We start from the raw sequence: 60948 nt of genomic DNA on the forward strand, positions 1-60948 counted from the left end.
TGTTTTGTAGGTGTAAATCCAATAAGTGACGCAAAACACAACAACGCACAAATATATATTTGCTCACAAGGGCATAGGGAACTTGGGCAGGCAACAGGTTTGGCCCTGCTTTGGGTCAGTGTAGAAGCATATATCAGCGTTTTGTTCTGACCAATAAGAATGGCTAAAAAGCATTTTGTTACCACCAGTTTCTCTCCTCATAATGATATTATACTCTGAATTAACCCTTTTAATCCTGCCTGATTATTTCTACCATAGCAGTCAAACACAGCTGTTAAAAACAGACAGGATTCTGAGTGAAACTGCAGTCTAAGTGTTTACTCTTTCATCAGAAGACTGTGGGTTTTGTCCCCAGTGATGCTTCAGTTATCTGAGGCCAGGAGTCCAAGAGAACACACTCTCTGGGCAGTTGGCGTTCTCCTCTAATGTCCCATTGCATCGTGTTTTCCTTGAGATGAAAGGTGGTGGTGGCTTGTTTCAGAAATCTTGGAGGAAGCTTGTGTTTACATTCACACTCACAGGGGGATCCATTGCCTGCAACTACAGGGAACAGACAGCAAAATAATATTGAGATAAAATAATTTTAAAAATAAAATTCAAGCCATAAATTATTACAATAAAAGGAGCAATGCCATAGAATTACTTTTTGTTCCATAAAGAACAGTTTTTTGCTAACATATTTAAATGGGTGAAGAACCTAAGATCAAGTGATTGATTTAATTCATTCTTCACATCACTTAAACAAAAACAATTCTTTATGGAACCAGAAGTGGTTCTTCTATGGCATTGCTCAAAGAAACCTTTGTAGCATGTTTATTTTTAAGAGTGTACATTACAAATAGGCTTTTAAAGGAACACTGTAAGGACTTTGCTTTAACTTTCACTATAGCTTTCTTATAAAACAAGGTTATGTGAATCACTAAGGTTAGTCCAACATTGTGGACATCCATTCATCTAAAATTTCATCTTAAATTGTTATTTATTTAATGAATATGTAGTGACTAGGTAGTATTCACTCAGGGGTGTAATACTGAATATTAGTGATGTACTGATGTTCTTCATTACTTAACACTGGTCCACATTCACTGCTCCAAAGCCCAGTGTTGGGGGTTTATATCACTCTAGATGGTGCTTAACATTGAATATGTTAACATTAAGCTCATGCGCAGCTGCTAAGGTTAGTGTTAGTTTTAGACTAAGCATCTCATTTGATGATTTCTATGTGGTTTAAACAAATTTGAAAATCCAAATTTGAGCATATGTGTACCATGTGAAATGTGGGTATTTGATGATGTATGGTTGGCTAAATTTCTGTAAATAGTGGTCCTCTATGGCCTACATTTATTTGTAATTTGCTTTCCACTCCATACAGAAGTGTCTTTTAAGCACAATGATTTCCTTGTGACTGAAGCTGACCTCTGTGTGTTTTCAGAGTGCTGAGGACCTGTCCAGGAGTTTTATAACCAGCCAGAGTTGACTACGAGTGTACAATTGAAGCTAGTGTCTTACTGCCAAACAACCACCTGCACCTTTTTCACTGGCTGTTTAAGGTCTTTGAAGTAAGAGGTAAAATAACAACGTAGAACAATCAATCAGTACCAATCTGGAGCACATATGGTTCATGTTATTCATTTTGGCTGTGAATCAGCTGAAGCCTGTCCACAGTTTAAAGAAAATGACAGCAAATCAGTCTATATAAAAAATACGAACTATATGAAAAAACACCTATGACAGTGGACATTTTCCCTTTCTGTCTGCATGGAAAAAGGTCTTACATAACTGGTGGGCTGTGAGGAACAGACGGATTGTAGGGGAAAACTGTGATTCCCATTAGCAGAGCAATCTGATAGCAGTGCTTTTAAAATCCATTACATCTTTTACAGAGTAAAAAACTAGGACTGGATGGTTTAAGTCTATGAAACCTGATTTATCCACTATTATAAACTATTTCTTGGGGCGGCATGGTGGTGCAGCAGGTAGTGTCACAGAGCTCCAGGGACCTGGAGGTTGTGGGTTCGATTCCCGCTCCGGGTGACTGTCTGTGAGGAGTGTGGTGTGTTCTCCCTGTGTCTGCGTGGGTTTCCTCCGGGTGACTGTCTGTGAGGAGTTGGTGTGTTCTCCCAGTGTCCGCGTGGGTTTCCTCCGGGTGCTCCGGTTTCCTCTCACAGTCCAAAAACACACGTTGGTAGGTGGATTGGCGACTCAAAAGTGTGTGTGTGTGTGAGTGAATGTGAAGGACTGGTGCCCCCTCCAGGGTGTATTCCTGCCTTGCACCCAATGATTCCAGGTAGGCTCTGGACCCACCGCGACCATGAATGGATAAGCGGTTACAGATAATGAATGAATAAACTATTTCTTCCATCTGACCAAATGGAAATAATAAAGTTCACCAGAGTTCTCATGTTTTAATCAGTATAGGGAGCTCCAGTTTGAGATAACAATTTGGGTAACATGATGGTAAACATAACACTGACATATCAACTGAACATCGGGTTCTAGATATTCCCTTAGCTACTATGGATATGAACTCTCGTGACACATATTTGGATAATGAAATAATAATTGGCCGCATTTTCAAAAAACGACATTGAAATGATGAAGAGGATGAAACATATTTGCTTTTAGCTATTAGTGACAAATGACAACATAAATAGTTGGTGTAAAATGGTAGTAAGTACAAACGTATTCAAATGAATGTTCACCTTGTGTAGGCAAATATTTTCATACAACATACAAATGCATAGTACCTCACACTTAATACCTATCAACTTTTGGGCATATTTTACTTACATTCCCTTACCCATTATTTTCTAATGCACTATCAGATGAAAGAAAATACTATTCGTGCAGCACATTTTCTGTTTTTTTAGAGGTACATTTATAGTATTTACTTCAGGTCATTTTTTAATGGCAAAGCTTAATTTTAATTACATTAATTATGAAGACATTTACAAAACCTTCAGTAAAGGTATTATTATCAGACCATAAAGGCACCAATCACACTGCTATCTTACTAGTCTTTAAATGAAAGGTTTACAACTAAGAGATAATATCAGATAAAATTAGATAAGATTAAATACAAACAATGTAAATGCATGTAAATGTGCTCTCAAAGATAAATAAAAGGTTCTCATGCTCCAGCTGTGAAAGTTTCTGTGAGTTTTAAAAGTAAACTTTACACACCAGGAAAAGGAATGTATTTAAATATTGGCATAATTTAAATTTAATAAAAGAAAAGAGAGAAAATATTAGCAAAACCTATAGTTATGTTTCCTTTAACTCTGTTATGTGGTAATAAGCACTTTGATCAATTTAACTCAAATAAATACTTAAAGCCGTATTTTATGTTAAACAGTTCATATCAACTTTTGCCCTATACTAATTTCGAGTGAACTATACTAAAAACCTCTGGGAAATAGAGTTTATGGCCGTGATTATGAGACTTCTTAGTAGTGAATTAATTTTGATATTCAACAATGTTTTTCAGAGTTTAATAATAAGGCCAAACAAAAACTTGCCCAATCTTTTTTCCCCTCAAAAACATGAGGCATATGATGCTCTTTCAAAGTCTGTTAAAACAAAGAAATACAATGTTTTGTTCCAACAGTGGCATCACCGTTATTAAAATGTGTGCAGTTGAAAGTATACCGTGTTTGTTACTTAAAAGTGATTGAAAAAAGAAATATATTTGTGGCTTATAGCCTAAATGACTAACCCTGACCCCTACATACAAAATGCAACCTTTGACATGTTTTAAAAGCCTCAAGGCCCACCTGCCCCACTGTTTCAATAGCACTGACCTTACACACACTGACCCTGTCTGAAACATCTGTGTCATCAGTATCATTCAGCATGTGTGTGTGTGTGTTTGTTTGTCACTTCATACACAGGTATATAAAGAAGTGAATAATGCACATTATATGGTATATATATATATAGTGATATAACAATACATACATTACTCTACAAATATCCAAGTCCACTTTTAGTTTATTTGATTTCTAGTCAAATATAAATAAAAAAACGATTCTTATTAAAGTCATACTAAAATACTTAGTACATTTATTTACATTTATGCATTTGGCAGACGCTTTTATCCAAAACGACTTACAAAAGAGAGATTAATTAGATTGATAGATAGATAGAAAAGAGAGATTAGTAGATTAATAAGATAAAATAAAATTGAAATTTAAAGAAAAATAAGTGACAAAATGAGTTCTAAAAGAGATTTACAGACATTTTAAGACAGAGAAAATGGGTCTCCTAATAACCATGCAAGTCTTGGTAGATCACAAAGACCGTCGCCATCAGATAAATAGCATGTAAACTTTAATCTTTGAGAGACAAGAATTTAAATTCCATTTTTATATCAGATCTGAAAAAACCCACACAATCACAATTTAAAAAACATTTTACTTAGAAAATTTAAACAAATCAAACAAAAAAAATGCTGATATTTTCAGAATATTTAAGAATTTCAGAATTGAAATTAAATACATGGGCCTGAAAATAGGGGTCTGTGACTTTTGCACTGCTCTGCAAGTACTCTTCATGGTCAACAGCCTTGAAAAACATTCACAGTGGGTTTCCCTCCTGAAAACTGAATCAGCTCATAAAAAGTCACATTGATATTTAAGGCCGCCAGCTGGCTGTACCGAGACTCTGAAATGGCACAAAGAGTGGAAGAGCCATTTCATACTTGCACTCTCCTCTCTCTTTTGGCCTTTCTCTCTCTCTCTCTCTCTCTCTCTCTCTCCTTAAAGATTTAATTTAAGTCTCCTTTTACATGTGTCTGCTTCCATGGTCTGTGGACACCTATAGTAGACGGTAGGCTCAGAGCCCTGTGTGGAAAATGAAGGATCTCATGTCATTAGTACATTCTTTACATCCACAGAGGTTCTAGTTCTTCTTTCTAATATATGTGTGTGTGTTTGTGTGTGTGTGTGTGTGTGTGTGTGTGTGTGAGAGAGAGAGAGAGAGAGAGAGAGAGAGAGAGAGAGAAAGAAGAATTCTGGAATGTAAGCAATGTGGGCAGATGCCCTCTCTGCTCTTGGGCCATTGTTACTGATGGGCTAAGCAGCTGAGCAACTCTTAATACAGTTACCACACACAGACACACACTCTACCTCACACACTGAGGTTAGGGTTCACTATGTTTTTAAAAACGTAAAGAAGAGAAGCTAAAAAAAAAATCACCTTTCCAAATGTAAACATTATTGGAAATAACTGTTATTGTCCAGTAATGAAATCGTCTATTACATTACAGTTTCAGTTCTTGTAAGTATTTAATTTCTAAATGTACAGTTACTGCATTAATATTACTTTTGTTATATGCATAAAACTATAGCCATATGCCAAAATGTTGATGCTCCTGGTCAAATGACATACTTAATGTTGTTTGTTTTGAAGAGAAAATAGATACATCTCTGTTAGAAGAAAGAATATTTTAAGTTCCGAAACTAAATAGTAATTTGCAGTTACATCTGCTAAAATTAGCAGACGATTTTAATTTGCTTCTCTGTTCAGGAACTTGTTTTTTCTTAGAAATTGAAGAAAGCATGCAATTTGACTGGGAATGTCCAAAGTCTTCTAAATAAAATTGAAACATCAGCAATTAATTTGAGTCTAAACAGGCCATTTTTGTGTCAACAAGCCTTTTACAAGCAGCTATCCCATTTCTGATTGAGTTATCAAGTGGTACAAGTAAATGTGTCACTAGCGCAGTAACAGATAATTAAGAGCATAAAATTAACAGACATTAAAGCATTATTGATGTCTCTTAACTACATATAGATTGGCAGCTCCCCTCCTTTAAGAGAGATATCACTGAATTTCCACAGGAAAATGAACCCATTGCTTCCCTGCATGTAATTAAATCATGTATGATAGCAATAAATGAGGCCAAAGGGGGCCACAGAGTCAGAAAACTGAGAGGAATGCATTCGATTTAAATTTGATTTTCTATTTCAGAATAACTTGCTATAAATTAAACTTAGAGAGAGAGAGAGAACACACATAACATCATAACAACGGATAATAATTATTATTATAGGATGATAATTAATTTGTAACACAAAAATGAAAGGGGGCGGCACGGTGGTGCAGCAGGTAGTGTCGCAGTCACACAGCTCCAAGAGCCTGGAGGTTGTGGGTTTGATTCCCGCTCCGGGTGACTGTCTGTGAGGAGTGTGGTGTGTTCTCCCTGTGTCTGTGTGGGTTTCCTCCGGGTGACTGTCTGTGAGGAGTTGGTGTGTTCTCCCTGTGTCTGTGTGGGTTTCCTCCGGGTGACTGTCTGTGAGGAGTTGGTGTGTTCTCCCTGTGTCTGTGTGGGTTTCCTCCGGGTGACTGTCTTTGAGGAGTTGGTGTGTTCTCCCCGTGTCTGCGTGGGTTTCCTCCGGGTGCTCCGGTTTCATCCCACAGTCCAAAAACACACGTTGGTAGATGGTTTGGTGACTCAAGAATGTCCGTAGGTGTGAGTGAATGTGTGTGTTGCCCTGTGAAGGACTGGCGCCCCCTCCAGTGTGTATTCCTGCCTTGCGCCCAATGATTCCAGGTAGGCTCTTGACACCCCGCGACCCTGAACTGGATAAGGGTTACAGATAATGAATGAATGAATGAATGAAAAATGGAAGAAAGAAAGAAATTCACTTACATTTTATCTGCTAGGGAAATGCCTGCATGCAATGATAGTCACACTTGTATGTAAAGGTTTGGGAAGGTTTTGCCTGCATCACATTTGCTTCCAGAATTTGGCCCCGTTTGGAATAATCTTATATACCCTCCACCTTTGCAGTGTGTAAATTGTTTAATGCAGATGTTTGACTTCTGATTTTAACTAATTAGCAGTGGTGGGTGATTGTGGTGTTAGGAGTCTTAAAAAACCCTTATTGTAGATACTTACCAAATAATGTCTTCCATAGTTTATTTTAAATGCTATTTACCCTTAATGTACAATAACTATTTTGACTTTGTAAACTGCAAGCTGAGAATTGTTTGTAGGTATTTATTTTCATAATTTTAGCCAGCAGCTTAAAGGAACCCAAGGTTGTATTAGAGTATTAGCACAAGGTTTGAAGAGTCAGAGAATTTCTTACACTCAAAAACTGTCAGATACTTTTTGACCTGCTTGAGTTCTGAGAGCTTACAGCTGACACCAAGTTGCTAATACAATAAGAAATTGCATTGACATTTGCCGAAAAAAGTTTTGTAATTTGCTGTAGAGAAGTTGCTTGGTAATGTTCAGCAGGTTAGTGTCGCAGTCACACAGCTCCAGGGACCTGGAGGTTGTGGGTTCGATTCCCGCTCCGGGTGACTGTCTGTGAGGAGTTGGTGTGTTCTCCCCGTGTCCACGTGGGTTTCCTCCGGGTGCTCCGGTTTCCTCCCACAGTCCAAAAACACACGTTGGTAGGTAGATTGGCGACTCAAAAGTGTGAGTGTGTGAGTGAATGTGTGTGTTGCCCTGTGAAGGACTGGCGCCCCCTCCAGGGTGTGTTCCCGCCTTGTGCCCAATGATTCCAGGTAGGCTCTGGACCCACCGCGACCCTGATAAGGGTTACAGATAATTGGATAAGGGTTACAGATAATGAATGAATGAATCATATTTACGGATGTCTTTCTTCTAAATATACATTTAAAAAAACTACTTTATAAAGTTATTGTCATCCATGCATCAATAATACACCGTTTTACAAAGATACTTAGTTCTTTTCTTCTACTAAACTTTACCCTGTATGAAGCTAAGCTGGGCCTGCTAAGAATTTTTAGAAATGTAGAGTTTTTTTTATACATCCCTCAACACATGGTAGGATGTTAATAGCTTATTGGATCATGCCTGGAAACATCCCCCCAACATACTTAGGTTTCATTTATTCTGGATTTTCCTTTAATTTGTATATATCAATCTGTATATATATATATTGGGAAAGTAAATTAAATAAAAGTTTATTTGGAAAGCTGGAATCATCGTTTCCAGAAGACATTTTTTTTTCGGATGGATTTTCTGCTCAAAAACCGTTGTATAAACCTCTAAATCTGAAGACAGATGTTTGTGCGGTATTTTCTATTACGTTTACGTAACATTCACATTATGTAATACGAAGATGGTGCTTTTTGAAGTAATCAGTAACAGTGGAACATCTTAGTGCATCAGGGAAATTAAATCATGGAAATAATGCCATGAACATGGTTGAACCCTTGAACATATACCTTGATCGTATGTGTGTACATATATATATAGTTTTAGCAACCACAGAAAGCATAAACATAGCTGGTTAGATGGACTGAAGCAGACCCAAACTTTTTGTATGAACGTAGCCCCCAGGTAGTTATTTCCCGACGTACTAAGATTGAGGGTCGTTGGATAGAGACCTGTTGTTTACAGGGGAGTATTGAGCTGGACACTAACCCCTAGGATTTCACACTGGCACCTTTAAGACACCTCTTCTGAACACTGATCCAACCTTTAAACAACCCTGGAGTCAGTCACAGAATTGCAGCTGACTGATAATTTATGTCACCTCAGTGCACTTTAAATCAGTTCAACTGGTACACAGGTCTGTGAGCTAGGAGTGATCATAGATTTCTTATCCAAAAGCCTTGAGCAAGAAACTCTCAGAAGCTGGAATCGCTTCTTTGCAGCTGTGTTGTTCATTGCTACATAAACAAGTTAAGCAGTTATCTCTTGTTAGAGATAATAATATGATCAGCCAAAACTTAATGACCAATTGCACAGGAGCACTTTGTAGCTTAACAATTAAAGATTGTAGTCCGTGTGTTCCTCGGCATACTTTGTTCTTCAATGGTCATGGCCCCTTCAGGACCTCCACAGAGCAGGTATGATATGGGTGGTGGGTCATTTTCAGCTCTGTAGTGACACTGACATAGTGGTGGTGTGTTAGTGTGCATTGCACTGGTATGTGTGGTTTAGACAATGTCCACTGTTCACTCTAAGACAAACCTGCCTTTGTTGGGCCACCTTATAGATGTAAATTAATCTAACTGATGCACAGATTGTGTTTGACACATTATTGCACATTGTGCAGGGACAAACAAAATATGCAGAGCAACAGATGGACAACACTGTCAGAAAAACTTTCACAGTGGTGGTATCCCCAAGAGTACATATACTGTACCTTCAGTTAGGGAACATATTGGTACCTTAATCTATTATAATTGTAGATTTTTACACAGCTCCAGGGTCCTAGAGACGTGGGTTCGAGTGCCATTCTAGGTGACTTGCTGTGAAGAGTTTGGTGTGTTCTCCCTGTGTCCGCGTGGATTTCCTCTGGGTGTTCTGGATTCCTCCCACGGTCCAAAAACATGTTGGTAGGTGGATTGGCAACTCAGAGGTGTTCATAGGTGTGTGTGTGTGTTTGCCGCCTTGTGAAGGAATGGCGCGCCCTCCAGGGTGTGTTCCTGCCTTGTGCCCAGTGATTCTGGGTAGGCTCCAGACCCACCGCAACCCTGAACTAGATAAGCAGTTACTGACAATGAATGAATGATTTCATGCATTCTGTTTCATCTACAGGACTTATATTCTTTTCTTTTTTTTTTACACAGTTCTGTAAAGAAACATTACAAATATTCACCTCTCCTACTGGACAAGAGAGTGTAATGTGTCTTTAGGAAACACAACTGGATTTTAAAATACTTGTTGGACCTTTAAAGGTACATTAATACCAATAATGTACTTGTACAGTACCTTTTTTTCTGATTGTGAATGATATTTCATGCCTTTCTATGAAGAAACAAGTTTTAGCCCATAATAACTGCACTTTAATATAGGTGAATTCACTTATTGTAAGAATTGTCGACAAACATTTTGTATGTAGCATAACAACTTTATCCATAGCCTCTTTCATGTTGTTACACATTCAACTCTAAATTTTTAATTTTTCACTTCTTAGATATATTTGCTGTCCAACGAAAAATGGATTTCCCTTATTTTTGGTTCATTTTAAAATTATTACATCATTTGAATGCAGCTGCTGTCCTTAACATTGTGTAAACGTTTCATGATGAATAGACAGTGATAATATTTTTTTTTTCTGCGCTCCATGCAAAAATGATCTAGACATAGGTTATTGTTTAATTTCTGTATTATATATATATATATATATATATATATATATATATATAAACCTTTGATGTATAATAATAGGCAAAAAAGTAAATCTTACATAAGATCAATTTGTTGCACTTCTTTAGAAGCCTGTGCCAAAAAGCTGAATCCTTAACCTAATAACACACTTCTAAACATGTATTATGTGTTAGGTAGGGAAGATACCAGAACCTCACACAAAACAAAACAAACCATTACATCTCTCAGCCTGCAGTTACACCCTGTCATTATCACCACGGATGAAACCATAATTGATGCCTTGAAAGAGAGAACGAAGCTACCTGAAGCACATTCTGTTCTTGTTTGCTTTAACAGCAAGCATGGAATCTGTGACAAATGTCTGAGCTGTTTCAGAGATTAGGTTGTACCTAATAAAATGACTAAATTCTACAGTGGCATGCAGTGTGGACTGTGACAGTTTTACATATGCCCTAAAACGTCCTTCATTCCTTCACTCAAATCTGGACAGCAAAGAAACCACATGAGCGGTGCATATGAAATATCAACGTGTTTGAAGAACACACCTCTCGGGCAACCTGCGTGAGACAAGAAGCACAAATGCGTTTGTGTCTACAGTCTCAAGGGCACAGCACATGGCCAGGAACAAAATGTACGTGTCTGTGGTTTCTCAGCGTACGTCTACTAGGAAAGAAATCCCCTGAATGTTTTTGGTGTGAAATTGTAAACAGTTTCAGTTACGTTTTCATTTATTGAAAAGAGAAACATAAAAGAGGCACAATTGCTGCCGTCATTATCATTTTTCCACAGTTAGGTCAAATGAGTCTCATTCCTCTTTTCCATAGTGTTTGTGCTGAGTTGGCAGGTAGAAGAATAGGAATGATTCCGCTATGTGGAATCATGCTTATACAAGAATGAATGAATATCAATATCGTAATTTTTTGTTTACAAAGTTACAATGTTGATTATAGCAACCGCCTTGCTTGTAACCACCAGCAAGCACCATGCAATGTCTACGCCTCAAACGATGACAAGTTGTCCAGAATTCTTAAACCCTCTTAATTATTGTTTTTGTTTTGACAAACTATATGACATACTGTTATTTACAAACCATGATTCAGCTAGAAGTTGTACCGTAATACAGAGTCATTTGCTATGGAAGCAAACTACAAAGTGTAGATGTTTTGGATGCTCATCAGTATTTGGGGGAAGAAAATTGTGTAAATTTGATTTTGGTGGGTTCATTGGTTTAAATGCTCTGCTCAAAAGACTAGAATTGAGAGTGAAGGACAATTACTGAATTGCACTAAGGCCCATATTAAGACAGCAACCATATTTCTGGTACAGAATTTAGCACACTAACAGGCTTTAAAACTGTGTGTGGTTCCTATATATATGTGAAGTGCTTTTAGAGTATAAAAAATCCAGTTGTTCTTTTATATACAGAGTGTCCCAAAAGTAAGGAAATGTCCATATACAAAAAGGTGATCCAATTTTAGAAACAAGCTCTTCTCTAATAGCAAAGGAACCCTTTCTTTTTGTCCTTCCCTTACAACTTGTGTCTAAATGGACTTACTTTTGTACGGTGGCCCCCTGAGTCATATCACAACAACATTTACAAAGCAAACAAAAGGTCAGAACACAACAGCATTAAGGAGAACACAAATACATTTAAAAAACGCTGCATTGAAAAAAAACACTACACTGAAAAAATTTGTTTTATTTTCAGTGCAGCGTTTTTGAAATGCAGTTTTTTTCAATGCAGTGTTTTTTAAAATGTATTTGTGTTCTCCTTAATGCTGTTGTGCTCTGACCTTTTGTTTGCTTTTTAAATATTGTTGTGATGTGACTCAGGGGGCCACCATACCCTTTTGGGACACACTGTACATCACAGACTCTGTCTTACTTTGAAATGTTTAACACTTGATATTTGTAAACCTTACAAAAGATAAATAGGGAATGTGGCATTGGCTCAAACATAATTTTGTGCTAAATAGTTTTTTAAAGTAGGCTGTTGGTGTCTGATCCTTGATGGATAAAAATATTGATCAATATTACAATTTTTTTATGATTACAGTATAAATATAGTATAAGAGAAAATGTTGTAGAATAAATAGCTATTTAAAAAGTATGCATAATTGCCTGTACATTACCTGAGCTAAGAATGAGGCAATCGTCTTTAGCTGTATGACTATGGTTAACGTTCTGAACTACATATACATATAAATTACATTATTAAAGGGAATATATTTTTAGGATATTATTACTTGGTCACTTGATTTGCACATTCATTTGTGTACTGCCCCCTCATCTGAGTATTTTCAGTCACAGTGCACAACCCATGGTTACGTGAGAGCAGAAAGACAAGGTTACACCGAGCAAAACACACAAAACGAGCACTGAGTATTTAGCAAAAATGGCAAAAACAAGAACGGAGAAGAAAAAGAATGAAGCAAATATGCCTAAAAACGAGACCTTCCCATTCTCACTGTGTGCGTTTGTGTTAAAATGAGCTGTGGCTCATTATCACTTAAAGGAACTGGCACTGAAACGGGTCGTTTTTGAACAGGGCGGTTTGGTGGTGGTGGGAGAATAGTTCATTGGTGCTTCATCTTTGTGGTATTTTGACCAAATCATTTCACTTATGGAAAAGGTGTGTAATATGCCCCCTTTAAGATTGTTTTAGTTCCACTCTTTATTTGTATTTAAAGAATCTTGACTATTTAAAGTTGTTACTGGTATCAACTATTACCAAACAGCAAATTTTCATATCAGTCAGGCCCTTTAGCAAACACACAAACATGTCTATACAGAAGCTGTATAAGCTCTTTAGCTATAGATGAACTCATGGACTTTGTACCAAGAACCGAAACCATGTGCTGTCCTCGTGTTTATGAAAACTCAGAGGAAACCTGATGAAATGGTGGGGACTCCCTTTGGGGATGAGGGGGTGGGGGTGGGGTTGGAGAAGTAAAAGCAACACATGTGGTATCATCATTTGAGAGAGCGAGTAGAGAGGGGGGCTGACTACGAGAGAGAGAGAGAGAGAGAGAGAGAGAGAGAGAGAGAGAGAGAGAGAGAGTGTGTGTAAAGTTTGCAGTGCTGTCAGCTAGACAAAGGAACATTTTTCTGACTAGACTTAGACAGTGGTTTTCTCCATTGTCTGAGCTGGAGAATGTTTTGCAGACTGAATAAAAACAGACATGACTTGTCTAGTTCATCTAAAGAAGACAAAGCCAGACAAAGTCTGAACTGAAAGTGAGCTGGGTGGCTTTTAAATAATGAAGCAGATAGTCACTTTCATTTCATAGTCAAATAACTGCATTATTATTATTATTATTATGAAATGCTAGGAGTCATTTTATAAAAAAAATGATGCATGGATCAGTAGAAATGGTCAGAAATTGACTATAAAACGGATTTGTTTCTCTACTCATTGTCAGTTTTATTAGCTCCACTGACCATATAGGAGCACTTTCACCCTGCTCTTCAATGGCCTGTACTACCCCCCACAGGACCACCATGTGCATGTATGATTTGGGTGGGGGATCATTCTCAGCCCTGCAGTGACACCGACATGGTAGTGTTGTGTTAGTCTGGTACAAGTGCATCAGACCAGCAGTGCTACTGGAAATTTTTAAGCATTGTGTCCCCTCACTCTCCACTCTGTTAGTTAGAGGAAGACCAACACAAACTGTAATGAGCTGCTGTAGGTCTATTTCTTCATTAGTTGTTATAGGACACTACTCACAGGATGCTGTTGGTTTGATATTTTTTGGGTTGGTGCACTACACTCATTTCAGCAGTAACACTGAGCGGTTTAAAAACTCCAGGAGAACTGCTGTGTCTGATCCACTTTTAACAGTACAGCAACGTGCTATCACCACAGCAGTGCCACTGCAGCACTGAGAATGATCCACCACACAATTTATAAATGAATACCTGCCCTGTGGTTGTCTTGGGGGTTCCAGGGTGAATGGCTTCTAACAGAGTATGCATAGCAACAGACTACATTTGGTAGGGGTTGATCTACAAAGTGCACCTATATGGTAAATATATCTGTATGTATATCTAATGTACATTAGTGATATAACAAATGAAAAGTCCAGAGCAGGACACAAAACCTAGACATCCTGCTGAAAACGCTGGCAACAAATTAATGCATGGAGTACATCAAATAACCTGCCAAACTGATTAGAGTACAGTGAATAATTATCTAAGCTATCCAAATCCCATAATAATAGTAATATACAATAATGCATTTTCCATTCCACCTTAAATGGCCCAGATGTATTGATTCCAATGCATTTGAATGCAACTGTTGCATCATTTAAGGTGGAATGAAAAATTAAAATTCAAAGTGAATTATGCCACTTTTTATGTTTAGTTTTGTTCTAATCTGTGTTTCAAACAGGATTTTGTGTTTCAAGTGGTATTAGGAGAGGAAAATGTATTTGCTGCTCCACATGAACACCATTAAAGGAACATTTTAATTTTTTCTAAAAGAACAAGTATTTCTTTTCGAATAAAAAATAACATTTCAGTGGATTTCTAATTAAAGCTAAGAATTATTTTACCATCTGTAAGGTTGCCAGCTGTTGTAACTGTATTTTATAACAGCACTGAAATAGTACAATTCGCTAATAGAACTGTATTGCATTTGATGTATTGTGTAGGAAAAGTCACCTAGACGTTGTGTTTGTGATTTGGTTTCCCAAGAATGCTGTGAGCTCTCTGAATCTAGGCTCAGTGGTGCAGCACATCTGTTTCTTGTTGGGCCAGAATTCCTGGATGAATTGGAGGCAGTTTTGCACTGGGGGAGACTATCAGCGCTAAAAGCTGAGCAGCGGACCATCACAGAAACTGAATCCACTTTATCTTCTCCTTCAGGAGGCCCTTTTCCCTCTTCTCTAGAAAAACCTCAATCAGTCCTGCTGACCTGAGCACCCTCTAACTCAGGGGTCATCAGTTTTGATCCTTAGAGGGTCCGTTTCCAGCACTATTTTGATGCTTTACTTGCTCAAAAAACACCAATTAAACCTGGTAAATAACTGCTGCCTTGAGCAATGAGCACATAGTTGAAGTCCTGCAAGACATCAATTGATGATGACCCCTGCTCTACCTCAAATTGCCTGTTGATTCTCCTCCAAGGAGAGCGTCCTTCCTTCCTCCATCTGTCAGAGAGATTGGAGGTTTCAAACAGGTAGTCTGGAGATCGCAGAGATCTTTTCTCATAGGCCTTTGACTTATGAGTTGTTATTGTTCTTCAGTTCAGTGTCATAAAGCACGCTGTCCTGAATTCTTGAGCTGAACAATGTTGCTTTACTGTCAAAGGATATAGTAAACAGATAGTAATAAGCAGACTTTAGATACAATGTTGAAACATTTCTGTGAGGATTTCATTGCATGCATTGCATGATGAGCACTTAACCCTTTAACTGTTGTATTGAGGTTTTATGGTTAACTACTCAAACATATACCATGAGTTAACGGTTAACTGTCAAGTAGTTTTAGTACAGTGGCCAGCCTATAAGACTTAAGAGTCAGGAAAGAAAAAGCATTATTACCAGGAGCCACAATCTATACATGACTCCTCAACTTCAAGAAATTTAATTCCAAACGCTCAAAGGATCGAATCTTTGGGAGTCGATTCTATTCACAGTGAGAGTGGCAGAATAAACTAAAAGTAAACAGACACTTCAGCAGGAACCAGATTCTGAAAACCATATTGGATATGGACTGTGAGGAAGAAGGAAGGTTTTTAAAATAGTGTCGGCACATGCCATTTTAAAACAAAATCTCCTCACACTCTAAAACTCTCATTCTTCCTCAGAAACCTGTGACACAACAGAAGACACTGCAGAGGTTTCTTTTTGCCATGTGTAAAATTATTTCAGAGTATGATTTAGGGCTGTCCTGCTGGGAAACAACATAGAGAGCAACGGGAAACGGTGAACGTGAACACGGGTGGAAATGCCTTGCTAGATTTGTTTAAAGATCAGAAACAAGTTGTTTTCCATTTTCCCATTTTGAAATTAAAATCGAATGGCACAAACATAAATAGACTCATCAGTTATATTTTCTTTATTATGAATTGAAGAGCTGAGTGTTGGCCTCCCCTGTTCTAATCATACCACTCTGTGCAAATGTTTGGAAGCTCCAGTCATTGAAACATTTGTATGAGATAGTGCTTTTAGTGCATATAACTAATGCTATATTTCTTCAGGGGGTAAGAGCGAAGAGCGAGCTTCTTCACCTGATCGGAAGAAGGTAAGAAGTCAGCGTGTCACCTGTTGGTCACCAGCATAGAGAGAAGACTCTAAGGAAACGCCTTTCAAAACAAGGCATAGGCCCAACACAATATTCTCCACAAATCCATTTAATTGAAGCTCAAGTGTCTGGAAAGTGTTACCATAGACAAATCTGTTTCTTCTTTGTTTTTCAGTCTTTTTTGTACAAACTGCTTTGAGAAATAAGGGGAGTCGTGCAGAGGGACATGTTTTTTTTATTTTTAACCTAAGTCCAAGACAAAGTGGTAATATCTCATTCGCTAAAGCGGCGTTGAATAAAAATATCCTTTTAAGAGAGGAGGAGGAAAAGCAATCATCTGTCAAATGTAATAGTTCTGCTGCCTCCTTGTGGCAGCAATAAAAGTTGACAACTAAAGAATTTAGTGTAAGTTACAAAAAAAAAAAAAAAAAAAAAACCCAAACAAACAAAAAAAGTTAAGCAGATAGCCCCTCATAATTCGTGAGCTGATTAATAAAGAGCAACTAAGGTGCTTCCATTTGAGTTCGAATGCGTACTCACAACTTTGGAGCAGTAGTAACCAGTGCCAATTATTGACTAGAGTGGTATACAGCTCTCCATCACTGGACAGTGTGTTGCAGTGGAACTGTGCCCTCAAAGTTGATGGTGTTGGACTGGGATTTGTTTTCCTAAACGAATCATCCAGCATCAGAACCTGACCTCACTAATGTTCTTGTGTGGCTCAAGCCTTTCAAGGGACATTAGATCCCCTTTCACACATGCACAATAAACTAGAAATGTTCCAGAATTTATCTGAAGGAGCTGTATGTGTGAACGCTCGAAACACTCGCAACATTTGTTTCACACATCATGCAAACCTCATCTCTGGTTGCCCCCTGGGAAGGCACCTGACACAGTAATTTTCCCACAGTTCACTCCATGTTTGAAAGGACTGCTCTGGGACAACTCCCTGGACCTGACACTTCAGAGATCCTTTGGAGTGAAAGGGCCATGGGTAGTATTTTAAAGCTTTTTCACTTACTTGTAATAGGCAGAATATGTCATCGATACTAAACTGCACTATGTACCTTTTGTAGGAGGGTAGGACAAATGTGATTTTATTATTTAGAAAACATATGAAAGAAAGGACAAGATTAACATTCTTCATCTCAAATTTTAATTTTCATAAACATATTTACTGTTATTGACACATTCCGGATATGGTGCACATTTTACATTACGTGACAAGAAATATACAAAGCAGTGTAATGCAGCTGATAAAGATCTATGACCATTACTAACTTTAGACATGTATAAATGATCCAATTAATAACTGAATTAGTTAAAACTATCGTTCTTACAAATGTTCCAGCACCAAAAGCCGAGCTGGCATCTCTGTAAGAACATGGTTCTATTTTTGCTGTCTGGTGCTTACAATTAAGACTGGTTGAGAAAAACATTTAGTCCTTTAAAGGCTCTGGCCTAGGAAAAAAGTAGGAAAAAAGCAAAGCGGAGCATTCCAGCCATAGCTGCCGTCCGGTCTGTGTATGTGTACTTCCAGAAGAGGGCTAGTGGTGCTGGAATAGCAGCATTCTTCTCCCTGTTCTCAGCTCTAGGCCTGCATGTCAGTGCAGGAGAAGAAAACACATTTCTCTCAGAGCCAGCAGCCGAGGTATTTCTGGATGGCCCGTTATTTTTAGACCACTGCCCATGTGTATAAATATAAGGAGGAAGAGGCACATGGATATGGAGGCATCAGAGGGTTGAAGAGGACAGTCTGAGTCAATTTATCCAATTACTAACAGCGTTATTTTGCACAAAAATATGCACAGAGAAAAGCTTAAGAGTACAAAGCAATTTCATTCTTAAGCACAGGGGTTCTCAAACTTGTGGTTGTGGTCCCTATTATGAAATGTAATGAAAATTAATTAAGTGTTGACTAACCACAAGTTACAGCCATACCACACCTAATTAGTGTTGTCTGTATGCAATAGATCAAGGCTATACACATTGTATATTAAAGTCAGAGATAGATACAGAGAAATAGTGCTTAAGCAGTAGTGAAATGTACATGATTCTCTTAAAGGTGACAATCATGATTGTAATCAAAAATCATAGGATGCTTCACCACTTGCTAGCTCTCCAGGCTGTTTACATGCTCGAAATCAGGCTAATGTGTTTACGAAGCCCCGGTGTCAGTAAATAGGGAAGCAAACGTTTTGGTCCGATATACTGAACTTGCTCTCTCTCTCTGTTCCTCGCTGAGAAAAAGCAACTGGAGTTTCTTTGACAACAGAGAGAACTCTACGGAGAGAATAGAGATAATGCTCTATTCCTGCACCATAGGTGGTTAATATTGACTTATTTTTCCAGTTTGGGATTACTTAAGGTGGAAGTGTCTCCAAACTGAAAGATCTACATGCCATAGGACTACTTGAAACATTGCTCATAAGCAATTAGCAGGATTATAATCATAAGCATGGGCTTATAATGAAATCAGGTTATTGGAAATGTATGCAGTATACATATTTTGCAATGTACTACAGCAGACTGTACTATGTCTTAATGGCTCTTTCTGAACATCTTCACAGTAAGAGTGGGTGTAAGTCAAATACAATATATGTGAACAATACTATTAGAAATGTCTCACAAATCAACTGATGATGGAAAAATGAACCTCTTCTGTAAATGTACATATAAATATACTTGTACAATGTGTACAAACTCTAGTTTTAGTAAGAGGTTTAGGATATCTACTTTTTACAAGATACAAGCAATTAAATGTTTAAAAACTGTATTAAAAGTCCAGTGAGTCAAAAGTTAACATACAACAAACTGACTGACTTTAAATAGCTTAGAATATTGGCATGGCTTTAAAAGCCTTTAATAGGCTAACTGACAACTTCTGAGTTAATAGGGGGTGTATGTGTGGCAGTATTTTAAAGTCCTATTTTCAAGGCTTATATGCTTCCTTGCTTAACATCATTGGATGCCTGGTTCCTCCTTGGGGGCAATTTCCAAACACTCATTCAGCTGATCAAATGACTAAATATACATTTAAAACAACATGAGACCAGACAGCTATCATACTCTTCAGGAAGGAGACATGTTCTGTCTCCTATGTACATACAAATCAATTCAAGAACAACAGCAAGAGACCTCATGAAGATGCTGGAGGAGACTTCATCAAATTATATCATCAACAGTAAAATGTGTCTTAATGATGCCCAGCAGGGAAGCTGACACTGCTCCAAAATCACAATATCACAATAAAAACCAGGTTGCAGTTTGAAACTCCACATGGGACAAAGGTTTTAAGTCTCATGAAATAAAAAATGGAACATTTTGGCCATAATTTTGCAGGCCAAAGATCACCATCTCACCCAGGAAGCACAGGGCTGGCAGCTTCATATTTCTCAAGACATTAGCCAAGAAGGTAAAACCTGGGCGCAAATGTACTATGACCCCAAGCGTTCAAAGTGGCAATATGGCTTAAAAACAACAAAGTCTAGGTAAAGAAGTGGCCTCAAACCCATACATGATTTATGGGCAGTAAAACTTATGGTATTAAATTAGGGTTTGAATAATAAGAAAAACAATGAAAGCTGAAACAAATCATAGTCTCTGACATTATTCTACATTCTTAAAATATAGCAGAAATCCTAAGTGGCCTAAAAAATGGATTAAAATGTCAGCAACTGTGAAAAAGCTTTAAAGAATGGGGCTAAGTTGTATAGGAGCTTATGACATCAAATATTGAGCATGCATTGAAAATTCAACATGTGTTCCTTCTGACATTTCTACAAAGAGTTTCTATAGGAGAGGCTTCATTTACCACAGCACGTTACATAGCAGGGATCGCATCGAACCGTGACAGCACTGCACTTAAAAGCTGTGACATGGGAAGAATTTGGATAAGTTCCTTTCAAATAGGAATCCACGTCTCAGTGGGGCCTGCACAGTTTCAGTCATGGCTGATGATTTAGATGAATGGGCAGAACATCTGTGCCTCTTTGTTTACTTTCTCTGGTGTGTCTGCCTTAAACACATCCTGTTGTCATGCCTGCGAGAAACACCTCTCTCAGCAGCCGGATCGTTCCGCCTCAGACCTGCTGAGTGTTGGTCACAGAGCACAGCTGTAGCCAGTGCAACTAATGTACTGCCACTTTTTACTCCATATCACAGTCCAAGCTGATCCTGTGTACAGACAGCTGCCAGATTTTTATTCCTTATATAATTATGTGATGACATATTTAATTACAAGGCTACGCAATGCATTACATTTACATTGATTTACATTGACAAATGTGGCTAAAATGCAAATAATGTCCACTTTAGAATAAACCCTTATAAGTGTTTATACATAGTTTAAAATCTGTTTAGTCATTTTTATTAGTTCGTAAACACATAAGTTATTAACATTTAGGTATAACACATAGATAGAAAGGGCAAAAGTGATTTGTTTGCCAAATAGTGAACCCCACTGATTTTTACCAAATAGTGAACCCTCTGTACTGTTAAACCTCAAAGTTTGCAAAATACTGACCTTTTTTTGTCTATCCCATCAGTCCTCATTAAGCCTGTCAGCATGCTTGTTAATGATTTAACACGTATCTATGATTCTGGGGAACTGCAGTTCTCTCTGGTTTATTTGTGTGTGTGTGTGTGTGTGTGTGTGTGTGTGTGTATTAAGGAATTTTAAGGTGTTTACAGTCAATTTAATCTCATCTCCTCTCATCTTTTCCGCTTTTCCATTTCAGGGGCACGGTGAATAAAATTAATATCCATTATAAAACAGAATTTTAACCATTTATAAACTGTTTATAAGGGGAGATGTATTCTAAAGTGGCACTTGTTTTTCCACAAAACAACATTTTTTTTCTTTTTTAAATAAAACTAATTAATGATGAATGATAAAGATAAGTGGTTTCTTTTCTAATTTAGGAACACATGTGGCGGTGATTAAAAGTTCAGAATCCACACAGAAATTTAGATTAAATTAAGACACAATGTCATCATAAATCACATGCCACCAACATGACAAGGTCAATACATGGACCAATGTGCCACTTAGTCCCTTTATGCATTTTGGTCCATCAGTGCTGTCTTGTTACATTACCATGCATGCATTGGGCAAATGCATCCTAAATGAGCACAGGGAGTTTCCCTAAATTAATAAAAAAAAAGCAATAATGTGATACTCATGCAGAGGCTTATAAATACAGAAACATTATTTTTTTAGATCTTTTGCTTTCCTCTATATTAATCTGTTAGTTGTAAAATTCAGAGTTTATGTATCAGATCCTGAGAGCTTGGGTATGAGAAAAGTGCTATATAAATGAAACATTATTATTATTCATATCGTTGTTACATTAACAAAGGATAATTTATAGCCTTGAACTAAGACATCTTGTGTCTGTTTGGCACCACTGTAGGATATTAAAAGACCTGTTTAAAATATGTGTAGCAATTGTAACATCTTTTCATGTTGGCCAGGCTGTCACAATTTAAGTACACTGCATCGCTCAATTAAATACAAAGTGCTTTTTTCAAAAGTGCTGTGGTTACATTCATAAACAGTGTATTCCATGATAAAATAGTTGTAATCTCATCTGTGATTAGGATATAAGGTCCCATTACTCATTACGATTTTCATGATGTAGTTGTTTTGTGATTCAGCTGGAGAAATTAATTCACAGTTGTCCTGAGAGTGTGTTTCATAGGTGTTAGCCTGTGTGTGTGAATCTCACTGAAAGCAGAGATAGCGGATGATGCGATTTGGAAGGTTGAGTTTGGTAACAGTGCCTAGTGCTCTGGTGCCCAGCATTGTCCTCAGTGTGATACGGCTCAGCTGCTGCAGGGACAGGGGCGTACCTGTAGGAAAACACACAGTAGCATTATGAGATATGTGGTTTTCAGAAGATGTTTGTTGTGTTGTTAAAATTTAGCTTTATATAAACCTAGCAAAACTTCAATAGTAAAACAGACTGTTTCTGTAATGAAGTCTGATTGGAAGTGCCACATAAAATCCATTAAGATACCAACAGACATCAACTGTATTCTCTTTTAATTCTGAGATATTAAAACGTGTTCCATTGTATGGGCAGTGGAATATTGTACTAATATGCAATCAGACATAAGACTGTACATATTTTCTTCAACAGCCATGTGGCAGTGCTGATGCAAGTCATGCACATATATTTTGGGACTCAAAAATTAGGTGAATTCCACAGTATTTGTAACAATGAGGTGTTGGTTTATAAAATCCCTGGTTTAGTACTAAATTGTACCACAGCTATATTTTAAAGGTTGTGTTGAAGGAGAGTACATACCTAGTACAAATACCTTTAACAGCTAGTAAAAAGCCATAACAAAAAACTGGCTGAAGAGTGATCGACTCAGAGAAAGTCAAAAGATTTGACGATCGAATGGGTTTACAAATCCTGGGTGTCTTTAAATGAGTAAAAAAACACACTTTGTCTTGTATGCTAGGCTTTCTCTCTGCTCTGCTCTAGAGCGATCTAGGCATCTGGAGTGTTTTTAAACAATAGAAAGGACTCCAAATGTTGAAAAGCACAAACCAAAATGAGAATATTGATCTGCTCCTGCTCCATAGGTGGGTAATATTGACTAATTTTTGCTGTTTCAGATCACTTAAAGTGGAAATTTCTCCAATCTCAGGAGATGGCTAACTGCGTTACCCAAAGTGCTACAAAATTAAACAACCCAAGTTACAAATGGGTTTCTGTGGTAATTCATCATTTTCTCCCCTCAGATACGATGTTGCACCTTAAAAGATGAAGAGTTTCTGAATGTAAACAACCAGAGAGAACTGTGCAGACATTCACTTTAAGGCAGCAAATGAATCAGTTTAACCAACACTGGAAAAAGTGGATGAAATATATACGATTAAAAACAAAGATGAGGCATTAGCTGTATGTGCACTAATCACTTAATGAAAAACGATTTAATGAAATGTATACTCTCAATCCGTAACCCCCACCAAGCACTTCCTTTACCACGCCTCCCCCCACCCCACCCCTTTTCCCATCTCTGTTCCATGTTATCATTATTTTTAATGAAAAGCTATTAAAAACTAAGGGGAAATAACAAAAACTTATATCAAATAAATTGCTGAGACTGGCAACTTTCAGTGCATCATGTGAACAACAGTGTTAACAGTGTACCAACCACTAAAACTGTCTGCATAACAACTTAGATTTGTTTAAACCAATATTCTTCATTAAGAAAGTCCCAGTTTTCTTAATCTTCACATTTAAACCGATGGCTTTTTTAAAACGATATTTCACTGAAAGATCATTTAGAGATCCCAAATAAGGTTCTTATACAGTTTCAGTAAAAAGGTATGGGAGAGGTACATTATTGGTCACTAAAGGTAAACACAGTATAAATTTACCTTTACAAGGTACAACAGTGGAGTTAAGTCCAATTTTGTTCTCTAAAGGTACATTACATTCTCTTCTCCAGAAGCAGAGGTGAATATTTGTAATCTTTGATTATAAAACTCTGTAAATTTGAGAAGATAATGTACGACCTGGAGATGAAATGGAGTGTATGAAATCAACACAATTTAAAAATATACAGTTAACAGAATAAGGTGCAATTATGTCCCCTACCTGAAAGTAAAGATTTGTGCCATTGAGGGACAGTTTTACTGACATTGTAGGACACTGTAATGTATGTTATGACTGAGGATTCTAGAGGTTACCACCACAGAGGCTTCACAGATAACAAACTTGAAACTTGTTATTTGTTTATTGGAGAATAACCCAATAGATAACACACAGAAATTAAAATGAGTATGATGACACTACATTAGGGCAATGACTCTCACTCATAGCAGGGAGAAAGGTCAATACTCCTTGAAAAACCACAAGGCATGCTCCCTCATAAGCCCTCAATGCTACCGCTACCTTCCTAGCACTGTGAAATCATTGACACATCAATTAATGGCAAACTGACAAATAATTAATAGTTAATCTACAATTGTGGGTAATCGCAGTCCTCTCTGGTTGTTTACATTCAGAAGCTAAGTGTCTTAAGGTGAAACGGTGTGTGTGAGGGGAAAACTCTTTTGTAACTCGAGTCGTTTAGTTTTGTAGCACTTTCGTTAATGTCGAAATAACACTGTGTCAAAGACCACTTTTAGGCATTTATGTGGAGTTTATTGTAATTTCAAATATGCACAGTACATAGTGAAACTAAACAACTCATACAGGACTCAAGTGCACGAGTGCAAGATAAGCAACAATGCAAGACATGTGCAACCACACAAAACAAGGAACAATAACGCATGAAAATAACAAAAGATAATAAATACTAAGCAAGGGAGACGGTGCAGTTGGGCAGTAACTGGCCACTATAAGATGATATGATGTAAGAGAAGTAAACTGCAGTATGTTCTAATTATATTTGTGTGTGTCTGTGTCCTGCTATCTATCCCTAACAGTAGAAACATTGACAGATACAATCCTTGAGATCTTTGCATCAACAAAGGCTAATTAAACAAGAAATGCAGCTGTAGGCCAGACACCTATACAGTAATGCCCTCATAATAAGTATCAGTACAACGATGCATGGCAACCAAATAATATTAGGAAAAAAAGACTTTGAAGGAGCTGTTTTGGCCCAGCAGAAATGGAAAACACAAGATAAAGACTAATCTAAACTTTGGGTGGTTTAGGCCTCAGGCTTGAGACTCATCCATTAGACTATTATCTGTTTATACCTCAATTCAATTAGCAGTCTTTAAATAAAAATTGCACGTATGTTTAGACAGGTTAATAACAGCATTATCAGAAGCCTGCACCTCTTCAAGGCAGTTTACATTCTTTAATGGAGTGCTGGCATGTACCGCTAAGATCTGGTTGCCACAGTGCCTCACAGCACAGACCTGCAAAACATTCCAGGAGTAGTTCTGCCACACTGGAATCTTGTTTTAGATCTGATCGCCATCCTCATCCTGTTTACTACTGCTATGATCCAAAATCGTAAACAGCACCAAGGCTGCAGGCCTCTAGCCATGATGAGTCATTACTGAAGTGAGCCCACAATTTAGTTCTTAACTGAAGCCAAAAAATATAACATTTCTTTCAATTTCCAATGTATTTATTTGATGTGTATTTACGCATTTTGCACCATCATCTCCTCCTTTCGCTTCATCAACATCTTCCATGCACTGGCATTCAAACCAATGACTCCAGAGCATGACTGATATAAATGACTCCTTAAAATGCTGGAACGCTTTGGCACATTTCTGCTTGTAGGTAGGGCTCTGACGCTGCTGGCAAGAACAAGACCCCACCTTATGATCTCTTCTTCACTGCACCTCTGCTTTATAATAGAGTACAAAATTCACCCTCTTGGCAATTGTTCAGCTCTGGCACACGACAGAATTGCTGGTGGCAGTAGTAATACTTGTTCTTGTTCCTGATACTGTCAATAGCTTTTCTGAATGTGGTAACCGGGAGGTCCACAGAGTTATATAACAGGCATTTAAAATTAAAACAAGCATAGGGAGAACCATCTGTGTATCCACCACTTGATTCTAGCACGGGGGATGGGGTACCTGTATATATAGAAATTCTGTGGGATTTTCAGCTCATAAATATGGCCATAATTTACCTTTTCTCCAACCTCTTTACTCAAAGTGGAGTCAAAATCACCAGGAGTCACAGACACTCGAACACAATAGCATGTATAATATCTCATTTTGAGACAAGAAGGGCCTTATATAACAATCTTTTATTTAATAATCTTATATTAAAATCACAGTTTGAAGGAGTGTGGTTTTCAGATGTCAAGACTTTATTGCCTACATTATGAGCCACCAATTGCAAATGTGGATATTTTGACCTAATAAGCTAGTATGTAGATGAGTGTAAAGATCAATTTGAAGCAAACAAACACTTGTGTGCTGTGATATTACAGCTACAACGACTTATCATCTAACTGGAAGTCTGACATACTACATTCAACTTTAAGCCGCATTTACACTTCTCCGGAGGTGCACACATCAGACCTCTCCAACTGACCGCAGAGGTTTTCCCTGCAACGTTCAATTAAATCACATGTGGGTGTTTGCACCTATCAGGCAAATCCCAGCTATCCTCTGATTGGTCAGACGCATTGCGTTGGCAAGATTAATTTGCATCATTGTAAATCTCGGCTCAACTTTTCACCGCGCCGCACACATGATGCACCGTGCGGCAGCGTCTGACTGAACCATGTGTACGCTTTCCATTGAAAACGAGCGTAAATGCAGCATAAGCCAGTTATGTTTGATCTTCTTGTCCATCACCCCGCTCAAAACAATAAATAAATAACATATATAAATACAAAGGAGGTTTCTTTGTCATTTTTCTGTTGAATACAGGTTTTTGGCTTTTCCACCCCTGATTCTGCAAAAACTGAATGACTTAAATTAATGAAGGGTGACTTCTGTCTTTTGTACAGTACGTCAATCATCAAGGGGAAAAAATAAAGTAATCATTTTAGCTTAAAAAAGGAGGAACTGAGAGGTACAGAACACAGGAATATTGGAAATTAGGACACGAGCGCCACTAGGTGGTCATTTTCTCATATGTCAATTAATCAATAAATGATCATTTTTTATAACGCAATATAAAACATATCTTCAACGGTCTTCTCTTTTCTTCACTGAATAGCACTTTAAAATAAGACAAGCTTTATAAACTAAAATGATGAGATTCGGGGACCTGGCAAGCAATGCCTTCACAGGGTCATTATTTTATTATAATTTTATTATTTCCTTGTCCAACGTCTGGTTAATGACCAGACCCCAATAACAGATGATATACTGGTCCTGATGTAACTGGCTTAAACAGTTACATTGGAATTTAGATATCAATTTTACATTGATATGACATGATATTATTAATTAATAATTAAAAATAATAATAACTAAAAAATAAACTAAAATTGCTGAAGCAGTAGGTTCACACCCTGAGCCATCAACACCTGTTTAATAAATTATGATACTTCCATACGTAACCATTTATTCTGTTCTCCAAAGGAACCATCATATTGTAAAAAGGATTTAACCTACACTTTATTAAAATACTTGAGTACCAACTGTGTTTTAAGTGAAATAAATGTTTAAAAAATATATTAAATGTGTGGCTGACAAATAATTAACTGTGTAGAGCAGTTGATCTTTAAAGTAATTGTGTACTCACTTTCATAAAGCTGTAGACAGAGAGCAGAAGGTGTGTCTGGTCTGGTGTAATCACCAGGTTTTTTCTCATGCTTGTCTTTGGCATACACATTTGCTCCAAATTCCACCAGCAGCTCAATCATTTCCAAGTTGTTGCCCTTTGCCGCATGGTGTAGTGCTGTCTCATGAAGTCGGGCTGCATTCACTTTAGCTCCTTAAACAGATACACTGTATCATTCAGGTGGCTTTTGTGTGCATACGTCTTTACACTACTTGGTTATGCATCCCCTTGCCTTAATGACCTTGACTCTTAAGTTCCTGCTGATTTCAGCCCTGTAAATGCGTTGTTCACATTTCAAACGCTGTTCGAAATAGAGCACTTGAATTGAGGTTTGAGTGGGCTGAGTGGAGCTACAGGTAGTGTCTCTACCACACAGCTTCAGGGTGCTGGGGTTGTGTGTCCAAACCTGCCTTTATTCACTGTCTATGAGGAGTTTGGGGTGTTCTCCCACTGTCTGAATAGATTACCTCTAACAGTCCAAACAACTGTGCTGCTATTTGGATTGGCTGTGTGTGTGTGGTGAACTATGATGTAAAGCAATGCAATCCTTAGAACAGAGGTCATCAAATACAGACTATTGTAAAATCCCGGCCTGGAACCTGGATCAAAGGTAGGGATTTGATGTCCTCTGCCTTAGAGGATAATATAGCTTATATAGCTATTGTCATTAGGCCTTGGGGATGCAAAAAAATATATTAGAAAAGAAAAATTGTATGTGACTAATAAGAGATGGCATAATGAGATGATAAGTAGAAATCATCCAGTCATCTCAAAATAGTGTCACAGCATTTCAAACTAAATTCTGAACCTGAGTTTACCACCTCTATGACTAAGATTTTTTTCTTGAGCTTTCTTTTCTTTAGAAAATAAAAGCACTGGCGATCTACCTTTATTAGGTCATTAAGAATACATTTATGCCTTTGTGCTTACAGAGGAAAGTGTGTGCAGATATTCTCCCCATCTTTACCTGCATTGAGTAACACTTTAACACACTCCAGATGTTGGTTAGCACAGGCTACATGTAGTGGAGTCCCACTGTACAGATCATATGCTTCAAGACTGGCTCCTTTTGATATCACTAGCTTCACACAATCTGCATTACCTACACAATACACACATCAACATACAGATGAAACATTAATTACTTTCATTGCAGTTGTGTTGTAATGTGGTAAAAATAAAAGATATATCATACCTGAAGACAGATTCACGACAACCAGTATGTGTTATATATATTAGAAAATATTTTAATTGTTTATATTATACATAATAATATTTAGCTTGTAACTTTTTAAAAACTGAGTTATTGTAATAACACATGAATAAAATAATATAATGACAAAATGTTCCGACGGCCAATCAGCTGCTTGTGGCTACATTATTATTCAGTAGCATGTGAATTCATGATCTATTTAGTGTAAATCTGACCATTTATTAAATATATCAGTGACATCCATTTATACTCAGAAAGACGTACTCACATAATTTAACTCATTTAAAAATATATTGCATAATATAGTAAATGGTATTTGGAATACTTGATTTTTTAACTATGGTGCATTGCTCTGAACCCTTACCACCCATGCAGGCCTCATGGAGAGGAGAAGTTGTTCGTGAGGTGAGGGCAGGGTTGACCTCTGCTCCATGGTCCAGGAGCAGCTGCACACACTCGAAACTCCCAACAGAACACGCCTCACATAGAGGAGTGCTGCCATCTACATTCCTCGCATCCACCTGGAAACCACCAATAACCCTGAGTTGAGTTCATTCATGACTAGTAAAGTTTGATGTGTTGTCAGCTTTAGAAAAATATAATTTCTGGCTAATTCTTAGTCAAATTAATTATATATATATATATATCATTATATAGATATATATATCATTAAAAAACCATACACATAATATATATGCTAACCAAAGATAAATGTTAGCTATTAACTACACTGTTAATATGAGAGACCCACATACTTCTCTACACTGTTTATACACTGTTATTGTAGTTAATTGCTATATTTGGTTAGCATTTATATTAAGTGTATGGTTTTGGTATGATTTTCATAGATACAAAAACAGAACAAATAGAGTATTATTACAAAACAAACTGCCATATAACAGCACTGTTGTATCTGATCCACTTATACAAGCACAACAGACACCACCATCATGTATGTCACTGCAGCGCTGAGAATGATCCAAAAGCCAAACTACAGCTGATAAGTCGTGGCCCGTGGGGGTCCTGACCATTGAAGAACACAGTGAAAGGGAGCAAAGAACATATAGCAAAAGATGAATTCCGTTTTGTAATTGTAGAGCTACAAAGTGCTCCTGTGGACAGTGGAGCAAAGAGAATGGACAGGGATTGTAGAAACAAGGTGGTGGTCAAATTTTATAGTTGATTGGTTTATGATTCAGCTTTAAAGCTTTAAAATACAAAAATGGAATATTTTATATTTCCTTACTAACTGGGAACAGTCCATATAGTCCACACTGGATATGCCCTAATAGATAGGACCATAAGAACCAGCTAAATCAATGGGAATAAATTTCCCTGCTAAAGGCCCAAATGCTGCAAACTGATGTTGAAATGTATAAGAAATGTTTGCCTTTATTATGTAAATCAGTAGTGAAAGGAGAACAACTGCAATTTATGTAAAAGATTAAGTTAAACAGTAGCTGAGAGCTTATTTAGAATTTGCAGACACTGAAACAAAGTGAGAATACAGATGTGTGTGTGGATGACCTTTGAATAAAGAAAATATACAAAGTGGAGGTAAGTAGAGCAAATAAAACACTACAACATGCAGGCTGTTGATTCCCATGTTCAAAGGCTAAGAAAAGAAAGATGAAGAAGGAAAGCCTATATATTCCAATTGCGTATTAAGGCTAGAAACTAGCCATTTTCAAGCAGAGAAGCATGTCTGTGTAATTTTGACCTGTGCCCCAGCGTCCAGCAGTAACCTCACGCACTGTGTCTGACCCCGGATGGCAGCCTCGTGCAGTGGAGTGATGGAATCGACAGCCACTATATTCACTGAAGCTCCGCTCTGGATTAAACTTTGCAGCTGGGAGGCCTGTCCAGAATAAGCAGCCTTGTGTACCTCAGTCCTCTCAGACCAGAAGCCTAACACACACAAAAATAACATACACACAAAATCTTTTTAAAAAAATATTTTAAAAATGTATAAGCCAGACGCCAGACTTCACTGTTAAGCCCTTCTGGAGGTGTCGTGGACTTAATTCAGTGAAACACTGACGAGGGGTGGTGCCTGCCTGATGACCCCTGTGAAGAGCTAGTGATACAGTGGCTGGTTTGGGTACTCATGTGACGGGCTCAATAACTTTAGTTGGTAAGGTTAGCTGGTTGCTGGTCACACAGCAACCTTAGTAGGTAGGTGTAGAAAATGTTGCTGGATATAGCTGGTTGCTGATCAGATCATAAACGGAAACAGCAAGTTTAGGGTCTAGCTGTAGGATGGAAACAATAGAAATTGTGGCAGAAATAGTAGGAAGAGAGTGTGGTGTACCTTATGTGAAGGTCTAATGGATTGGCATAAGATATTTTACATCTTATCTTGTGTATAATTATGATTACATAACACTGGGAATGAATGAAATTACCATCAAATTAACATTCAGGATGCCTTGAAATTTGGCAACGGAAACTGAAATTCCATAATTTACTAAACAATCAGTACAATCTGCTCATTGGCCCATTCCTGGGGGCTTTATACCACTCTAGACATTTGGCCTTGGGCATGGTCACCTTATGCCCAAATGCTAAGCATTTCTGTTGTAAGACTGAACTGAACAACTGCGTCAGCCAATGATGCACCTTATCATATGTGTTCCCAAACTTTTGATCAGTGTATCAAAATGTGTGCAAGGTAAGATGTTTACTAAAATACCACTGAACGGCGAGTCCAACTATGGTCGTATTTAAAGCAATGGCGTTTAAGCGAGAAAAAAAACTAGCGGTTTTATTGCAAAGTGTATGCGCCAATAAACACGAGGAAAAGCACATGCCGGGTGACGGCTCCTCTTTGACATGGCGTTTGGCGCAGTGCTTTCACTTACCAATGTCACCGAAGAAATACGACACTGCTGTTTCGACCTCCATCTTATACATAAAAACATTAAATAGAATCTATTCTAAATAAAAATATCTTTAATGAAATGTTTCCCAATGCCACACAAACCGTGTTTACAAATGCAGCGATTGTGTCACGTGACCATTCCCGTCTCAGCGGTCTACACAGGCATTATGGGAGTTGTAGTGCAGTTAGTGTTACAATTCAAAAGATCTTTTTATTATTGCAGTAACAACAAAGCATTTTTAAGACAGTTGGTCACGCTTACATTTTTATTTTCTGAAATATTTCTCAAGCATTTTTCTTACCTTTGTTGTGACACTTCATATACGCTGAAGTTGGTACTTATTGCAATTTTCCGGTCCACCTTAAAACGCAGTAGTTACATTGAGCCACCAGTAGATGGTGATATAGTCTACTATATCTATTTACATATTCTGGTCTCTGATTTAACAAACTTTAATAATCTACAGTTAGGGCTACTGGAAGTAAACAGGAAATACCGTTCTTATTCACAATATTCTCAAATGCCAAGGTCAGAGGGTCAGAAGTAAATAAATAAAAAAAAACTACAGTAAATGTACTTGTAATTCAGGATATACTCTACTATACCTATTTATAACAGACCATTTGATAATTAGGGCTATTTAGAGTAAACATTCAAACTGTTTGCTCAGCATTTTACATGCAAAGGATTTTCTCCACCACTGGTGGCTGAATGTAAGATGGACTGGAACATTTTAATAAGAAACTGGCAAATACATAGTCAACTTCAGTCTCATCATTTACAAGTCCATCATAAAGACAGTATCTACCACAACAATCACCACAAAGTGAGTGAAGGATGTTCCAAGAAGCAGGATTTTTCAGATTAGACAACTTAAGGCTCAAAACAAATGTCTCCATCAGGAAAAGAGTCGAGGGGACATTTGACAACCCTCAACTCATAGTTATCTAGTGGAATATCAGTCTCCTACACCAGGTGGACGTATTTTATCCACCAGAGCAGAAGCACATCTCAAACTATTCGACTGTTTGATGGAAGCCTGATTTATTTTTGAAGGGCAGTTGTCTCCAATTTTTTTAAATCATTGCCATCTCTGTGTAAGGGAAGCAACTATATAGAGCATAAAACTGTAGCAAAAAGAAATTGATGATTATTAATTTTTTAAATATATACCTTACAGAAGAAAACAAAAATAATAAACAATTCCGAAATAAGCTCCACCATGGGTAACTGTTTTGTCAGTTTCCTTCAGGTGCTACAATTTCCTCCCCCAGTTCAAAAACACATGTTGGTAGGTGGATTATTCAAAAGTATCCATGAGTGTGAGTGGATGTATGAGTGTGTGGTGCCCTGTGACAGATAATTGCACATTGTTGCTTAAACTAGAATGGAAATAAGCAGCTACCTGGGTCATCTGACAATGAGATCGGAAACTCTGATGTGTAGCATGCATAAGTCACAAGGCTTTATCTTGTGTAGCAGAGGTAACTTATGATGCGTTGTGATATGTCCAGCTTAGTCACAGCCTGCAGTGCTCTGGTGCCCAACATTTCCCTCAAAGTGATACGGCTCAGCTGCTGCAGAGACAAAGGAGTACCTGTAGGAACACAAACACCAGGTGAACAAAGCTGAATTCACACATGCTCTAATAATCTTTGTAAGAACGCTATTTCTCAACTGTAGAAACATCATATAAATAATGTACTAACTTTGGTAGTACTGAAGACAAGTGTGAGATGGAGAGCCAGAAGTGGTGTAGTCTATGGCTTTGCGCCCTAGGTTATCTGTAACATTAACGTCTCCCCCAAACTCCACCAGCAGCTCGATCAGATCAGGGCGGCTTACTTTTGCTGCATGATGGAGAGCTGTCTCATGGAACTTTATGGCATTCACGTTGGCACCTTTAAAAAAATTGATTTAAAGGAACAATCAGTCCTTTTCCAATTTTTTCTTCATGTTATGAAGCAGCAATTACTGACGCTTATGATTTAATAAACCTGTTTTAAAGTCTCCCATATAGGTGTATCACTGGAGCATAAACAGGTTAATACACTGTTTAAAGAGCAAATTTCAAATGATAATGTGTTATAGAAAAATGTAAAATAATATGAAAGTGAGCATTTATATTAGCTGATATTATGGTTTATTAAAAATGTATATTATTAAATGTATAAAATGTATGTATGTGTGTGTATATATATATATATATATATATATAGACACACACAAGCTGAATACTTAATCAGAATTTCCTACTCTCACCTGCATTGAGCAGCAATAGGGCACACTCCAGATGTGCTTTAGCACAGGCTGCATGCAGAGGTGTTCCAAAGTAAATGTCAAATGCCTCCAAATGGGCTCCCTTTGAGATCATTAACTTCACACACTCTGGGTTACCTACAACAAAATTGCTCAATGAAAATAACTAACTGAAGAGTATTACATCTGTCTAATCTAGAAATATTGGCAATAAACAAATAGATGCAGAAATTCACCTGGTTATATAATTATTCATATTAATGGAATACCGTGCAAGTTCCTATCAATAATCTACATATGATTATGTTTACTTTCTCATACAGATGACTTTGTCTTTACTGGGGTATTCCTCATAAGCTGTGCATCATGATTAAGATCATACTGTTCATGTCATATTTTTGTTGCTTATACTTAAGCAGCATTCACATAGTGTCTGTTTTATCAAAATATATATATATATATATATATATCCCACCAGGAGCTAGCTCATGAGCACCTCAGCGGACCTCAGCAGAAACTACCACTCAACTGGCACTTAAAAGCAGCATTAGTTCTAGTCTGACCTCGGATGCAAGCCTCATGCAGTGGGGAGGCCGTGAGGGCTGTGAGCGAAGGATTGACTGAGGCACCATGGTCCAGAAGCAGTCTCACACACTCCAAACTGCCCGAGGCACACGCATAACACAGTGCAGTACTGCCATGGATGTTCCGCACGTCCACCTTAAACATAACAGACAGAACAGTGGAGAGGTTTAAAGCTGATGCCATATCAATAACTAGAAATACTATTATTTTTTTACTTCAAACCAATGATATATATATATATATATATATATATATATATATATATATATATATATATATAAGAATAGCAACAAAAAGCCAATTTAAGTATACACTTATATAGCACTTATAGAGTTCAACAAAGATGAAGTTCATTCAGCATCTAGTGAAGTTAATTTTAGGTTTTTTAAATTCTTTTTGAAGTTTGTGGTCCGAGTGCTCAATTTATATGAAAGGACTATGATAAAATAATTACATTAGGATGGCATATGGATGGCTACAATGGAACTTTACAAAACTAAAATACAATTATTTTCTGAAATGTTACGTATTACGTAGATAGAACATTCAGCCATTATTTTAAAATATCCTGTCTAATACTGTGTGCAGATCCCCCTACCATCCAAACAGCTTTACGTCCTGTAAGTTGTGAGGTGCCTCACTCCATGGATCATACTTGATGTTCCACCACAAACAGATGTTCTGAGTGGGTTGTTGACTTACTGCAGGACTGTACCTGAGCACCAGCATCCAGCAGCATCCGGACACATTGGGGATGGTCCTGAATACAGGCATCATGCAGAGGAGTCATGTTGTCCACTGTCACTGTGTTCACCGATGCACCGTCGTCCAGGAGCTGCCTGAGCTGCAAAACTCGCCCTAAAGATGCGGCTTCGTGAACCGGAGTCCTGTCTGCCCAAAATCCTGCAGCATTTTCAAACCATCAGCTACGAGGCTGAAATTTCATATCGCACCTTAAATGAGTAATCATGATTTTCTTCATCTTATGAAATAGCCATTACACTGACACCTAGTGGCCAAGATTTAGGAATCTTGACCCCCCCCCCCCCCATGTGAGGTACCCGCTCTCTGAAGCATAAATTGGTTCATTCTGGGACTACAAAACCATTTCTTCATCTATTGAGTTGCCATCAGGAGAAAAAATGCTAAGATATTAAATAATCACTTTAATATATATGGCTTTTATTTTATTTTTATTTATTTTGTGTCTGTGACATGCAGCTCCTTTAAAAGTCGAAAAGCCAGACTACCGCTGCACAATTTAAGGTGGACCGTAAAAGAAAATAAAACACAAAACACCTCGGCCAGGAGGAAAACCCACAGTGGCCATTAAAGTTATTCAACGGCATAAAATTATTTCTGGATACAAACTCAGTGTTGTCGCCGTATTTAAGGCTAGCAACCTGCATAATAAACGTTTAACGGACGCCTTTATTTTAGCACAACTGTTGACAAGAAGTCACCATCAAATCTCGACTTACCGATATCCCCATAAAACGTGGGCCTGGCTGCCGTTAAATCCATATTTTATCTAATGAACCACAAACACACAATGTGTCACTCTATACTGGCAGCAGTGTTTATGTGTGGGTAAACTACATTTATTTTTAGACGAAGCTATGGTTCTTTAGCTCTCCGGTCCGACGAGGGGCAGGAATTCTGGGAAATGCAGTTTTTCAATGGACTTGTGCGCTGTATGCTAGGACAATGAATCATCTTCTGAAACAGTTTACTGCTCCAGCATATTTAGAGTTCAACATATCTATCGCTTATACCACTTAATGTGTCACTGTGTAACATACACAAATGAATATAGGGCGGGGCGCAGTCTTTTCTCCATGAAAATAGTAATTATATATTATACAGTGTTAAATTATCTACACCTCTGAGAAGATTTTACACTAGGTGTTAGAACCTTGCTGTGGGGAATACAGAAGCAAATTTTTTATACATTTATTACATACACAACAAAAAAAGCAGGTGTGGCAAACAGGTTACCTAATAACTAATTTTTAATTATTATGCCCTAATAAGGGAACAAGTAAACCAAAACTGTATCTGGGCTTGGTGTATGCAGCAGAACCCTTATCCAGTCACACAAACCACGACAGTGGATACTTCTCTGACCACATCCATTGCTGTACACGAAAAGCTCAGCACACAACCACATGAAATCAAAAATAACCCCAAACTACATCAATATAAGCTCTCACAGACACGAAGAAGCCCTAAATAAGTCCCAAACCCTTTAATGGGAGCCACTAGGCACTTTGGGAGATCAAGCCTCTTACGGTGTTCACTTTCTGTGAAGCTCTTTTGAGACAACAGTTGTAATAAGCGTTATACACATAAATTTGATTTGATGGTACATGGTCATTGGCCCACTATATTTATAAGTGCTGTTTTTTTTTCTTTTGTATTTATTTGTGCTTTGCCCTAGTAGATATTTCATGGACAACACATGCAGCCCAAGTACCCTGACCACATTTCACATTTTGTCAACGTCATCGGTAACGTTTTTTTTTTTTGCGTTTTCTCACACTTTAAACAAGATGGGTCCATCCATTATCTGTAACCGCTTATCCAATTTAGGGTCGCGGGGGGTCCAGAGCCTACCCGGAATCATCGGGCGCAAGGCGGGAATACACCCTGGAGGGGACGCCAGTCCTTCACAGGGCAACACACACACTCACACCTCATGCCTAGTGTGCAAGGGCATGGTGCAAAAACTATGACAATCCTCCAGTTCTTATACATGAGCAAGTAACTGATTTTATTTTGAATGAGTTTATTCCTTCTCTGTCCACCATCTGCTTAATTTGAAATAAATAAGCCATTCATATATTTTTTTTTAAAACTTGGTTTCACACAAAGCTTTTAGCTACAAAACAAGAAGTGTGCAAATTTGTAATTTACTTATTTGCTTAAAAGTAAACTGCTGGATAAATAGCCTCTATATTTTGTGAAAGGGTGGTAAAAGGGGAGGAAAACTAGGAGTACACTTAGGAAAATGTTTTCCTATTTAACAATTTTGGAGCAGAACGTATCTGCAGAAATGTTATGAGGAGGAGATATTAAAAGAAAATCTATAAAAGTGTGGGTACTTAATTATTCACTATTAAACATTGCACAGAAGCACCAACATAGTAACTATCAAATTTGGGGGTGTAAATTCACCATTGATAAGGAAAACTCAAAACAACAATTTCACAAGTTAACATTTTTACTTCGCAGTACAGAAATCATTTGAGCCCTTTTTGCTCAGCACAGTTCTTCCATTGTTTAAAACACTGATGACATTTTGCACAGGGCCCCCGTCATGTCAATACTGCAGTAGACATTTGGTCCTTTCTAACGCAACAGAGAAATAAAGGAGAACTAGGCCACTTTTCTCATCTGCTTTTATGAGCTTCTCTCTCAGCAATAAAAACAGCCTGAGAGAAAGTCCCTCTAAAGCACAGTGTTCAAGCAGCTCTCACAGACTTACAGTTAAGTAGCTTTCCTGTTGACATGTGATGACCTCTGACCAGTGGCCTGAGAATCACGCACTGCCCCCCGCAACGGAGTTGTAAAGGCAACTGCTAGGAAAGCCCAAGCTCCTCATCCTACCGGTTAACAGCCGCAGAATTTACAGCTAATAGGTCAGTTATGTTTCCTCATTCATTATTAGCAAAATGTGTATATAATCAGAGGCTGGATGAGCATTACTCGAAAGAAAAGAGGATTATATACATTTTGTGTGCTTGATACTTCCCTTACATTTGCAAAGCAAGGTTTGGAAATACATTGCTAGCTACAGTTTAGTAACTAGTTAAAGCACCAATCTGTAGGAAAATACAACGCATCGATTTTCTTCAACAAAGTTGGTAAGTGCGGCATAAAGTCAGTCGACGGTTCCTTTTTCAACTGCTGTTAGCTCAACTTAAGAGACAATTTTACAGTTTCTCTCTCCAAGACACCTCTGCTCAAGAGACCATCTTTATTTGAGCATTTATTTTTGAACATAATTATAAAAAAAATACTTCTGCTTCTTGATAAAGTATTGTCTGTGACATGTGCCTTAAATCATTATGGTAGGGGAAAAAAAAAAGAAAAAAAAAAAATTGGATCATTTGGCATCTTTGGACTCAACGACTTCCCTGTGTGAACAGGTTGACTATACGATGACATGATGGCAACTAGATACCAGACGCTGACCAACAATCAGTGCAAAGTCTCATAACCTGATTATACAAAGCAGACCGCCAGACCCTTCTCCCCCCCCCCATTTAAATGCTAAATTTTGCAACGGTATACATGAAATTCCTTTATGGGCAAAAACATATACTTGAAATCATCAACTAGCCCATTTTGGTTACATTTTTTTTCTTCTTTTTCATATTTATTTTTTTCTTAAACATTACCATCCTCTGAATATCTGATATTCAACAGTGCTTTCAGCAAAGTTACTGGTCAGCCCCATCACCAAAGATGTCGTTCTTCTTGCGTTCCATCTCAGCAAAGTCAAAGTCTGTGCCAGTCATACGCTTGTAGATGTCTTTGATATCATCGCAGGTTGTCTCGAAGTGGGTGGTGGCATCGTAGGAGCGGGAGATGAAGACCTGCACCCAGAAAGAGAGACAGAACATTTATTGTTTGAAGGTTAAATATTCAGAGGTTCTCAGAGTACCAAGCAGTGCAAAAATAACACAAACTACCCATCACAGGCAATTGAAATAAACAGCAAAACTGACATTTAAAAGCTCTAATAAACTAATAATAAAGGTTTATATATGCCGCTCTCCTCTGTTTCTTCTTTTTCCAGCTGCTCCCGTCCTCCCGGATTGCCACAGCAGACCAACCATGATCTGCACACCAATCTGGCATAGATTTTTTTTTAAATAAACGCCAGATGTCCTTCCTGACGCCCTCTGTGCTCTGTTTAAATCTTGTTAACTCAAAGCTGAATGCAGTACTAGACCCACTAAAAGTAAAACACGTCATTCACGCTACACATGTCAAATGTCAAGACACTTAGGAACTAACCTGGCTTTCAGCTCCTAGATCAGTTGGAGCATACAGATCACTGATGCTCACAAACCTGTATAGTTAAAAATAAATAAATAATAAATTAATTAATAAATAGAAAGGAACAGTATGTTACAAGCAGTCAGTAAATTATTTATATTCAGATATAGGTGCACACAAACAACACATACTTCTGCTCAATAGGCTCCAGCAAGTCCAGAGCTGGTTTGATCTCTTTCTCAGGGTCGTTAGTTTCAACAGTAGTGCTGGCAATGGCAATGTATTTACCCTGGGCTGCCACATTGTGTGCATATGAGATCATACACACATAGATATCTATAAGAAAAAGCAGATTGAATAAATCACCAATCATAAATTTGTTCACTAACCTTTATAGAGGGAAATATATAAGGTCCCCTAACGAAACCTGAGACAATGCACAAAGTCGATAACATCGTTTTATGTGCCTCACCATGCTTCCTGTTGACCTGGTTCTGGGGGATGATTATCTGGCAGGAGTTGGCATCTGAAGTGTTTTTGATAGGATGGCTTAAGATGCAGATGACCCTGATCACCTTGCCAACAACCTTGGCATGGTCTGTGACATAACTGGGGTCACAAATCAACTGCTTACAGCGGGCAATCTTAACACAAAAACAAACCACATAATCATTGCATCAGAAGTCACAAAGAGACTCTGAACATGCATAAATTCAGACATGGTGATATCATCTAGAGTTACATCAGTGCTGTTAAAATGCAAGCAGGTCTTCCTGTAGGTCTGGAAAAACCTTGGGTGAAGTTTTTTTTTTTTTTTTTTTTTTTTTTTTAAATATATAGATACCTGAACAGAAGTGAATAAGACATTTTGAATTACAAAAACATTGGAAAGTAGCAATTTAGAATTTTTTTTTTTACCGTAGAAAGGTATTTTTGGTTCTAAATTAATTTTATATGAGCTAAAGTCATTTGCCACTTAAAATTTAAAGTAATAAACTAACTAAACATTAACACTGCCTTCAAAATAAAATCATATTTTTCACAGCCTTGCATATTTATGCCTGTATTTTGCTTTACCGAGCTAAGAAAAGAGAGAAGTAACATTCTGGTGGAAAAACTTTGAATATATTACTAAGCCAGACCAAATAATCTAAACAGAGTTAAAAAGGGTTAAGAAGAAGAAATAATAAATAAATAAACAAACAAACACACACACACACACCCCTCACCTCTCCCTCAGATTTTACACCCACTGCTTTGCCATTCTCATAGATGATCTCCTCAATTGGCTTGTTCAGCATATAGGTTCCTCCATAGATGGCACTTAACCTGTAAACACATGACATATCAAGCTGTTGCCTTCTAGTGCTGTAGAATACCAATACAATGATAAAATTGAGAAATTTACTAAATTCAGCAACTAAATAATACTAAACTCAACAACTGTGTAAATGAAGCTGATATGAAGCTGACCTGGCAAAGCCCTGAGGGAGTTCTCCAAGACCATACAGTGGGTAAAGATAGGGGCTCTTCCCATATCTTGCCAAGGATTCACTGTACAATTTAATCCTGTTTATTGTCTCTATGCAAGGCTGATCCAGATAACTAGAGTGAGGGAGGAGTAAAAGGAGAACAGAAGACAGAAAATGTGGGGGAAAAAATACCAACAATTTACGTAACATCTTGCAAGTAGATTTACTATTGTTCATATCCAATTACAGCTCGAGGAAGAACATTTCTTAGTGCTGAGTAAACTCACTCGTCTGTGCGGTAGAGGGCAATAGCATGGCCCGTAAAGTCAATGACATCTTGGCCCAAGTCAAACTTCTTGTAAACCTCACGCATAGTGGTCTTATTTGGGTCTACACCCTCCATAGTCTTGGGGTCGTTCTCATCAAAGTTGGCAACAAAAACTAGAAACTTCCGGAAACGTCTCTTCTCAAACAGTCCCATCAGGCCTGGAGGAGCAATTAAAATTTACAGACACACTTATTAATCTTGCTGTGCCTGTGACTGTATGATAGCAGTCTAGTTCCTGTGTGAAACCTCAGCGTTATACACCTTTAAGGAACTATCTGACTGGTTGGAAGAGGAACTACATCACAGCTACCAACAGAAACAATATGCTGATTATAACTGTCTGTTTTATGTAAAAATGGGAAGTAAAACCAAATAATCCCAGCAGAATTGAATTTCAAGACCAGGCTTAATGCAAATATCTTCCTGAATGTGTAGAGACATTGAACAAAGGCCAAATTAAGACTCTAAACTGCTGAAAGGACTAAATCTTACCAGCCAGTCATTTTTACCATTGAGAGAGTAGCAGACATTTATTTTTTTTATTTACATTCAAAGACAGACAGGAGGGGAATCCACAGTGTGTCTGAATCCACTTACTGGAAGCTAGAGCTTCAGTCTCAGTGGAGGGCACTTTGTAGATGCTACCCTTCTTGTAGACAAAACTTCCCTCGATCACTTTGAAGTCCAGATAACGTGTCACCTGCGTAATCAGCAGCATACGCACCAGCTGACCTATTTAAATAAAACAGAAAAATATAGAAATATTTAATTACTTAAGTAAGAACAGAATTACATAAGCACAGCTGATTTTTCATTTACCACTAGAATATTAGCATGATCCTATTTTCAAAGCATGAATACCCAACTAAATGACACCCCTTCTAAAACATAACTGCCTGCTAGGCAACAGGATCAGCTGAGCTGTGGAATTGGGCAGCACTTGGTGCTGAGTTTTCCAGAACATGACTTGGTTTTATGAGTGCTGTGTGGAAATGAGGAGGAAGCTGTTGTAAGTTCTGACCGTTGGCCATAAGGAATTTGGGGATGAGGTCCACGTTCCAGTCACGGCCCTTCCCCATTGACTCAGGAGGGCTGCCAGGCAGGTTGAAACGCTTGAACAGCTGAGGAAGAGATTGGTTTTTAATGTTGTTCTAAATAAAACATATCTCCAAAATTTACTTAAACAAACAAATTGTCACAACACTAATGTTTAACCATTTAAAGTTTGCCTTTTTTTGCTTTATTATTATTTTTAACGTGCTGGAACAGTTATAAGGTCTTACATCCTCCAAGGGTGTGATGGAAGCACTGTCTCCTCCATAGTATGAGTTCCTGTCCATATGCAGGACCTTCTTCCCCTTCACAGACATGATCCCGGACAGGATGCATTCCTGCAGACAAAAAGCAGAGCATACTCACAAAGACATCCTCTCACACTTTTCTTTCCTGTAGGATTACAAACGAACATTAATGCTTGTAAGAATAAAATGTATTTATTTATAAAGGTTCTAATGATCCTACATGCAATAAAGATACTGCCATAACCACTGCTTCAACCCCAGAAATCAGCTATATATAAATACACCAATCACTGTGGTCAGCTAACACTGTTCTTTCTCAAGTATTGGTTTGAGAATATTCACCAGAAGTCTGGAGATTGTCCACTTATGCTGTACTTTCATAAACATATTACAAGAACTACTTCATGTTTCTACTTCAATTTCACCTGAAGATTGAGACCATCAGAGATGGAACTTAAGGAAGTACTGTTTAAAATGTCTCTATTAAACCACCATAGCCACTGTGTCAACAACTGCACTCTACTACATATAGACACAACAATCTTTGTCATTTAGAAGTGTACTTCCTCAAATACAATTCTGCCTTGTGTCAAAATTGAGGACAAATATCAGAGCACAGCTTGTGATATTTCTTCAAATGGTGCCAAATGCACCAGTTCACCTAGTCCTGCCTTAAAAGCACTTCCAAAATGCAGCGATAAATGCAACCTGATTTTCAAACAAAATACACATAATACACAATTCAGTTTTACTAAATGTTTATGTATGTAATTTTGATGGACAAAACAGTAGTTTCCCTATCAGCCTCCTTCAAAAACACTAGTATGACCAAAAATGGGTCATTCCATCTGGTTTACATTACCAATAACAAAAAAGAAGAAAGAAGAAGAAGAAGCTTTTTTTTGCAACTTCTATGTTTAGAAAACTCTGCTCTACATTCTCTGAAACTCGAATGTGCTGGGAGGTGCAGTGCAATGATTCCCGAGTACTGGCATCAAATCATGCTCCATTTCAGTGTTGGAATTTGCATGGGCTGACATTTTAAGCCATTACTGCTCTTTAAAAATACATTTCTTAGAGTAAACCATGTATGAGAGGTACCCATCATATAAATGGGGTTAGCAAAGTAAACAACAATGTGCGCATTTGAGCTGACAAACTTTCATTGCTTTTTCAGTGGCCATAATGCGATTAGCTTTAGTTGTAGAGGTGGCAAACCTCTGGGCCATGTGATCGCATGGACTTTACACAGAATGAGCAGAACAGCCCATCCACAACTAAAAACACACCAATCTGTGCCACACCACAGACATGCAGAAGCACAACAAGAGGAATGTTTTATCGAAGAGTATTGAGGTGCGAACATAACAAAAAAGAGACGAATCTGAACTGAGTCCAGCTGTGTCACGGCACATCTGACAGTACCAAAGTGTTGCTGTGGAGGGGTGGACATATTGTTTAATTTATAATGTGTTAAATCCAGTCTATTATATACACTGATTCAGGCCACCATCACGGCCCATCAGAGGACAGGAGATTAAGCTCTACTGTGATACAGGAACTTCAGATTACTGGGTTTGTTTTGTTCTCATTCATGTCTCTTCTGTCTCTATTCAACCTGAGTGAGGCCTGGCCAGGGCAAACCATAACCAACGGGCATTCAAACACTGAAAAGCCCTCAGAAAGAAAAATGGAAATAAAAATCTTCAGAGTCACAAGTCCAGTCTCACTAATTGTGTCAAAATAATATTAAATGCTAGAAGAACCAAACTGCTGAATTTATAACACAATGAATAAGAGTAATGTTAAAGAGTGTTAAAAACACTTCCAAAGTTTCCTTTGTATTAGACTTCAGTAAATCAGTAAGGGCTTTGTTTTTATCAGTTACGCATGCTTCCTATTTTCTTTTCCAGTTCCAAAAGCTACTCAATTAAGTTTTAACTGTTAATTGCGCCCATGTTACACAAAATACTACCAAACAGACTGCAGATAAACCTTGTCTGATACTGACATAGCAAGGAGTGTAGATTTTATTCTATGGGTGGGTCATATTGTTTGACGTGTCAATCACATGTTCAGTAGTCATTGACTGATTAGATCCTGTTATCATCATATTAAGGCTCATTTATTTACAACATGAAATACGGATATGAACAGAGCCTTCTGTCCATACTCTGCGTTCATTTCGTACCTAAAATTTAAATATTTTCTTACATTACAGATGCGGACAGGACAGAGCAATACCACTGGAGACCGCGAGGGCAGTGCAAGATGAAACCACTTCCATACGGACACAACGAAGTAGTAGTGACCGAACGTGGCCTCACAGACCACCGTCGTCTAGAACGTTGCCTTTTTTTGTCGTTTTTGAATTTAATATAGAACAGGCCGTCGGCATGTTTAATTTTTACTCCGAACTGCCCTCTACTGGATGTGTTGCTCAACAACCATGTCACCGGAGCTAAAATAAGGAACTATGTGGACATTTACAATTACATCCCTTAAAGCGCCTGCATACATTTCCTTACGCAGAGGGCGTATAAATGAGTCTTTAGGACAAAATCTCAAGTGAAAAATTTTCTGAACTGAAAAGCAGACAAGTACATTTTGCAGAAAGGCTAAAACCTATTATATTTTTAAAGTAAAATAAAGGGATGATTACCTAAACACAGAAATGCTCTATAAGCAAAATCATTTTTAATATTCACAAATAATGACAATGCTCTCATTTACTAATTTTGGTTTCTTGGTTACAGATACTGCCTTTTTTGGTTCTCATAATTACTAATCATAATACAAACACCAACCTCCTAGCCTGGCCGCCGTGGTTACACTTGCTGTGCTATGTATGTGGTTTACGCTGTGTTACCTTTTAAGGCATTATAGAGTTTTATTCTTGGAAATAAAGTCTAAACTTCAATGTAGTTGTTTTTTTGGTTTTGTAGGTTTGATGAACAGTGAGGATATTTTAGGGGTTAATCTTTCAGAGGGGTGGTGATTGGGCTTTAAAAAAAAAAAATAAAAAAATAGAGAGAGAGGGGGGGGTTGTTGTGGCTGAAATACACTGTACAACGCAGCTGAGTCAAGTGCCACAGCAGCATAATACTAGCAAATTCAGCAACAAACAAAACACACCCGTGTGCCAAACTATTGACAACTGAGCCTAACGACAACCACCTGAGCCTGATGGACATCAGAACGTTTTAAATGGCTTCTTTTTAGCATTCATGTGAAACTATGCATGACTGGCTGATCACTCATGTTTATCTGCAATTTTTGGCATGAATATCTAAATAACTATCAAATTAATCAGTAGGGTATTAAATTACTAATAAACACATTGTGAAAGGCCTTGTGTACGTCAGTTTTTCCCCATGAAAAAAAAATAAAAATATATATATATATATATATTCCTAGAGATGATCAAGGACTACCCCCATCATCAGCAAGTTCAATCCTGCTTATGATCACAAAGCAGTCCTAAACTGCTGCCAATTCCAACCACTACTTGAAGGACTAAGAACAATTAACAAGTTAAAATGTAACAGAGCTTTAATGTAACAACTGGGTGCATGAGGTCTGGGCTTTTGACAGTGGAGACAGGCATCAGTCAGTCACATGAAAGAGTGCAACTGTCTGAGGTAAACTGACATTTCAACTCCTTTTTCATGGTGCTGGCTGCCTGCTGGGACCAGGAGGATTTGGCTATAGTGGCCTGCCTGTCAGCCAGCTCCAAATGTCAGCCTACTATCATAGTGTCACAATTTACCAGAGCTTGCTAACCTGAAAACTGCAGTTTCGATCATTCACTCTTGTTGTGCACCCATTTGCTCTTTTCTGTCTGACACTCATCTTGAGCCAAATGCTCAGATGTTGGCTTCAATTGTAAAATGATGAGTTGCTTTATTCCACTCCCTAAATTTCCAGACAACTGACCTTCTGTATAGTGAAAAGTATGGCTTTATTAATAATAAGGGCATTCACATGCTAATTTGGCTGTCAGTACAAAGACAAATGCAAAATCAAAATGACATAGTGATTGGCAAGTGGTGAAGTAGAAAGAGAGGGAGGAAAAGAATGATGCAGAAAGCAGAGCTCTTAGCAATGTTGCCTATGCCCTAAAGGCATTTAAAAACGTTTTTGGTACTTTTAGAAAGAAAACCATAAATGTGACCACTCCGATTCAAACCCAGTCTACGCAGTGAATGCAAAAACTAAGAATTTATGTAAAATCCAAAGCAGAAAAAGGTGTCATAAACAACAGATAAATCAGAACCTAAAAAAGTAGTTGTTATGAACTGTATCTTTTCAGATCATTTTGTGGAATTTATGAAAATTACGCAAGTGCCGCCTTTTCTAACCCTGCCCACTTTAGCAGAGCAGATTCTCTATTTTGCAGAACTATGATTTCACACTTTCATTTCCTTTCCATTTCATGCCCATTCCTATTTGAGAGCTAGTGACAAGAAACTCCCCCTGAAAAGGTGTTCCACTACATTCCCTACTTCCTCTTTCCTGTTGAGATGCGTTACTCTATGCAAAGTCTGTCTTGTGGCAATTCAATATTTCCTGTACATCAGCCTGTGTTTTCATGGTTTGCACGTCCTGGGCCATAATGTCACTATTAAAACATGCATTCAGCCAAAAGCCAGAAATCACTTTTTAATTGGATGATCATCTCAAGAATTTATTAATAAAAACGACTGTATAACTAAGTTTTTCATTAGTTTAGCAAGTAAACCCAGGCTTTTCAAAAGGTGAGGCATAACATATCCATTACAAACTCAATGTAAATCAGTTAAGTCAAGACTAATTCTTATCACGAGTTTCCCCCTGGCACGCCTCATGTCCAAGAGCTAGCTAAAGATTCACAGGCTGTGGCTATGACTTGCATAAACACACATTGTATCACACACCATGTAATTTACGTGCTGTGTGACCCCAGTATCGCTGTGTCCTGGCTGTTTTGCTTTCAGTGTCAGCTAATGTACATTGACTCTATACTATTAGAAGTGCCGGGGGTGGATTATTTGCAGAGCTTAAGCTACGGGTGTGGTTGCGGTTATTTACTGGTCCATTTTAAACAATGACTTAACATTCAGTACTGTCGTGTTACTGCACCGACACAGTTACATCTGTTTAGAAAGAAATTCCCGCCCTAACTTTAGCTAGCCACAGGACTGAACCTGTTCAACTAAACTACATTAACGTTACGTTGCTAGCCAATTTTACATTTTCTGAAGTAAATACTTTATATTTGAGAGCTTTACATAAAATAAACCACATATCCTCTTGGCTGATCACGAGATTTCATTAATCAAAAGGACTCTGAGCGATTATTTCATTTTTTCGTAAATAGCACGAAGGAATGTATACATATGCGTGCCAAACGCCTGTTCGAAATCAGTATATTAGACCGGGACTGCGTCCTAAACGATGCGAGTGCCCTAAAGTGTGGGTCTAAATAGTATGTCAATATCAGAAGTGCAGTCTTTAGCACAGCAGGTGAAACACGGTCATATTGTAAACGTGGCCGAATATCGTTTTGTCGGAGACCAAATGCTATACAGCCGTATAAGTTAGTTAGCTAGCTAGCTTAGGTTCAATTAGTCTACGACGGACTCTCCTCCTTATTCGAATTCTCCTTTCCACCTTAAAATGGTATAGTGCTAGATATTGCACATATGTTACGCGAATGTAAGTAAATACCGTGCAATTTAATGTGGAATAGGTATTTCCCATAAAAGCTAGCGAATACAATGTATATTTCTGTTTCATAGCCTGAGAACTGGTGTATTGACGCTGCTTTGCTAGCCGCGTCTTTAAAGAAATGACGAGGAAGCCTAGAACAAATAGATTTTAACAAACTGACTTGATAAGAGCAACGGTGCGAGTAACTTAAACACTCGTAACCGCCGTTTGTCGCCTCCAGTTGCACTGCTACGCGAGCTGGCGTGTCATTAGACTAACATTTGGCGCTAACATTACTCAGCAGAGTTCAGTTAAAGACTCGATTAGCCTTCTCGAAACCCGCACAGTATGGTAAGGCCAGAGAGCTAACGTTAGCCTGGCAGACCCCGACGGAGCGTCTGCAGATCCACAGTAAAAAAGGCAAACAGCATGCATAGAAAAGGTTTATGGCGCAGCAAATTAAGAATACCGTCAGTCCAGTTCCCAGTACAATAACGTCGTATTCTTCATTCATTTTGTCAAGAGTTTAATCCCCTTTTCCTGTGCGTCGGCCTGAAGAAAATGGAGATCAGCGCAGAGCTGGAAATGAAAGAAGGGAGTGTAACGTCAGACCGGCGGAGGAGGAGTCGGCCATCGACGCTCAAGGCCCTTTAGCGCCTTCTCGCCGTTTAATCCACTTCCAGCACTGGGGTGCAGCTTAACAAGTCCACTTAACATGTCCAACAGTTAGTGACAGTTATTATTGATAAAATATGCTACCAGTCACTTTAAGGTGCACCCTCTATGAACACAGGCGTTTAAATCTGCACACTCAGCTTGTGCTATACCCACAGGAAAGATTGTGTTAGTTGCTAAAGGGGACCCACACCTGGAATGATGATGAACTACTCACTGTTGAAATATTCAATCATTATGGGAATGCCTTTTATTAACCCAAAATCCATTTACAAGCATTAGTTCCTGAACTCGATAATGCTTGTGGCTCAATGTCATTCGAACTTGTACAGTGTTTAAAAACTTGAGCTGCACTGCTGTGCCTGATCCACTTGCACCAGCACAACAACAAAAACAAAACAAAACTGGGTGAAATGGAGATAAGAAAGAATGCAGAGAAACAAGTGACTAAAGAATGTAATTTTAGAACTAAATAGTGCTCCTGTATGGTCAGTGGAGTTGATAAAACGCTCAGTGGGTGTAGATACAACGTACTGATCCAGTGATCATTTGAGTATATATTGGACATATAGAGTAAAACGCAAAGCAGTGGATAAATTGATCAGCTAAAACTTAAAAACACTGAAATGTGAAATATATCTCATTATTGTGCCACCTGACAAAGGGTGCGATATTTTATGCAGTAAGGGAAGAGTCAGTCCTTGAACTTGATAAGTTGGAAGTGAGAAACACGTGCAAGGGCATGGTGTTGGTCAGTGTATCTCCAGAACAACGGGTTTTGGGCAGTCAATCCAGTATGCACCATTTGTTGTCCAAAGCAGGACAACCTGTGAACTAATGACAGTGTTGTTGGCACCCAAGGCTCAATGAAGCATGATGGAAGCGAAAGATAACCTGTCTGGCTGGATTCCACAAAAGAGCTATTGCAGAAATAAATTGCTGTAAAAGTTAATGCTGGTTGTGAAAGAAAGTTGTTAAAATACAAGGTGCATTGCAGCTCATGATGAATTATCTAATTTGTGGGATAAGAACAGACATTCTGGCTTGCTCTCCCCTCTCCTGGCACATAAGCGAGTCATGGGCACCCATGATCCTATGACTAGCCCACTGTTTGTCTTTCTTGGACTACTTTTGGTATGTACCAACCACTGCATACTCCGCACAGGACTTGCCATTTTAGAGATACTCTGATCAAAACAATATGACTTTTGGCCCATGTCAAAGCTGCTCAGATCTTAGGCTTGCCAAATCTTCCTGCTCCCAACAAATCAACATCAAGAACTGATTGTTGATTTCCTGCCTAATAGGGGGCAGCTGTGGCCTGGTGGTTATGGGACTGGGCTTTGGCGGTTGAGTTCCCAGAGCCGGCAGGTCATGATTGAAGCGCCCTTGAGCAAGGTACCTAACCCCCAGCTTCTAGGACTGCCCACCTCCAGGCATGTGTGCTCACTGCCCCTTGTGTTCACAAGTGTGTGTAAATGTGTGTTACACTGTACAGTTTGTGCTAAATGCAGAGAACAAATTCCTCTGTGTGCAAGCAGTGGCCAATAAAGTGATTCTAATTCTAATATATCCCATCTCTTGACAATTGCCATTTAAAAAAGATTATCAATTTTAATCCAATTTCAACAGTCACTGGTTTCAATGTTAAGGCTGATCAGTGTATATTTTAGCACCATGCCATGTTTAGGTGACCCTAAAGATATATATATATATATATTTCCCCCAGAATAAGTTTTATGTTCAGATTCTAATTTATAGTTTGTTCATATTTCCACTGGTTGTACACACCTAGGTCTTACCATCTTCATCCTCCTGTACCTTGAAGTGTTCCAAACATACGTGTCTATTCTATTGAACTGGTTCTCATTAAATACATTTTAATGTTTTTTTTGTGTAGCATATTTTTAATTCAAAGTTATAACGTTCTACTGGTACTGGTAACAGTTGCACTGTATTAAAAAAAATACTAAGCGAAAAAAAAAGTATTAATACAGTACATTCATGACCATTAACATATAAATCACCATATTTAAATAGTCTAAGTGAAAACTTTGATTATGCTTGGACACAAAATTATCCTCAAGAATAGAACAAATCAATGCACATGCTTTTACAGGGCTTTTTTTTTTTTTACTTAATAGAGCTCATAAGAATTGTGATATATAAAAACTTTTGGCTTGCCATTTTCAAACTTCTTAAAATGTAGGTTATGTTTTGTTGAATAAAATGACAACTGTCAAATTTAATATTATGCAACAGTTACCAGAAAATGGCAAAAGCACAGGAGAATGCTTTAATTCTGAAATACAGTTAGCCAAAGGTCAAACAAACACACATAGAAAATAAAAAAGTATTTAAAACATTATGAACGTCTAATAAAAAAGTATATATATATATTTATTTGAGGGGGGGGGGGGGGGGTTGGGGGTTAAATATGATCAGACGTGTATAGTGACTACAGTATACAACCATGACTATTTTTCCTGACCTGGTTTTCTGTTACCTAGCTTTCATACAGGTGAAACCATTTTTTGTATTTTCAGACACATACCTTTCTTTCAAGCTCTTCATCCTTGTTCTGCCAAGTTATATTACTAACTGCTCTTTTTTCAGTTTGGCTTGTTTTTATAATCTTTTATTCAAGCATGAAAAAGCTGCATAACACTTCTGCACCACATATTTAACATTAATTGTAAGTAACATTGTCCTTCTTGTTGTCACAATGTTTGATTACTTTACATTGAGCTGAAGTCCACTCATTTAACTCTGTTCTTTAGTCATTCTTATAACGGCCTTGTGTTGTCATACACATATTTTCATATCCTATGTTCTGAAAAAAACAAAGCACATTTCTGTACATACATGCTTGTTTTATATAAAGTACACTGCTAAATAGCTTATTCTTTAAGACAATTTCTAAGTCTTCAAGGGCTCTCAAACAGTCTGGTTATGTTAGGTTTCCTAGCGTGCTGTCTGGCCATAGTGCCTGTGCTGTCCTCTGAATCCATGAGTCCCATTTGCAGAAGAGACTGGGCAGTGGCTGCATGCTGGCCAATACATGCCATGTGTAAAGCTGGAAAATATAGCACAGGTTATCTTTTGTGGAACAAGTAATTGTTCATTTGGCCTTAAATTGAACAGCATGTAGTTGTTGAAATTAACAGCTAATTTATCCATCTCTGTAGAATGAAAAAGAAAGCTTCCAACTTGAGTTGTGCAAGGTTGCATGATGTTGTTTTTTTACAAGTCTGTTTACAAAGGACAAATACATATTTTTTTCCAAAATGTCTGCATAATTATACGGTCAAGGTATAAGCAAAGTAATTGCAGTTTGAGAGTGGTTGATGGTTCACTCCAAAGAAATTTGCAGTCAGTTATTCAAAATACTGGTGATAAGTGTAATCTTGTGTAAGTCTTTTTTCAGCTACATTATATTATTAAAACAAATTTAGATGGCACATGTTGCTAAGACATAGGAGATGGTGAGTATCTCTACAATGCATAATTTAGCAATTTTGCATCTCCTCTCAGTTATGCAGCATTTTGGAAACTTTAATGGAATACTCATTTAAAGCCTTGTGGCCATTTCAGGTAAATACAGTATATGGCCACAATAAAAAAAATGTGACTACATACCTGACCTTCCTTTCTTATCTTTTGCATTAAGATCAGCACCCAACTGCAGCAGGGTTTTTATTGTGTTAATGTGACCTTCCTGGGAAAAAAAAAAACAGATCTCAATACTATACAGCATTTGTCACGTTTGTATGTTGGTATGGAGATATAGGGTGAATTCCATTTTCCTTCATTTTAGCCCTACCTGTTGTTTTTGAGCTTTTGAGCCCCTTGAAACTGGTGTAGTGTTTAAAATCTTTCCCTACATAGTGGGACGACCCTTTAAAGCCCCTGGGAACCCATTTTGAATTATTATTATTTTATTTTTTGTATAATTCTAAACTTGGGTGTTATGTGAAACATTCAGCAAAGTTTAAATAAAAAAAACATAAAACAGAAAAATGATAAATCTTTCCTTAAAAATGACCAGTACTGCTCTCCTCTTAGTGTAGAATGGGCAGTCCTAAAAGTGGGTAATGCTTATGTCACTATTACCCTGACCAATCACAAGGCTACCATAGCCACGCATCCTCTCTGAGTCGAAAAGACTGTTGAGCTAAAGCTTAGGAGCCATCAGTAAATGAGCTAGTGCTAGCTATCCAGCTATTCACCAAGCTATGGGGAGGGAAGGAAAGACATATACAGAGCAAACAGGTCACAATACAATACAGAATGAGTCTGAATAGACTAAGTCTGGGTACAGCGGCGATAGCAGCCACATTTGGCCAGGGCGCAGAGCAGAGTAACAGCAGGGAAGGCAGATACACTCTGTCGGCAATAAAGAGGAGATAGTGGCCACACTGGGCCTGCGTGTACAGCAAAGTAGCAGAGGGAATAAAAGCTACACATGGTCAACTGTACACCAGAGTACTTGTGTGAGTAGCAGCCGTAGAAAGCACCAATTTGGAGACACTCTAGAAGGTATCCAGTTTGTACAATTATGTTAACATATATATAACAATATAAATAATCACACAAACCCACACCACAGACACATAAAAGACATCCATAGGTTTGTACATGAATGGCTGTATAATGCCAATTTTACTCGTCTATGCCATTTTATTGTCTAATAGTATCTTGTGTAAAATGACAACCACAGTTCATAGTAAAAACCCTGCTCTGTCTCAAGGCGGTGTGTTGCCATGGTAACGTAAACAGCATTGTGTTCTCCAGTGATGGAGAGCTGTCAGTGACGCACTGTCATTAGTATATTGGAACAGGGCCACACCGTTCTCAGAGAGCTCTGAGGAGTATATTTTGGTCACTTTTGAGGAGAGATTGATCATATTTCTGTTTTGTGTTCAAAATGGGTTCCCAGGGGCTTTAAAACCCTGATATATCATGCAATGAATCTAGGATAATACAATGATTATCACAGATTATTAAAGGAGAAAATGCTGAAATTTGTGCCTTTTTTTGCTCGCTTGCACTGCGATATTGCAGCTGATTCACAAAGCATTCATAGCCCTTAGCTTGGAGTGTGCCCCTGAAACATCAATATATAGCCCTCCCCTTCAGCCTTACCTCTTTCCACACAAGAATTAAGACACCCCCACCCATAGGCAAAATGGAGGGGTAGGGCTAAGTGGTTAAATGGGATTCACCCACATTTAGATTTATATAACCTTGCCTGAATATGGTAGTATTTTCTGTTACATTAGAAAGTGTTCACACGGTATTAACCTTAGCAGCATAATGTAATGCTGTCAGCTCCAGTTTTGTTGCTCTTTGGTTTACATCAATGTTGAGATTTTGAACAAGGAAACACAAAGCCTCTTCTTGGGCTGTCACTGCTGCTTGATGTAAGGGCTGAGCTCCCAGAATATCTACAGCTGTGGGGGAAGCCTACACACACACACACACACACACACAATGCTGAATTGTAACCGAGCTTCTATCAAAATTGCTGGTACAACTGACTTTGGTTTTCAACTTACTCTGTGTTTTTCCAGCAGCAGCTTTGCTACTGCAAGGTGTCCATTTCTGACAGCATCCATGAACGGAGTAACTCCACAGCTGTCCTTTTCGTCAGGTTCATAAGCACATCTACATAATGAAAAGTCCACTAAAGTCTCAAAGATGTTTTGTAAACCATGAACAAAAGCACACGTCAAATAGAATGTGAACAATCGTGACACCCAAGCAAACAGAATTTTAACCACTCACCTCTCAAGAAGAATCTTGACTACTTCCAGACAGCCATGCATGGCTAGAAAACAATTTTGTTACTATAGTTTTTTTAAATTTAAAATAAATTAAGGAATCAAGCCAGAGTAGAGTAACTGCAATGACATCTCTGGCACTTTTCTGCTTAGTCTTAAAAATCTTTCAACTTATTGTTGAGCTGAGTTCACCTTCTCAGCTGTGTTTATTTATAACGCATTGCCTTTTTTAAATCACTATATAAAGCAGTGGTTCCCAAAGTATGTGTGTATGGTTTCGCAGGGGGATACATAATACATGTCACTTGGAATATTTCCACTGTATGATTTGTCACTCTGTGATAGTTCAATATTTGCATTTTTGTATGAATTTGTATGAATAGTATGAACCACTGATATAAAGCATATAGATGTTTTTCTTCTTAAATATATACTTCAAAAAATGACCAAATATCAGTCAGTGTAGTTATTTTATATTTGTCAACCGTACCTGCAGTGTGCAGAGGTGTCCGTCGGGTCTTGCTCTTTGTCCTCCACACTTCAGGCCTGACCTGCAGGAGATGCTCGATCACAGCTGGATCTCCTTCACGACATGCAATGTGCAGAGAATTCCAGCCATCCTTATTCTGGAGTGTTGGGTCTGCACCATGGTCCAGAAGCACTTTAATAACCCCAAGATCTCTTTTGGTGCAAGCCATCATCAGAGGAGTCCTAAGAGAAACAAAGTTCAGCTTCTCAACGTTTATGTGCTTTAACAGATAATAGCTAAGGAAGCCCATTTTCATCACTTGAAACTACACATTGCCATTTTTCCATAAAAGCAAACTTGTTTTGTCAAAATGAATCACTCCCTGTTACAGAAACAGTGCATGATATAGTGTGTTGGCCATTTTGTAGTGTTGTTCAAAATCTCAATGGTACATTTGCATACAGCTCCTACTTTTTCCAGCACTTATTGAATTTACCCTCCTATATATTAAATTAAATGTAAGTTTTTCCTTGAATATTTCTTGTCTTGATTTTAGGGCTGCAACTAATGATTATTTCGATAATCGATTAATCTGTCGATTATTTTTTTCGATTAATCGATTATTCATCGGATTAAAAAGGAAGACAAGCCAAATTTGGTTTCCTGTCTGTTACTAGCATATTCAGGACACCATCAGTTAGAACAGCTGCTTGCTGTGGTGTGCAGATCTTCTTCAAAACATAGTCAGCAATGCTGGGCTGTTTTTATCTGAGGTGAGAGAGAAAGTGTAGATATGAACATACACCTTTTTTAAGGTAATAACTACTGATCTAAATTGCAGACAACAATGCAGGCAAATTTATTTTACATAAATGGATATTGGGTGATGCCATGTGCTGAGAATAAAAGGGAATTTCATCTAACACATGATCAGATATGATTAAGATATTTAAGATTTTAGAGAACTAATGTTGTAATTGTATAAGGAACACAAAACCTACCATTATTAAAAATTAGTGTTTACATGAAGAATTAACCCAACCGTTACATTAACTTTATATTTATCAATATTTAACAGTGTATGTAATGTAATATACACTTATAATGTAATATACACTTGGCTGTGATACTCAAACACTAACACGCAATGCCAGTCAGAAAAGACCTTGAAAAAGGCTTTAAATATATTATTTAAAAAAATGTTTGGATTTTTTTTTTAAACTCTGAATGTAACTGCCGCCACATTTAAGGTGGAACGGAAAACTCACTAAATACAAGAGTGACATAAATTTACTAAAAATTAGACATCTTGTTTAACTACTCTAGCAGGCTCTAGTGACATTTAGCTCTAGTAACGTTAGCTCGACTAAAACTACGGGCTGTTTTGGACCTGCTGGTCGAGCTGACACATTTAAGGGGTTGGGGCGTGTTCGCTAAACGCGAGTGTAATATCAATGTACTAAGATAAACAAATGTTGTTTAACTACTCTAGCAGGCTCTAGTAACATGGAGTGAGAGAAAAAGTAGAAGTAACTTACTATACTTAATCTCTTTCACACATAGCTCCAACAGCCTTCCTTTTCAGGTGCCTCATGCAGTGATGTTGTGCTGCCGTGCCATGCGAGATCAGCTGTGCACATTTTGCACCTAACGCTGTTCTTTAAAGGCGTTAATGTAAAGTGTTCCCATATTTTTGATGACTTGGGTCATACATTTTTCTCTCTGCTTGTGCTAACATTATCCTCTGCTGTGACCGCCTCCGCCATTTTTCAAACCCTTCTTCCAGAGTTTGTCACGTGTAGCAACTGTACCTATGTGTATAATAACTTAGACCCAACTAATCAATTATTAAATTAGTTGCAAACTATTTTAACACTCAATTTTAATCGATTAGTTGTTGCAACCCTACTTGATTTTATAATAGAATAATTTTGTTGCTGGTGGTGGTAGTTTTAACCAATTTCTGGTTATAGATTTTTACCTGCTGCTTGCATAATTCCAAATTGGTATTTTCCAGGTCTCCTCATCAATTCCAGGGGAACAAGGACCAAGTAGATTGTCTCAACACAAACAGGAATTTGCTGATTTAACATCTGTTGGGTTATTTTATGTGTTTCCTCACAGAATGGTGGCTTAATTTTACAGTTCTAGAAAGTTATAAATCCTGCACCCAGCCATGGAATTCAGGTGATTTATAGTTTGGGAACTTTTTGCAGAAAAACACACTTATACTCTACACAAAATGGTTGGTAATATCCAAGTACACGACTGGAGGCAGCAATGCAAGTTCAGTACTCCAAATTTATGGTCTGGTTATACAGAGCAATACTGTTATAAAAATAAATCAAGTTGGAAATGTATCCAAGTAACAGTCCCTGGTATCCTTGCTGAGTTTGTCTTTGTGTGGAGTCCTCTCCCTTTGCTCATACCCCTCCAGTTTTAGTGCTCTCACTGCTGCATAGGTATAAAAATGAAGTATGCTGCTCACTGTTTTTATTGTAACTATACAGCCATAATGGCGCACTGGTGACTTCAGGAGCAAAATCACATGTCACCGACAAAGACCTTGTCCCATTTACAAGTACTGATAAAAGTCCTTTTGTTCCAATTTGTAATTGAACGTCCTGTACTTCATTTTTTTGTTATTGTACAATAAGCAGCCATCCCTTAAATATATTTGGTATGAATGTTGTATGAAATGCGCACCATTTAAGTATAAAGTAATTAAGTCTTGATTACGTTGGCCTGAATCTTGAAAGTAGCATTGATCCAGAGCTTATATATATATATATATATATACTTTTACTATGTGTTATAAAAGCTTTATCCACTATCATATATAAGGAAGAGGGATTCCCATTGTCTGTGATTGTTCAATGACTTTCCATCATTTTCCATTTACTGCAAAATAAATAGAATTACACCAGCCTAGCAGTGCACTCAGCTGGGCTGCTAAACAGTGATCTTTGAAGCCTTTAAAAACAACCCCAATCTTAATCTTTTGAAGGCTGAAGGGTTCTATATTTAATTATCAGCCTTTTTCCATGCCACAGATATCTAAATATACATTTAAATAATGTAAATCTATTGCTAGTCTCTGGAACAACTAAAGAATTCTAGGTAGAAAACTAATTTTGACTGATTCTATTCTGGATCCAAATCCCAGGAGTTAAATTCCATCTGAGAATGTACAGTTTTAATTTTCCTGTAGGATACCAACATATATGGATCTATGGTTAATGTTCTTTGGGAGAATAATTTTTATTTTATTGAATTTTCTTTCCATTTCAGTCCTTCTGATTTTAATGTGTTGTGGGAGTCATAATAAAAAGCTAAAAACATGTGTTTCTTGAAGGTCCGTTTATGTATATCAATTAATACATCATCTCCAAATAACGCAATTTTATATAAACTTCTTAAGTATCAAATAAATGTAGGCGCAATTAACACCTAATACAACTGCTGGAATCCTGTATTTTTATATATTCTGCATAATATACCAGGTCCTGTTATATTTTCTTGCCTTTGCTTCCTGGATATGAATATAGTTTGGTCAATTAAAATAATCTGTGGCAAAAGAGATTCTAACCGTTTTGTTAACGTTGAAGAGAATAGTTTATAGTCAATATTTAATACAGTTATCGGTCTATGAACACACTTTCTAATTTATCTTTGTCCTCCTTTGGAATAACTAAAATGATGGCCTTCGTCCATGGGGGTGGAATCTCACACTCTGTTCTCGCTCAGCGGAGTGATATATCCCAACACAGTTCTGCTAAACATCTTCATTAGCTCATAGACATACTGCTACATGATGAGACCCAGCACCGCTTGGAGTGATTTAACTCCGCACATCTCTCTTAGAGAATAAACCCCAGTCTATAATATACAGGCAGGAACGGTTAGCTAAGACCTTCCACCTCAAAACACTTCCTTCGAGCCGGATTCGAACCAGCGACCTAAGGATGCCCGTTTTCAACCTCTACAGTCCTCCGCTCTACCAACTGAGCTATCGAAGGGACACGCAATCGGCTGTGTGTTTATATATGTATAGTATTTCTTTACACTGCAGTATCAAGTTCTTTATCAAAAAAAAAGCGCTGCATTTCAAGGTTAGAAGCTGTTGGTCAAAATTATACATGGGACTTGAATTCGCTTCTTGGCTATCACTAACTCTATAGCTATAACCACACCACATACTGAAGGTCTAAAGAAGTTCGAGAAACATTTAAAAAACAGTACCCGAATAATCATGCCTCGAGGTGCCTTTAGAAATAATTTTCGGACGTTGTTTTCTGCATTACAACCGTAACAATATTTAATAATCAAAAACAAAAATGATCTTCCTTCGAGCCGGATTCGAACCAGCGACCTAAGGATGACAGTTCAAACCACTACAGTCCTCCGCTCTACCAACTGAGCTATCGAAGGTGATAGACGCTCCCTGTGAAACATGGCTTTTCATACAGATCTACACACTGTGTCCGCATGCTTTCAACTTACCAGTCAGCTCTCTTCAGACAGTCTATTTTCGCTCCTCTTTCGATGAGATACTGAACGCACAGTTCGTGGCTCATAGACGCGGCCTCGTGCATGGCTCTCTTGTAATCGTTGTTGTACAATTCAATGTCTATGCCGAGTTCCTCGATGAAATAACGCAGAATATCGGTGTGTCCGTGCCTGGCCGCATAGTGCAGCAAAGTGTCTCCAGACTTCCCAAAATGTGCTTTAATAGACAGCTCATTTTCACTTATCCGCTCCATTTGTTCTCTAAGTGCACTCAATCGTCCATCCTGTGTTAATTTTATTAAAGACTTGAACGCATTTTCGGCTTCCATTTCTTTTAGTTAAATTCTGAAAAAGTAATATAAACACTTTAGTCATTAGCATGATTTTCTCATTTCAGATTTTGTTGACATTATCCGTGCAATTGCGAAGCAAGAAACAACAGTAGCTCCTAACTAAAATGGCCGCCGAGATGTCTCCAATTTAAAAGACCTGGGACACAATTTCGCAGAACAAGACCCTCAAGACTCTCAAAACTAAAGACAATGAGTTTTTATTAACAGACTATGGAATAAGTAGTTGTAAGATTTAATTAACAGACTATAATTTTATTCACAAAAACAGTAAACAGGGTTACTGCAATATGTAACTTTTGGAGCGGAGTAAGAATAGTCTCCGCCCTGCCCCTTAGCTTTAAAGGTGAATTACACTAAGCAAATTAGGGGGAGCCCTGGAGCAAAAATATCAATTCTTACCTATTGTTGTTTTAGCTATCCTGACCAATATACGCCAGACCAAAGACAAGACAGGAGTGCAGCATGGTCTTTGCAAAATTCTAATATATTTTTTTTACTGATGTTGGAAATTGATTTTTTCATTCATTCATCCATTTATCATCTGTAACCCTTATCCAGTTCAGGGTCGCGGTGGGTCCAGAGCCTACCTGGAATCATTGGGCGCAAGGCGGGAATACACCCTGGAGGGGGCGGAAATTGATTTGCACCAGTGAAATTGTTAGAAAAGCCATTTGGTGTAAGGCATAAGAATTACCTTAAATGCAACCCTCCAAAAGAAAATGAGTGGTTTTCAAATATTTCTTAATCAAGTGTATGCAATAGTGCCGAAGTGTCTGTGAGAGGTGAAATTGGGATGAAAATGTGAGATATGGCACCACAGTGTTTTCCTTAATTTC

The 60948-nt window shown here is 37.9% G+C and overlaps 4 protein-coding genes and 2 non-coding genes across 7 annotated transcripts; all 6 read right to left on the minus strand.

The window, feature by feature from the left end:
- Positions 1-20550: 20550 nt before the first annotated feature.
- On the minus strand, positions 20551-31760 carry asb13a.2 (ankyrin repeat and SOCS box containing 13a, tandem duplicate 2). Its single transcript, XM_066667897.1, has 6 exons — positions 31660-31760; positions 30519-30706; positions 29163-29319; positions 28553-28687; positions 27547-27738; positions 20551-22201 (listed from the first exon to the last, which is right to left on the minus strand). Exons 1-6 carry the CDS (start codon positions 31709-31711, stop codon positions 22074-22076), a joined length of 852 nt encoding a protein of 283 aa, XP_066523994.1. The 5' UTR covers positions 31712-31760; the 3' UTR covers positions 20551-22073.
- A 234-nt stretch (positions 31761-31994) lies between these two features.
- On the minus strand, positions 31995-36289 carry asb13a.1 (ankyrin repeat and SOCS box containing 13a, tandem duplicate 1). The gene is made up of 5 exons (XM_066667898.1): positions 36006-36289; positions 35240-35427; positions 34503-34659; positions 33390-33581; positions 31995-33277 (listed from the first exon to the last, which is right to left on the minus strand). The coding sequence occupies exons 1-5, from the start codon at positions 36046-36048 to the stop codon at positions 33147-33149; spliced, it is 711 nt and encodes a 236-aa protein (XP_066523995.1). The 5' UTR covers positions 36049-36289; the 3' UTR covers positions 31995-33146.
- A 2282-nt stretch (positions 36290-38571) lies between these two features.
- gdi2 (GDP dissociation inhibitor 2) lies at positions 38572-48967 on the minus strand. The gene is made up of 11 exons (XM_066669229.1): positions 48793-48967; positions 42615-42722; positions 42353-42452; positions 41929-42063; positions 41291-41489; positions 41005-41136; positions 40761-40860; positions 40004-40175; positions 39723-39867; positions 39550-39604; positions 38572-39125 (listed from the first exon to the last, which is right to left on the minus strand). Exons 1-11 carry the CDS (start codon positions 48835-48837, stop codon positions 38970-38972), a joined length of 1347 nt encoding a protein of 448 aa, XP_066525326.1. The 5' UTR covers positions 48838-48967; the 3' UTR covers positions 38572-38969.
- Positions 48968-51424: 2457 nt separating this feature from the next.
- Positions 51425-60193, minus strand: ankrd16 (ankyrin repeat domain 16). 2 transcript variants are annotated; one of them, XM_066669172.1, is made up of 7 exons: positions 59754-60193; positions 55272-55492; positions 54786-54828; positions 54557-54665; positions 54303-54464; positions 52643-52716; positions 51425-52074 (listed from the first exon to the last, which is right to left on the minus strand). In XM_066669172.1, the coding sequence occupies exons 1-7, from the start codon at positions 60086-60088 to the stop codon at positions 51963-51965; spliced, it is 1056 nt and encodes a 351-aa protein (XP_066525269.1). In that variant the 5' UTR covers positions 60089-60193; the 3' UTR covers positions 51425-51962. The 2 variants fall into 2 exon arrangements, with proteins under 2 accessions (XP_066525269.1, XP_066525267.1); XM_066669170.1 differs by having other exon boundaries at positions 52638-52716.
- On the minus strand, positions 59182-59269 carry trnay-gua (transfer RNA tyrosine (anticodon GUA)). The gene is given in 2 exon segments: positions 59182-59217; positions 59233-59269. It is a non-coding gene; the product is annotated as a tRNA-Tyr (tRNA).
- Positions 59595-59681, minus strand: trnay-gua (transfer RNA tyrosine (anticodon GUA)). Its single transcript is given in 2 exon segments — positions 59595-59630; positions 59645-59681. It is a non-coding gene; the product is annotated as a tRNA-Tyr (tRNA).
- Positions 60194-60948: the final 755 nt, after the last annotated feature.

Source organism: Hoplias malabaricus, chromosome 4 (assembly GCF_029633855.1).
Source record: "Hoplias malabaricus isolate fHopMal1 chromosome 4, fHopMal1.hap1, whole genome shotgun sequence".
In the NCBI taxonomy this organism is placed as follows: domain Eukaryota; kingdom Metazoa; phylum Chordata; class Actinopteri; order Characiformes; family Erythrinidae; genus Hoplias; species Hoplias malabaricus.

Excerpts from the sequence above, each read along its gene's own strand:
- asb13a.2 (XM_066667897.1), bottom strand. The coding sequence starts at position 31,711 with ATGTATAAGATGGAGGTCGAAACAGCAGTGTCGTATTTCTTCGGTGAC. Across the intron at positions 29,320-30,518 it reads TGCTGGACGCTGGGGCACAG|GTGGATGCGAGGAATGTAGA; the intron begins GTCAAAATTACA and ends GGTGGTTTCCAG. Across the intron at positions 22,202-27,546 it reads CTGTCTACAGCTTTATGAAA|GTACGCCCCTGTCCCTGCAG; the intron begins GTGAGTACACAA and ends GTTTTCCTACAG.
- gdi2 (XM_066669229.1), bottom strand. The coding sequence starts at position 48,837 with ATGAATGAAGAATACGACGTTATTGTACTGGGAACTGGACTGACG. Across the intron at positions 39,868-40,003 it reads CCAGGTCAACAGGAAGCATG|ATATCTATGTGTGTATGATC; the intron begins GTGAGGCACATA and ends TTTTTCTTATAG. Across the intron at positions 39,126-39,549 it reads ATCTAGGAGCTGAAAGCCAG|GTCTTCATCTCCCGCTCCTA; the intron begins GTTAGTTCCTAA and ends TTCTGGGTGCAG.
- asb13a.1 (XM_066667898.1), bottom strand. The coding sequence starts at position 36,048 with ATGGATTTAACGGCAGCCAGGCCCACGTTTTATGGGGATATCG. Across the intron at positions 35,428-36,005 it reads CACGTTTTATGGGGATATCG|GATTTTGGGCAGACAGGACT; the intron begins GTAAGTCGAGAT and ends AAAATGCTGCAG. Across the intron at positions 33,278-33,389 it reads TTGTCTTCAGTACTACCAAA|GTACTCCTTTGTCTCTGCAG; the intron begins GTTAGTACATTA and ends GTGTTCCTACAG.
- ankrd16 (XM_066669170.1), bottom strand. The coding sequence starts at position 60,088 with ATGGAAGCCGAAAATGCGTTCAAGTCTTTAATAAAATTAACACAGGAT. Across the intron at positions 54,829-55,271 it reads GACACCTCTGCACACTGCAG|CCATGCATGGCTGTCTGGAA; the intron begins GTACGGTTGACA and ends ATTGTTTTCTAG. Across the intron at positions 52,717-54,302 it reads CATTACATTATGCTGCTAAG|GAAGGTCACATTAACACAAT; the intron begins GTTAATACCGTG and ends TTTTTTTCCCAG.